The 72,089-nt window shown below is 39.0% G+C and overlaps 1 protein-coding gene across 1 annotated transcript; it reads right to left on the bottom strand.

The window, feature by feature from the left end:
- Positions 1–19,950: 19,950 nt before the first annotated feature.
- Positions 19,951–45,270, bottom strand: LOC107786291 (mitochondrial fission protein ELM1). Its single transcript, XM_016607745.2, has 10 exons — positions 44,743–45,270; positions 41,667–41,896; positions 36,052–36,148; positions 34,546–34,695; positions 34,300–34,426; positions 33,295–33,407; positions 33,143–33,206; positions 32,958–33,051; positions 32,754–32,862; positions 19,951–20,369 (listed from the first exon to the last, which is right to left on the bottom strand). Exons 1-10 carry the CDS (start codon positions 44,932–44,934, stop codon positions 20,268–20,270), a joined length of 1,278 nt encoding a protein of 425 aa, XP_016463231.1. The 5' UTR covers positions 44,935–45,270; the 3' UTR covers positions 19,951–20,267.
- Positions 45,271–72,089: the final 26,819 nt, after the last annotated feature.

The raw sequence follows: 72,089 nt of genomic DNA, 5'->3' as shown, positions 1-72,089 counted from the left end.
TATTGCTGGATTGTTGTTTGATCTTAAAATCTGTCATTGGTTTCTCATTGCTGGTTGTTACTGGTTGCGTGGTGTTGCTGTTGTTATATGCTACTGCATTTCTGCTGATCTTCCCCTTCTTTTACTTCCAATATCAGGTACACAACTGACACGCTGGTTACTGTAAGCTGAAACATGAAGCATGAATATGAAATGAAGAGTTTAAGTTCTGAATTTATCTTAGTTATATTCTGAATTTTAGTTGTATATATACATTATTTAGCTTCCTCTAATTAGAATCATGTAGTTGTTTAATATATATAATGGAACATCTGACCGCAGCTTAGTGGACGAACTGTCTATGTATTGCTAAAAAATAAATAAATGGTGTAGTAGCTCTGTTCAGTTAGTTCGTTATTGTTTGATGATTATCATGTCTCAAAAAGCATGTTAGCTGATTTAGACAATTCTTAAACATTCAACAGTTAGCTCATTAAACGAATAGACCATTTCGGAACTTGTAGGAATATGGTTTAGCTAGATACTATTGATTAATTTCAGCATATAAATGGTTTAGGATTAAAATTAGATTGTCAAGTTTTTTTTTTTTAATTTGACAAACTGCGAGCATGCCTAGTATGATGTAACTAGGTAGTAACATGTGAATGAGATGGCCCAGGTCCATTTTTGTGCCATACATGTTGGGCCTGGGTCCACGTTGGCCAATGGGCTGTCCATATTATGTTTACATTCTGATTTAACAAATTACGTTCGGAACCCGACTATAACAACTCGTAAGCATGTACATAAATTAGGACCTTTTCTCTTTCATTTTTTAAAGACAAATTTAATAATAAAAAAATGTAGGCACTTTTGGATTATCCTTTTAAAATAAATGAGATGAGCCTCGCCCAATAAAACGCACAAATTGCGGGGCCCTCGATAAATGTTTAATTGAATACTTAGACTTCGGGATGGGCCGTTTAGCCAATTTCACGGCCTTCCCCAAAAATAATAAAGCGTTAGACTCTTTAGGCACGATTTTAATAATATTACATCCCTAAACTCGGGTGCGCATTTATGCGACCCAAATCCAAATCTCAACGGAGTCAAAATGTGTCAACAACCACGGGTGCATTGATTGCTACGTGGTTCGAAACGCATTTTCACGACGTTGCAATTCTATTAAAAATAATAATAAAAGCGGTTTAAAGTTGATAAACGCACATAAATTATAATATGTATTAAAATCAGATATTTAGCCATTACAACAGTTTAAGCGACCGTGCTAGAACCACGGGATTCGGGGGTGTCTAACACCTTCCCTCGGGTCAACAAAATTCCTTACTTAGAATTTCTGGTTCGTAGACTTCATTTGGAAAGTCGAAAATTTTACTCGATTCGGGATTCAACCAGTGACTTGGGACACCATAAATCTCCCAAGTGGCGACTTTGAAATAAATAAATCCCGTTTCGATTGTCCTTTAATTGGGAAAAACTCCCTTTCGCGCCCCTTTGCGGGCGGCGCGGGCGAAAAAGGAGGTGTGACAGCTCTGGCGACTGTGCTAGGGAGTTAACCCAGAACCACTGGTTCAGGGTTAGAAATTCGAGCTTAGATAAATTGTTATATTTGGTTTTATCTGATTTTGTTACATGTTTGGGCCCAATATGCTAAATGCTGCTTTTACCGCTTTGATATTATCTGAATTGTATATAAACTGTGCCGAAACCCTTTTCTTCTTACCTCCAGGGATGTGCTTACTGGTTGAGACTCCCTATTCTGTTAGTGTCATACCCTGAAATAAAAGAGGCTCGGAAAGTTTCTAAGCCGGCTGGCCTTTTGGTTCCCGGAAATGAGCTCCTTCCTCAACTCGAGTTGTCCGCTCGGGTACACTGTCTAGAACATATACCCAAGTTGAACCTAGAATAACTTGACTTCATGTCGGATCCCTAATGTTTATTTGCATCATGTTGCATTTGACTTAGGGGACTGAATATCTATTGGGGAGGTAACCCAGAATCTCTGGTTCAGGGTTCAAAAATTCGAGCTTAGAATAATTGTTATTATTTGGCTTCATTTATCATCTGATTTTATTATATGTTTTAGCCTAAATGTGCAAAATGTTACTCTTACCGCTTTGATATTATCTGAACTGTATATAAAAACTGCTACGAAATCCCTCTCTTCTCTCTCTTAAGGAGTGCACACTGGTCGTGACTTCTTTCTGTTAATAATATTATATCCCTAAACTCGAGTGCGCATTTATGCGACCCAAATCCAAATCTCAACGGAGTCAAAATGTGTCAACAACCACGGGTGCATTGATTGCTACGTGGTTCGAAACGCATTTTCACGACGTTGCAATTCTATTAAAAATAATAATAAAAGCGATTTAAAGTTGATAAACGCACATAAATTATAATATGTATTAAAATCATATATTTAGCCATTACAACAGTTTAAGCGACTGTGCTAGAACCACGAGATTCGGGGGTGCCTAACACCTTCCCTCGGGTCAACAGAATTCCTTACTTAGAATTTCTGGTTCGCAGACTTCATTTGGAAAGTCGAATATTTTTCTCGATTCGGGATTCAACCGGTGACTTGGGACACCATAAATCTCTCAAGCGGCGGCTCTGAAATAAATAAATAAATCCCGTTTCGATTGTCCTTTAATTGGAAAAAACTCCCTTTCGCGCCCCTTTGCGGGCGGCGCGGGCGAAAAAGGAGGTGTGACACCAGGAATGGGTAAAAGGGCATCCACCACCATCCTACCCCGCCAACCCTACTTTCGTCCCACTGTTGGCTCAATCCCAGGAACCTCCCACTGTTGATTCATCTCCAGGCTTTCTCATTTACCACCACTACCAAGGCACCACTTCCCAAACACCACAAACTCCACTACCCAAACCAGTTTCATACCCTCATCCACCAGCCACCCCTGTTTTCGTGGCACCCCTACCCGCTACACTCCACCGATCCTCAAGTGAGCCTTTATTCCAGAACCAATATAACCAATACTATCCCCCGAAGCCTACTTTCAAGGCCCCAGAACCTTACTCCTACACTCCCCGTTTCGACATCCCTGTTGAGACTGAGAAACCACCTAAAAATCCAGAACATGAGGAGATGTTCAGGAAGGTTAAAATCCTGGAACTGTCATTCAGAAACATGCAGGTATTGGGAGGCCAGGTGAGCGTGGCCTACAAAGATTTGTGTCTATTTCCCGATGTTCAACTGCTAGTGGGATTCAAGATGCCCAAATTTGATCTATATGACGAGAAAGGAGACCCGGTGGCCCATTTGAGGGGATTCTGCAGTAAAATAAGAGGAGCCGGTGGGAAAGAAGAGTTGTTGATGGCATACTTTAGCCTGAGTCTGAGCGGTGCGACATTGGGGCGGTACACTCATCAGGATCACAGTAGATGGTATACGTGGGATGATTTGGCCCAAGCATTCGCTTGCCATTTCCAATACAACCTTGAGATTGTTCCAGATCGTTTGACTCTGACTAAGATTGAGAAGAAGCCTAGTGAAAGTTGCAGGGAGTACGGTTTTTGTTGGAGAGAACAAGCGGTAAAGGTTGACCTTTCGATGAAAGAGAGTGAAATGGTGGATTATTTTTTGCAGGCCCTAGAGCCCACTTACTACGGCCATCTGGTATCGGCCATAGTCAAGTCCTTCAATGAGGTAGTGAAGATGGGTGGCATGGTGGAAGAAGGGCTTAAATCAAACAAAATCATGAGTTACTCGGCTATTAAGGCAACTACCCAAGCCATCCATAACGGTACTTGGGGAGTAATCGGAAAGAAGAAAAAAGAAGATGTAGCAACAATTGATTCAGGATCATGGTTTGGACCCAGGGGCCCGTCACACCATTATACTCAGCCTCGACCCCACCACCAAACCTACACTCAAATACCGTATAATCTACCCTAGCATTACTTCTCATCACCAGAACCTCATTTTTCCGTCCACCACGCCCAAACATACACTCAACCTCCTGTCCACGCATAATGGCGTACGCCAGCCCCACAAAACACCTACCCAGCTCCACAAAATGCTTACCCACCCCCATAAGCCTACCAAAACCCTGCCGGCCCAGGTTTCCGGCCCAATCAAGCCTTTAAAAATGAGAGGTTGCAGCGGAAGAAAACCTTCACCCCGTTGGGAGAGTCCTATACTAGTTTGTTCCGCAGATTGAGGCAATTAGATATGCTGAGGCTGATTGAGTCGAAATTGCCAAACCCTCCTCCAAAGAATCTTAATTACTTTGTAAGCTGTGAATATTGTTCTGGTACTCCAGGGCATGATACGGAGAAGTGCTGGCACTTAAAAAATGCCATCCAGGAACTCATCAACACAAACCGGATTGAAGTCCAAACTTCATAGGCACCCAACATCAACCAGAACCCGCTGCCAACCTATCAGGAAATGAACATGATTGAGATAGTACATAAGGGAGGGGAGCCCAAGAAGCCTTCACAGACTGTCATGATGATTCGGTCTAGTGAGGTCAAGCCAGTAAAAAACCCACAATTGAAGGATTAGTGAACAAGTTGAGTGGGACAAAAGGTGAACCATCTGCGGTAGTCAAGAAAGGGTCCCCAACTGATGTTGCAGAAAAATAAAAAAAGTCAAAAGTGGTTGTGCCAGGAGTGGCAAGCAGGCCTATCATAATTGTAGAGGGTTCCCGTACGGATCCTGTCATCATCAAGCTTGTAACCCAGCTGTCGATAGTCAACAACAAGGCTATCCTATGGAACTATGAACGGGTGATAGTGACCTACAAGGAAAAGGAAGTGAAAGAAGAAGTCAATGAGGCCCATGGATTAACTCGTTCGGGAAGATGCTTTGCCTCGGAAGAGTTAAGGAAAGCTAAAACATCCAGAGATAACCCAGTTCTAGTAAAGAAAGCAATGACTGAAGAAAAGGCGGAGGAGTTTCTGAGAAAAATGAAGGTACAAGACTATTCCATCGCGGAGCAATTAAGAAAGATGCCTGCTCAGATTTCACTATTGTCATTGTTAATCCACTCAGACGAGCATCGTTGGGCCATGATGAAAATTCTGAACGAGGCTCATGTTCCCGACAATATTTCAGTAAACCATTTGGAAAAGATCGCCAACAAAATATTTGAGGTGAACAGGGTCACCTTCTCTAATGATGAGTTGCCCGTGGAAGGTACTGAACACAATAGAGCTCTCTATCTTACAGTAAAATGTGAAGATTCTGTGGTTACCAGGGTATTGGTTGACAATGGTTCCAGTGCAAACATTTGCTCTCTCTCTACTCTAAACAAGTTGAAGGTGGATGATGAGAGGATTCACAAGAACAGTATCTGTGTTCGGGGATTTGATGGTGGAGGGAAAGATTCAGTTGGTGATATAGTGCTTGAGTTAACAATAGGACCGGTGGAATTCACTATAGAGTTCTAGGTGCTGGACGTAGCCATCTCCTACAATTTGTTGTTAGGCCGACCTTGGATTCATGCCGCCAAAGCAGTCTCGTCTACTCTACACCAGATGGTCAAGTTCGAATGGGATAGATAGGAGATCGTCGTGCATGGCGAGGATAATTTGTGTGCTCACAGTGATGTCGTTGTCCCGTTCATTGAGGTTGAAGATTGCAAAGGACCCTGGGTCTATCAGGTTTTTGAAACAGTGTCGGTCGAGAAAATTCCAGAAGGGAAATGCGTTCCAATTCCAAAGGTAACCGCTGCATCAGTCATGGTGGCCTTCGAAATGCTGAAAAATGGCTTTGTGCCTGGTAAGGGTTTGGGTGCGTCCCTGCAGGGTATCATACAGTCGGTGTCCCTCCCTAAAAACTTGGGTACATTTGGTCTGGGATTCCAACCCACAGACGCAAACGTGAAAAGAGCTAGAAAGTTGAAACAGAGGGCGTGGGCCCTTCCAAAGCCTCTCCCACATCTCTCCAGGTCGTTTGTCAAGCCCGGTGCCAGGAAATCCCCAGTGACAATAGTTCCCAGTTCTGTGGCTGACATCGATGAAGAGTTAATTGAAAGGTTCTAGAGGTTGTTCGATGAGGTGAATATGGTGGAAGTTGTAGAAGGTTCTAGCAAAGCAGATGTACAGTTTGTTGGGCCGAATGCAAAGCTTAACAATTGGAAGGCTACTCCTCTCCCTACCCGGAAGGAGTTTTGGTAGTTTGCTTTGATTTTCTTTCAGTTTATTTGGACTATTCCAGGGTTGTAATTCAGATTCTATGTTTCGTTCATTTGGATGTATAAACCATGTTATCTTTTAATTTCAATGAAATGCAATTTCTTTTCTTTCATCATTCTTAATAGGTTTATTTTTGTTTTTCTTTTCTTCCCTGTACAGTTCTTTTTATGTTGGTTTCAATGACATGATATGCATGAGGAATCTTTGGCCCAGTCTTAAAAGTCAATCTAATTCTAAAATAATAATTCAAAAAATAACGTGTGATGATGAATCAAAATATGATGAGGATGAGGCCTTTGAAGAGATTAGTAAAGAACTAAGTCATTTTGAGGAAAAATCCAAGCCTAACCTGAATGATATAGAAGCAATCAATTTAGGGGACCCAGATAATGTGAGGGAAACTAAGATAAGTGTCCATCTTGAACCGCAAATCAGGGAAGAGATAATTAAAGCATTGTTTGAATACAAAGATATTTTCTCATGGTCATATGACAACATGCCGGGTCTAAGTACTGACTTGGTGGTTCACAAATTGCCCACTAACCCGGCATTTCCTCCCGTCAAGCAGAAGTTGAGAAAGTTCAAAACCGACATGAGTGTGAAGATCAAAGAAGAGGTCACAAAGTAGTTTTATGCAAAGGTCATTCGAGTCACGCAGTATCCCACTTGGTTAGCTAATGTTGTGCCTGTGCCAAAGAAGGATGGCAAGACCAGAGTGTGTGTTGATTACCGTGATCTCAACAAGGCTAGTCCAAAAGACAACTTCCCACTTCCAAATATCCACATTTTGATTGATAATTGTGCCAAGCATGAGATTGGGTCTTTTGTGGATTGCTATGCGAGTTTTCATCAGATCTTAATGGATGAGGAAGATGCGGAAAAGACGGCATTCATCACGCCATGGGGAACATATTGTTACGGGGTCATGCCTTTTGGTTTGAAAAATGTTGGGGCAACTTACATGAGGGCAATGACAACCATATTCCATGACATGATACACAAGGAGATCGAGGTCTACGTGGATGATGTGATCATAAAGTCCAGGAAGCAGTCTGACCACGTCAGAGATTTTAGGAAATTTTTCCAGAGGCTCCGCAGGTACAATCTTAAGCTCAATCCTGCAAAGTGTGCATTTAATGTTCCATCTGGGAAATTGTTAGGATTTATAGTCAGTCGGCGGGGCATTGAATTGGATCTGTCAAAGATCAAGGCTATCTAGGAATTACCGCCGCCAAGGAACAAGACCGAAGTGATGAGTCTGTTAGGGAGGCTAAACTACATCAGCAGGTTTATTGCTCAGCTCACGACAACTTGTGAGCCTATCTTTAGGTTGCTGAAGAAGTATGTTGCGGTCAAGTGGACTGATGAGTGTTAGGAAGCATTCGATAAGATAAAGGGTTACTTGTCAAACCCACTTGTGTTGGTCCCGCCGGAACCCGGAAGACCTTTGATTCTGTATTTGACGGTCTTGGGTAATTCATTTGGTTATGTGTTGGGTCAGCATGACATCACCAGCAGGAAGGAGCAATCCATCTATTATCTCAGCAAGAAGTTCACATCTTATAAGGTTAAGTACACTCACCTTGAAAGGACATGTTGCGCCCTAACTTGGGTAGCACAGAAGTTGAAGCATTATTTGTCATCTTACACTACTTACCTTATCTCTCACTTAGATCCGTTAAAGTATATCTTTCAGAAGCCTATGCCCACAGGGAGACTTGCGAAGTGGCAGATTTTACTCACGGAGTGTGACATTATCTATGTGACTTGGACTGCAATGAAAGCCCAAGCATTGGCTGATCATTTGGCCGAGAACCCGGTTGATGAAGAATATGAATCGTTGAGAACTTATTTTCCCAATGAAGAGGTGATACATATTGACGAGCTAGAGCAGACTGAAAAACCAGGTTGGAAACTTTTCTTTGATGGGGCTGCTAACATGAAAGGAGTCAGAATAGGGGCTGTGCTTATTTCTGAAACAGGGCATCACTACCCTGTTACGGCTCAGCTTTGTTTCTATTGTACCAACAACATGGCTGAGTACGAGGTATGAATTTTGGGTTTGAGGTTAGCTGTAGACATAGGTGTCCAGGAAGTCTTGGTCTTGGGAGACTCGGAACTTCTGGTGCACCAGATTCAAGGAGAATGGGAAACACAGGATCTAAAGCTCATACCGTACCGACAATGTTTACATGATCTTTGTCAACGGTTTCGATCAGTAGAGTTCAAGCATATTCCAAGGATCCATAATGAGGTTGCCGATGCTTTAGCTACCTTGGCATCAATGTTGCACCATCCGAACAAAGCTTATGTTGACCCTCTGTATATTCAAGTTCGCGATCAGCATGCTTACTGTAACATGGTGGAAGAAGAACTTGATGGTGAGCCGTGGTTCCATGACATCAGGGAGTACATCAGAATGAGGGTATATCCGGTGCAAGCCACGGGGATCAAAAGAGAATAATTCGACGGTTGGCAAGTGGATTTTTCTTCAGTGGAGGGATTTTGTACAAAAGAACTCCAGATCTCAAATTCTTAAGATGCATAGATACTAGACAGGTCACGTCGATCATGACCGAAGTACATTCCGGAGTCTGCGGACCGCATATGAGTGGGTATGTTCTTGCAAAGGAAATTCTTCGAGTTGGTTATTATTGGCTCACCATGGAGTGAGATTGTATCAGTTTTATGCGCAAGTGTCATCAATGCCAAGTACATGGAGATTTGATTCATTCTCTGCCATCCGAATTGCACATAATGTCTGCACCATGGCCCTTCATTGCCTGGGGTATGGATGTCATTGGACCAATTGAGCCAGCAGCATCCAATGGGCACAGATTCATTCTGGTAGCCATTGATTATTTCACCAAGTGGGTTGAAGCTAAAACTTTTATGTCTGTGACCAAGAAAGTAGTGGGCGATTTTATTCACTCAAATATCATTTGTCGGTTTGGGATCCCAAAGGTGATCATCACATATAATGGTGCTAATATCAACAGTCATTTGATGAAAGAGGTGTGTCAATAGTTTAAGATTACACATCGTAATTCCACCCCATACCGCCCCAAGGCAAATGGAGCAGTCGAGGCAGCCAATAAGAACATAAAAAAGATACTTCAGAAAATAGTGGAAGGTTCCAGACAATGGCATGAAAAGTTGCCCTTTGTGTTGTTGGGTTATCGCACTACTATTCTCACTTCAGTAGGTGCGACTCCTTATTTGTTGGTATATGGCACAGAAGTAGTGATACCCGCGAAAGTTGAAATTTCATCCCTTCGGATTGTTGCTGAGGCCGAAATTAATGATGATGAATGGGTCAAAACCCGCCTGGAGCAATTGAGTTTGATCGATAAGAAGAGATTGGCAGCGGTGTGTCATGGCCAATTGTATTAAAAGAGAATGGCAAGAGCATACAACAAGAAGGTGCGTCCCCGGAAATTTGAAGTGGGTCAGCAAGTATTAAAACGCATCCTTCCATATCAGGCCGAAGCAAAAGGCAAGTTTGCCCCAAATTAACAGGGTCGTTCATTGTAACAAGAGTGTTGTCCAATGGTGCATTGTATTTAACAGATATAAAAGGCAAATGTGTAGATATGGCTATCAATTCTTATGCAGTCAAAAGATATTATGTATGATTTCTATTATTTAAATTGTGTTTGTTTATACTTGGCATGTTTTGAAGATTGGAATGACGAAGGCATTTTGTTCTGTTATCTAAACACTTTATCCGTTGTTACCCCTTTGAGCCTTATTTATTTATTTCCTTTTATACCCCTCCTTTAGAATCAGTATGCAAAATTCAGAAATGCGAGCGCAAAAGATAAGTAAAGGGAAAGAGAGAAAAAATGAAAAGAAAGAAAAAAGAAAAAGATATAAAAAACAAAAAGAAAAAAAGAAAAATGAGAAAGAAAAAGAAAAGGAAAATCAAAGTAATTTCTTTGACATGAACTACGTTCGACCTGATTCCTTTTAAGAATACGTAGGAAGCCTCACGGTTCGGTCCCATCAAAATAAAATTCAAAAGTCCCCCAGGCAAAGAAACTGGGGCAGAAAGTTGTGGTTGTTGTAAGAAATCTGATTCCAAAAGTTGTAATTTTGAACTCTTTCAAATTGTTTTGAGCCTTTTGATATCCTTTCTTTCTAAACCCTATCCAAAAGCTCACATTACGGTTCAAAGAAAGACCTTCCGATCAGTCTTCAAGAGATGCCAAGTCAAGCAAGTAAAGGTGATTCATATCAGGGGAAACACTCCGCTTTAAGCAAGAAAAATTAAAAATGAGAGAGTCTTATTGGTGAAAACCCTCATGGGCACCGTAAGGCGACGAAAGCTGAGAGAAATCAAAATAAGAGCGTCTTATTGGTGAAAACCTTCACGGGCACTGTAAGACAAAAGTGAGTTGAGAGATGAACAAATGAGAGAGGTTTGTTGGTGAAAACCCTTCAGGGCACTGCAAGCCGAACAAGGTCTGTGACTTGGCAAAAAAAATTGGGTTATGGAGATCCTGGGCACAAAGTATGATAATTGAAAGTTGATTGGTGGAATAGACTGGGCTGATTAATCCGAAACACATGTCATGATCATTGGTACCAGCTGCTCCACTCAGATAAGTTTCTTTTCCTTTTCTCCCTCAAACAGTCATCCAGTTTCGGATTTTCTTCTTTATTCTTAACTCTCAAAGTCATTGCATTTCATTTCTTTTGGTTTTATTTCTCTAAGGCTTTTTCAAATACCATCCTTGTTTAACAAGTAAGAAGGAATTTCAAAGCTTACGACCAACTTCCAAATTTCACAAAGCAAAGAGCGGCTAGAACATGCCAGAGATAGTATGATGTAAAGTGCTACATAAAGCGTCCATAAAAATTCCGTTGGTCGAAGGGTTTATTAATTTCATGGGAGATGCAGAGGTTTAGATAGAAGGGCCAGAAATGTAAAACAACAGTTTGGGTATAAAGCACTCGGTTCATCCAGGGTCCTGCCGTTGAGGATCAGTCAGAAAGTCCAATAATTCTTGGCCAGTTCAAGGCAGCCAGTCAAAGAAAAGCACGATAACAGAGAGGCCACCCTCATCAAGAATGCCACAAACTAACCACCACATTTTAAACTGACAAGAGTTTTCTTTGATTTGAAACAGGGGTAGAAAATTTTGTTTATTTCGGAGAAACCCTCCGTAAGGAAAAACAATCAACAAACAGGTTTGACCATAAATTCTCAGGACCCTCCTGGATAATGGGACCTAGTTTAAAATTCAAAACATTCATGTGTAAGAAGATCTAGCATAAGCTTTACCTTGAGGAAATAGAAGTCGGCTGCGAAGTTTTCATTCTTAGGATAGGATTTAATTTTTAATTTTTAGGACCCTCCCGAATAATGGGATCTAGATTTAAGACCTCCATTAGATAACAGTTTTTAGTGTAAGTTTTGCCGTAGGGAAATATAATTTAGCCTTAAAGCTGTCACTCTTAAGATGAGGTTTGATTTTTAATTTTCAGGACCCTTCTAGATAATGGAATTTAGTTTTAAGACCTTCATAGATAACGAGATTTAGCGAAAGTCATACCTTTAGGGAACATAATTCACCTTTAGAACTGTCATTTAACTAGGAGTTTTCAGGACTCTCCTGGATAATGGGATTTAGCTTTCAAATTCTTAGAGATATTTGGTAACATGATTCAACTAACACTCACAAATGCGCCCAACTATCAAACTGGGGCAGAAAATTTTCTTTGTTTTGTCTATTTGTTAAAATTAGGCACCCACCTGGAGAGCAAGGGAGAACAACACGAGTTTTAAGGATAGAAAGTAGTTCAGGGTCAAGCAATCAGGCACCCATTAGGGAAACAAGGAAAGATAATTCAAAGGAAAAGTAGTTGCAAGAGGAAGCAATTCAAGTGTTGGTAATCAGGAGCCCACCTGAAGAACGAAGGGAAGCAGTTCAAGTGTTGGTAATTGGGAGCCTACCTGGAGAACGAAGGGAAGCAGTTCAAGTGTTGGTAATCAGGAGCCCCCCCTGAAGAACGAAGGGAAGCAAAAATTCAAGTGTTGGTAATCAGGAGCCCGCCTGGAGAACGAAGGGAAGTAGCAGTTCAAGTGTTGGTAATTAGGAGCCCACCTGGAGAACGAAGGGAAGCAATTCAAGTGTTGGTAATCAGGAGCCCACCTGAAGAACGAAGGGAAGCAACAATTCAAGTGTTGGTAATCAGGAGCCCGCCTGGAGAACGAAGGGAAGCAGTTCAAGTGTTGGTAATCAGGAGCCCGCCTGGAGAATAAAGTGAAGCAACAGTTCAGGAGCCCACCTGAAGAACGAAGGTTGGTAATCAGGAGCCCACCTGGAGAAGGAAGGGAAGAAATTCAAGTATTGGTAATCAGGAGCCCACCTGAAGAACGAAGGGAAGCAGCAATTCAAGTGTTGGTAATCAGGAGCCCGCCTGAAGAACGAAGGGAAGCAGCAATTCAAGTGTTGGTAATCAGGAGCCCGCCTAGAGAACGAAGGGAAGCAGCAATTTAAGTGTTGGTAATCAGGAGCCCACCTAGAGAACGAAGGGATGCAGTTCAAGTGTTGGTAATCAGGAGCCCGCCTGAAGAACGAAGGGAAGAAGCAGTTCAAGTGTTGGTAATTAGGAGCCCACCTAGAGAACGAAGAGAAGCAATTCAAGTGTTGGTAATTATGAGTCCACCTGAAGAACGAAGGGAAGCATCAATTCAAGTGTTGGTAATCAGGAGCCCGCCTGGAGAACGAAGGGAAGCAACAATTTAAGTGTTGGTAATCAGGAGCCCACCTAGAGAATGAAAGGGAGCAGTAATTCAAGTGTTGGTAATCAAGAGCCCACCTGAAGAACGAAGGGAAGCAACAATTTAAGTGTTAGTAATCAAGAGCCCACCTGGAGAACAAAGGGAAGCAGTTCAAGTGTTGGTAATAAGGAGCCTACCTGGAAGAACAAAGGGAAAGCATCAATATTCGAAGGAAGACGATTCAAGTTCAGCAATTAGGTGCCCGCCTGAAAAACAAAGAGAAAGCACTTCAGAATACAATTCAAGACAGCAACAAAGGAATCTCACCTGGAGAGTACAAGTCAATAGAGCAACGGAAATTGGAAGATCAAGTTTGAAGAAGTATAGATAGGATTCTTGTAATTCATAGATCATAGTTTAGTCTAGCTTCTTTTATTTTGTCTTAGTGTAATAAGGAGTTCAGCAAGCAGTAGCAGCATCAGCAACAGTGAAATCACAGCTTCCTGGTAGTCCCAGCTACCGAAACTTCCCGAACTATACTGACCTGATTCCTTTATAGCCAAGGATATGCAGGCAACCTCGGAAGCAGCGTGTGGTCAAATATTTCAAAAATGCTTCCCACGGAGTATTCAAACGGGCAAAAATCGCTCGTATCCGCTCACTTTATCTTTGCACAAAAACTTTTCATGTTTCCGAGTAAAGAGGGACAGCTGTGAGCACGTGATTTTTGCCCTATATGAATTACTCCCATAAAATACAAGAAAAATAATTTTCCCATTTTTTTATAATTTTATAGGATTTTGTGGGAATTTGTGCTAATTATTTGCATTTTTTGTGCATGTTTATTTTCATTAAAAATCATGAAAAAAGCCAAAAATACCATGCATTGAATTTAGGTCATTTTTTATATTTTTTTAAGGATAATTAATCAATTATTTGCTTTATTAAAATTGAAAATCAAAAATTGGTTCATTTTTACATTTTTAGCCTTTTTTATTGGTAATTTTTCTTTTAATCTAGGAGTAACTAATTTTTATAAATACTATAGTTAGACAATTAGTTTAATGTTACAATTTAAATTAATTTGGGAACTTAATTTAGGATTTTTAATTAATAAAAAGAAAGGAAACGGAAAAGAAATTGAGGAGGGAAATGAGCCTATTATTAAAAACGAAATTGGGCCAATTTCATTTTTTCTGAAGCCCAAATACCACCATGCCCCACCCCTCTCTTCACTTAAACCCGCCAGCCCAAATCCCATGCCCCAACCCGCCTGGCTGACCTGACCCATTCCCAAATATACACACGCGAATACAGATTCATAGAGCCCTAATCTCCTAAGACTCAGAAATGGCATACTGTTTATCATCCTCTTCACCTTAGATCCGCGTCCAAACTCGCCAAATCTCATGGTGAGTGAATCCAAACTCACAACCACGCATTCCCTCCTTCCCTCCTCTTGCATTTCTAACGGTTTCTGACACCAATGATTCCCTCTCCTCTCACTTGCCCGATTTTGAAATATAGCACGTGATTGGAAGGTTCTAGAGAACGATTCATTGGCTGAGTGTGAGGCGTTGTATTGATTTCACTCAATCCAAGCCCCACATTCATCATAGGTTCATTTTAAAAAAGGGCCGATTCCGATTTTGTAAGGGAGGAATTTTTGGGGTAAAAATTGGAGAGGGAAGGTTTAAGGATTTTCGGGAGCTTCTCATTTTCTACTCTCTAAAAATTTCTTTTAAAAGTTTCTCTTAAAGGTTCAGAGTGATATACATACATATTTTTTATTTCTAAATCTGGCTTTTGAGTCCGAAGAGATAAAAATGAATTGAGGTCATTCGATTGGTGGTGAGATTCAAGTTCGTCGACTTCAATTTTCTACTGTTGTCTTACTGATTTGCTGCTGAACCTCGCTAGGATCTTGGAATCCAAAAGTGTATTTGTTGCTTCTTCTGTAATTATTATAAATGGAACTTGCAATTTCACGTTCGATTTCCTCTCCTATGTGACTCTGTTCTTTAAGTGTTCTTGAGCTATAAGATTCCGTCTAGAATGGTTTGTTTTGTTCTGTGATTGAACTTCATGAAAGAGTTGAGCTTGGGTTTATCATTTAGTCCCGATTCGTCGTCGAAAGCGATTTTTGATGCGTTATTCTTGCTGATGAATCTCTTCTCAATGGTTTGACGCGCTGAGCATATTCAGCCAATAAGAGCTGATTTGAGTGGTCGTCTTCTATTTCCTATATGTTGTGACTATTATTACGGGGTCGAAGTATATTTTGAGTCAAGATTTCATCGCTTTCAAATGAACGATGTGTTCAGTTTCTTTTTTTTTGTGATTTTCAAGCGAGCATGAATCTATGACGCTTATTCTCGTGATGTTTTTTTTTGAACTCTAAATGATTTGTTCTTGTGAAATCTTCCTCGTCTACTAGAAGCTTTAAACTAGAACCACCCTCTTTGCTTGAACAGTTGGTTTTTCAAAGTGTTGTTGGTCAGAATTTTTGGTCATGTTGTTAAGGAATGATCGCTTCATAAGATGAGCTTTTCTTGTGCTTCTTCTGTTGCATATGACATGTTTGATGCTCAAGGTATTTTGTTCGTACCTACTGTTCGGTCTCGACATGTTCGACATGAATCATGAATAGTTTCATTTTTCCCTGATTCCATGACCACTTTCGTATGTTCTGCTGGTTTGAAGTTGCTGAAGTTGTCCTTGATAATATTGGCTCTTTCTTTGTGGCTCACCATGTTTGAGAGGATCAGGAAGTGTTCATGTTTCCAGCATGCCTATTCTGTCAATGGACTTCTTGAACATGATTCAATATGAATCTTTTGTAGTAGCATGATTTTGTTTCTTTCGAAATTAGTTGGTATTTGCTAGTCGAGCTATGTGCCTTATTTTCCTAGCAAGTCCCTGTTGTTTGGCTGATTCCAGGCTTAAAATGTGGTTGTAGGGTAACAATAAGTAATATGATCATCTAATGTTGAAAGAGGATCCCATGTAAGTTTTGATGCATCAGCTAGTTAGTCCTAGGTAGAATTTGAACTTAATAGGTCTAACCAACAAACCGAAAGCTGGTTCGCAAAGGGAATTTACCAAGTTCAGATTGTTTTTCTTCTAAGAAGACAAAAGGGAAGTCTTGTGATTATTCATGAAAGTTCAAGGTTTTAACTATTAGAATATAGTCCATGCTCATATTAACAATGTGTTGTAATTCTGATTTGTTGGTCTAGAATAAAGTTGTTATTTAGTATTTTATTCCTGGTGTCGTGTTCAGATCATACCATATTGGACATTACAGACTTATAGCTAGACTAACGACTATCTGGGCTGATTATACCAACTGATTATGCGAATTACAATTAGTCATTTCTATCATTTTAAGATTTCATGTGACCTCTATGTTCATGGATTGTTCTCATGTCGAAGGAATGTCCGTATATTCTCGAGTCATATCATTTTCCTCCTTCTATTGTGATACTAGAACATGAAGATTTGAACTGATGCTTGTTTCTAAATTGAGTTGTTCCTCTGGTTGGTTTATTGCAATGGTTGATATCCTGTTTCGACTTGCTCGTTTTCATTGACAACCAATTAGATGAAGGCTTGATTGAATAAGTGTGAAGATACCATGTGTGGTAATGGAAAGATATTATTCTGTTATGGTGTTTTGAGATTAGAATGGTGGTAAGTTCGAATTTTTCCATCAGTTTTACATCGTCCAAATGAATATCCATAGTTTGCTTCAGGCACGTAAATTATCACAACTACGGGCACGGTTCCCGTGACGTGGTTATGATACTTAGTTTTTTAAATTAGAAATAAGTAGGAGTATTTTTGGTTTGCCTTAGAAATACAAATTCTTTTCCTAAAATAGATTGAGGTACGCCATACGCAAATAAAATCCATAATGTATGGCCCTCACATAAATACAAAATCAGTATAGAAAATGCCTTGAACTCTCGTAGTTTGCTTTAGGTGCGTTTAATTAAATAATTATCATAGTTATGGGTACGGTTCCCGTGACGTGGTCGTGACACCTAATTTCTAAAAATCTGGGGATACATTTAAGTACCCCGGCCATAATTTAATCTTGTTAATAAAATAAACATGTTGTGGATCGTGAGTAAGATTCTCGTGACATGATTCGCAATGTGTAATCAAATAATAGTTGTATAACAATTGGTTTAATAAAAGCGGTTTAAAAAGGAATAAAATGCACATATGTTTCAAAAATATTTTAAAATCAGATCAAAAAGGCCAATAATAACAGTTGAGCGACCGTGCTAAAACCACAGAATCCGGGAATGCCTAACACCTTCTCCCGGATTAACAGAATTCCTTACCCGGATTTCTGTATTCGTGGACTGTAAAACAGAGTCAATCTTTCCTCGATTCGGGATTTGAACCGGTGACTTGGGACATCATAAATTATCCCAAGTGGCGACTCTGAATTTTAAATAAAATAATCCCGTTTCGATTGTCACTTAAATTGGAAAAAACTCCCTTATACCCTTGCGGGATGGTAAAAAGGAGGTGTGACAACAAGTCGTACTGTGTTGACGTTCCATGATGGACATTTTCTTGTTGGTGATGACTCCCCGATGGACCACCGTGGTCCAACACGCTAGAACTACGCATATTCCAACTAGGAGTGAGGTCATAACTTATAAAATTCATATCCGGACGGTACCTCCTATGAAAAATATGAGTGTTAATACAAATCAAATTCAAACATAAAATAAACATCGCTAAAGCGTAGAAAAATTGAAGTTTATCAGTCGTCTTGTGGATTATATAAAGTCGAAAAATTATTTTGTGGTTGCTCATTCGCCGGTGGTGACAAGTTTAAATCAAGTCAAGCTCTTTCATCAGGAATCTGTCCGGCAAAAACTGCTCCAAAATAACCACCCGATGACTGGGGGTTATCCCTACTATGCACACCCTTATTATTGGGAACGTCTTCAACCTTGACGTACATTTCCAATAATTTTATTACAATAAATTCCCTGTATTCATCCGGAATCCGCAAAAAATCTCTAAGAGTTTCATCATCTTCGATGTTAAACTCAGAATAATAAGCAAACCCCTGCGGAGTCACAGAATACGAAAATCTATCGGTTACTTTAAGGTTCACCGAACGTTTCCTCACTCTCATTTTTTTTACATAACAACGATACCAATTTATCGTACTCCATTGTAAGCGGCAATTTAACATGACACTGTGGAGGTGAACTATACCTCACAGAGTTATTCTCCATTACAACCTCACCCCCTCCCCCCACAATATAATGAAACCCTTATTTTTGACTCTTCAGATATTATAAAAAAAAATGCTCGATAAGAAGAAGAGAAGTAAGAACGGAAGTTTGAAGGAAAGTTTTGAATGGATTTTCATAAAATTCTAACGCCTTTAAATAAGGCAATTCCTAGCTTGGGGTGCAGAATTTTTTTTTATGTAAAACGCAGTACAATACCACATTTTATGTATTTGAATTATTGTTATGTCAGTTATCCGCATAACACTTATTGGTGGGCCCAAAAATTAGTGTAAAACGCAGTATAATACTACGCTTCAGTAAAACGTAGTATTATAATACGTTTTATACTAAAAACAAATTATGTATGTCAGTCCTGCAGAACACTTTATTGGTGGGCCCAAATTGAAGGAAAACGTAGTACTATACTATGTTTTCCTATAAAAAATTTTTTTTTTTAGTAAAACGCAGTATTATACTGCGTTTTAGTTAGAAATGTAATTTTTTTTAACTGTATAAACGTATTTTATGTCCAAAAACCCATTATTTCAGTTTCAGACTCGAATTTTATTCAGCTATTCAAAAAATAAATTGGTATATTCCTATATTTTCTGATTGAGAAGCTTTTATAGTGACACACATGGTACGACTTATTTAAGAGCACAAGTTTCAATATTTTGTAGCCACATAAATATTTAAAATCATAAATTTTAAAAATTATTTTTTAATTAAATTTATTTATTTGCAAAGTTTTAGTAAGAAACAACAAAGAAGTAAACTTTTTTAAGCTCAGTATTTGAGTTTGTGCCTTGGTAAAGAAAAAACTAGTATTATTCATACAAGAGTACTGCGAAAACTAGAAACCCAGTGTTGGATTTCTTTTTCAACCAAAAGCATAAGCAACTGGTAAATTTCGGTTACTGGAGCAAAAAGAATATACAACAAAAACAACAACAACAACAAACCCAATAGTTTCCTTATAAGTGGGATTTGAGAAAAATAAGATGTATGTAATCTTACCCCTACCCCTGGAAGGGGATTGTTTTCAAAAGAACCAGCCCTACCCCTACCCAGTATTTACACCTTATAAATATTAGTTGAGAAAGAACGAGGGAAATTTCAAGGAAATTACTAAGCGTTGCCCCAACAATCCAATGAATACTTCAGAAGCTACATTAAGCCAAGACACTAATGGATTCCATAATGGTTATTTATACTCCCAAAAGTCGTAATCATTTGGACTACTTTATATTTATTTCAAATTATATTACTATCTGTTAATTTGTTCAAATTATTGCTCATAATCTCGTATAGTGATAATTTACCGGTGATTATATATAGATCAAGCAGCAATATAATGCACCAATCATCATCATGTATTTTTCACTTTTCGAGATTCAAACTATATAAACTTTAACCGATATTTTAAAATATATTTTTCATCATATTGACAGGAGAAGCAGCTTATATTATTTTTTTTTTTTTGTATAGGGGTTGCGGAGTGGAGCAGTTAACGAACACAAAGCGTTTGAAGCAGCTTGATTTGCATAACCAACTATAAAATAAAAATAAAAAGCAAAATTCATCTATCCCCAATTGTGCTTAGCAGATGCACTGCGAAAGTGCAAATGTTGCAAGTGGATACACACAGAATGCAACAGTTAAAGAGGCTTGGAACTACATCTGGACTACGGAAGAATTCTATAACTACACACGGGGATAAATACAGAATGGCGTGCGTCGGTGCATGCATGCACACAATATTGTAGAAATTTCCAACAAAGCAGAATAAGATTTGAACTTGTTAAATTTTGATCTTTTATGACTTGAGGAAAGCAAATCGTGAAATAAGACGCTCCTCCAAGCCATCCAATGCTTCTGCTTTACATATAAAGATTGACATTTATTTTGTCAATATGTGCCAAAAACCCTCAATGGGTAAAAGAATACGAGCCTCATTGTTCACCTCTGATTTTATCTGACAATTATTTATTTTTCCTCCTATAAGATTTAAATCAATCATAATACATGACCTCGGAGCTCTGAACACATCATAAATAAAAAAAGAAAAGAAAATCTGTGACAACAACCATATACACCAGGGGATTCTATGCTTTAATCTTCCATCCTCTTTCAGCAAGAGCTTCATTGACACGACTAGCTGCTGTAGCAGTATCATTAAGCGGAGGGTAACTCCAACTTTCTGACATCTGGTTTTTTTGGGAAAGAAAAAGAGAAAAAAGACAGGAAAATGTCAGGGCTTAACGGGAAAATAGAATTGCCAAGTATAGTCGTCCACAGACAAGAAGCTTCCTCTCAACTCCATAATCAACGCATGGGAAGTAAAGCACCTTAGGCATATTTCCGCAAGTAAATAAACTTCTTTATGGGGAAGTAGTAAAGCAGTTTAGGCATATTTCCACAAGCAAATACTCAGAAACAAGCAATTCATGATAATAAATTTCCACAAGCAAATACTCAAATAACAACATACCCAATATAATCCCACATAGTAGGGTTTGGGGAGGGTAGTATATACACAAACCTTACCGCTACCTTGTGGAAATAGAGAAGTTTCCAATAGACCCCCGGTTCAGTAAAACATAAGCACAACAGTAATAAAAAGAAAAACGACCCGAAACAATAGTGAGAAGCCATGAAAAAAAAAGCATTATTAACCACAAGATAGCAAGATAACCGAAATGAAAGAAGAAACAAGTAATAATAGAAACCTAAGACCAATAAAATACGAGAGTACGTACTAATACTACTAGTATGAACAAGGAAATCACTTGTCTACCTAACATTCTATCTTAATCCTTGGCCTTCACACCTTCCAATCAAGGGTCATGTCTTCGGTAAGCTGGAGCATCGCCATGTCTTGTCTAATCACCTCATCTCAAACACTCCTTCAGCCTACCCCTACTTCTCCCTAGGCCCTCCAAAGCCAACATCTCACACCTCCTCATTGGTGCATTTGTGCCTCTCCTCTCATATGTCCGAACCATCTAAATCTTGCTTCCCGCATCTTGTCCTCCACGGGGGCTATGTCCACCTTATCCCGAATAACTTCATTCCTAATTTTATCAATCCTAGTATGCCTGCACATCCATCTTAACATACTCATTTCTGCCACATTCATCTTCTGGACATGTGAACTCTTGATCGGTCTAACCACCGCTCTGTAGAACTTACCTTTAAGTTTTGGTGACATCTTATTACACAAAATACCGGAGCAGGCATCCATTTCATCCACCCCGCGCCAATATGATATGTGACATCCTCGTCAATCTCCCCATCCTCTTGTATAAGTGACCTAAGGTACTTGAAACTTCCTCTCTTAAGGATGACATGTGAATCCAACCTCACATCCCCGTCCGCTTCATGAGTCGTACCACTGAACTTGCACTCCAAGTATTCGGTGTTGGTCTTGCTTAACTTGAAACCTCTGGACTCCAAGGCCTGCCTACAAACCTCTAACCTCGCATTAAAACTGCCTCGTATCTCGTCAATCAGTACAATGTCATCTGCAAATAACATGCACCACGGCACCTTCCCTTGAATGTGGCACATCAGTGCATCCATCACGAAGGCAAATAAAAAAGGGTTGAGGGTTGACCCCTGGTGCAATCCCATCACAATTATAAAGTGGTTTGAGTCCCCTCCCACTGTCCTCACCTGGGTCTTAGCTCCATCATACATATCCTAATCGCCCTAACGTACGCAACACGTACACCCCTATCCTCCAAACATCTCCAAAGAATCTCCCGCGAAACTTTATTGCAAGTCTTTTCTAAGTCGATGAATACCATATATAAGTCCATCTTCCTCTCCCTATACTGCTCCATCAATCTCTTAACAAGGTAAATGGCTTCCGGAGTCGAACGCCCTGGTATAAATTCGAACTGTCTCGGAAATAGACACACTCTTTCTCACCCTCAGCTCCACCACCCTCTCCATGACTTTCATAGTATGGCTTAGCAGCTTGATACCTCGATAGTTAATACAAATTTTGGATATCACCCTTGTTCTTGTACAAAGGGATCATCATACTCCACCTCCACTCCTCGGGCATCTTCTTCATCCTATGACATTAAATAACCCAGTGAGCCACTTCAAGAGCACCCTGCCCGCGCTTTTCCAAAATTCCACCGGAATTTCGTCTGGCCTAGTCGCTCTACCCCTGCTCATGGTACGCATAGCCCTTTCAACCTACTCAACTTTAATACGCCTACAATACCCAAAGTCTCAATGACTCTCGAAGTGTTCCGAATCCCCCAGCACAATATTCTTGTCCCCCTCTTTGTTCAAGAGTCTATGGAAGTAAATTTGCTATTGTTAGTTTGGTAGTTAAATAGTTACATGTAAATAACCCTAATCCTATATGTAGTAGGAGTAGAACATGATAGGACTCATTGTATCATTGTCAACACATCAATAATATAATTTTCCCGTGTCATATTTCTCACATGGTAACAGAGCGGCAGTGAGAAAACATCCGGGAAAGAAAACTCACCCAAAACAGTCGTCGTGCTTCAATTCTGGCGACCTTTTAGGGATGTTTTTCGAAAAAAAACTAATTTCCATCGGTGTTGTGCAAAAACCAACACCACCACAAGGTCCCCCAACCCTCGGCGACCAAACCCCAACAAACAGCAGACAACCTCTCACGCGCCGCCTGGAGAAAAAAAAAATCCGGCGAGATCTGCTCCACGTGCCCTTTCCGGCCATTTTCTGAAATTCCTTCTTCAGAACAGTCGGACCTACTTGTAATTCCGAGCCTACCCGTGCTTCTATTTTTTGATTCCGAGCACTTTGAAAATTCCTGGCAACTATAGTAATTTTCCGACAGCTACAATATATTTTCCGGCAAAGTATCCAGATTTCTTCTGTTATTTGCTGATAATTTTGCTAGCCCTCTCTTTAATCCAACCATATCTCTCAGACTTGATGCTTTTAGCTCCAAAAATAGTGGAGTTGGAAATTCAGTCTTGATGATTACTTCTGAACTCCTACTTGGGAGTTCCAATTATTTATCTTGGGCCTCGTCTGTTGAGTTGTGGTGTAAAGGTCAAGGTGTTCAAGATCACTTAACTAAACATGCTAGTGAGGGAGATGACAAGACCAAAGCACAATGGGAAAAGATCGATGTTCAGTTATGTAGTATCTTGTGGCGATCTATTGCTTTCAAATTGATGCCTTTGTTTTGCCTATTCCAAGCATGTTATTTAATTTGGGAAAAGGCTCGTACTTTATACACTAATGACATATCTCGTTTCTATGATGTGATATCGCAAATGACAAACTTGAAGAAACAGGAATTGGATATGTCTACTTACTTGGGACAAGTACAAGCAGTCATGGAAGAATTTGAGAAGCTGATGCCAGTTTCGGCTAGTATTGAAAAGCAACAAGAGCAATGATAGAAGATGTTTCTAGTTCTTACACTCGCTGGACTTCCTAATGACTTTGATTCAGAACATGACCAGATTTTGGCTAGTTCGACTGTTCTCGATTACTTTGCCTTGCTGCAGCACCAAGTCACTCAGTGATCTCATCACAGACACTTGACTCCTCTGTTCTCGCATCCCGGAAATTGAAAAATCGGGTATCTCAAGCTATGGAGAATAGACGAGAAGGAGGTCGTTTTGGAAGATCTAGACCCAAATATTCTTATTGTCATAAACTTGGACACACTCTTGAAGTGTGTTATTCTTTACATGGTCGACCACCCGAAAATGCTAATGTTGCTCAGACCGAGATCACATGTAACCAGGGATTTTCTTTATCTGAAGGGGAATACAATGAGTTCCTCCAGTACCGAGCAAGTAAGCAAACATCTCCACAAGTAGCCTCCGTTGCTTAGACTGATACTTCTGTTGATGGTAATTCTTTTGCTTGTGTTTCCCAGTCTAGTACTATTGGACAATAGGTCATGGTCTCAGGTGGTTCTGATCATATCTCTGGTAATAAATCATTTTTGTCAAATATTGTGTATTCACATACTCTTCCCACTGTTACTTTAGCCAATGGATTTCAAACTAAAGCAAAAGGAGTTGGACAAGCTAATCCCCTACCCGTTGTCACTCTAGATTCTGTTCTTTATGTCCCTGACTGTCCTTTTAGTCTTAAATCTGTTAGTCGTTTGACTCGTGCCCTCCTTTGTGGTATATAATTTATTGATGATTCTTTTATTATGCAGGACCGCAATACGGGACAAACGATTGACACAGGACTTGAATCAGAAGGCCATTACTTCCTTTAACTCACTCAATCCCTCCAAGGCATGTCTATTTACAGATCCTCCAGACCTAATTCACAGACGTTTAGGACATCCAAGTTTGTCCAAGCTTCAGAAGATAGTGCCTAGTTTATCTACAGTAGATTGTGAGTCGTGTCAGCTCCGAAAACATACCCGAGAGTCATGCAGAGTCTGTTTTCTCTTTAGTTCATTCTGATATATGGGGTCCTAGTAGAGTCAGTTCAACCTTGGGATTTCGTTATTTTGTTAGTTTCATTGATGATTATTCAAGATGTACTTGGCTTTTCTTAATGAAAAATCGCTCTGAGTTGTTTTCTATATTCCAGAATTTTTGTGATGAAATCAAAAATTAATTTGGTATTTCTATTCGCACTTTTCGTAGTGATAATGTTAGAATATTTATCCTCTCAATTTCGGTAGTTTATGACTTCTCAAGTCATCAGACCTCTTGTCCTTATACCCTTCGGCAAAATGGGGTTGTAGAGAAAAAGAATAGGCACCTCATTGAGACTGCTCGCATACTTCTCATTGAATCTCATGTTCTGTTGCGTTTTTGGGGCGATGCAGTTCTCACAGCTTGTTATTTGATTAATCGGATGCCTTCATATCCAATCCAGAATCAAGTTCCGTATTCAATATTGTTTCCCAGTCACCCTTATACTCTCTTTCCCTTCGGGTTTTTGGGAGCACTTTTTCGTTCATAACTTAGCTCCTAGGAAAGATAAGTTAGCTCCTTGTGCTCTCAAGTGTGTCTTCCTTGGTTATTCTCGTGTTCAGAAGGAATATTGTTGTTACTCACCTAATCTTCGTAGGTACCTTATGTCAGCTGACGTCACATTTTTTGAGTCTAAACCTTTCTTTACCTCTTCTGACCACCTTGATATATCTGAGGTCTTACCTATACCGACCTTTGAGAAGTTTACTATAGCTCCTCCTTCACCTTCCGCCACAGAAGTCTTACCCAGTCCAACCGTTGAGGAGTCTAGTGTGGCTCCTCTTAGATCCCCAGCCACAGGAACACCACTCTTGACTTATCATCATCGTCCGCGCCCAGCATCAGACCCAGCTGATTCACGTCCTGCACCTGACCTTGCTCCTACTGCAGACTTGTCTCTTCCTAGTACACCGATTGCACTTTAGAAAGGTATACAGACCACACTTAATCCTAATCCCCATTATGTCGGTTTAAGTTATCATCGCCTGTCATCGCCCCATTATGCTTTTATATCTTCTTTGTCCTCTGTTTCCATCCTTAAGTCTACAGGTGAAGCATTGTCTCATCCAGGATGGCGACATGCTATGATTGACGAGATGTCTGCTTTACATACGAGTGGTACTTGGGAGCTCATTCCTCTTCCTTCAGGTAAATCTATTGTTGGTTGTCGTTGGGTGTATGCAGTCAAGGTTGGTCTGGATGGCAAGGTTGATCGACTTAATGCCCGTCTTGTTGCCAAGGGATATACTCAGATATTTGGGTTCGATTATAGTGATACCTTCTCTCTCGTGGCTAAGATAGCATCAGTCTGCCTTTTTCCATCCATGGTTGTTGTTTGCCATTGGCCTATCAGCTAGAAATTAAGAATGCTTTTCTACACGGTGACCTTGAGGATGGAGTTTATATGGAGCAACCACCTGGGTTTGTTGCTCAGGGGGAGTCTCGTGGCCTTGTATGTCGCTTGCGCCGGTCACTTTATGGCCTAAAGCAATCTCCTCGAGCCTGGTTTGGTAAGTTCAACACAGTTATCCAGGAGTTTGGCATGACTCGTAGTGAAGCCGATCACTCTGTGTTTTATCGGCATTCTGCTTCAAGTCTCTGTATTTATATTGTTATTACTGGCAACGATCATGATGGTATTACTAAATTGAAGCAACATCTCTTTCAATACTTTCAGACTAAGGATCTGGGTAGACTAAAGTATTTTCTAGATATTGAGGTTGCTCAGTCTAGCTCAAGTATTGTGATCTCACAACGAAAGTATGCCTTAGACATTCTTGAGGAGACAAGACAAGAATGACAGGTTGTAGACCAATTGACACTCTGATGGATCCAAATTCTAAACTTCTACCATGACAGGGGGAGCCACTTAGCGATCCTGCAAGATATAGGGGCTAGTTGGTAAATTAAATTATCTCACGGTAACTAGGCCTGGCATTTCCTTTCTTGTGAGCGTTGTAAGTCAATTTATGGATTCTCCCTGTGATAGTCATTGGGATGCAGTTGTTCGCATTCTTCGGTATATAAAATCGGCTCCAGGCAAAGGGTTATTGTTTGAGGATCGAGGCCATGAGCAGATCGTTGGATACTCAGATGCTGATTGGGCAGGATCACCTTTTGATAGACGTTCTACGTCTGGTTATTGTGTTTTAGTAAGAGGCAATTTGGTATCTTGGAAGAGTAAGAAAAAGAATGTAGTTGCTCGATCTAGTGCAGAAGCAGAATATCGAGCAATGGCTATGGCAACATGTGAGCTAATTTGGATAAAACAATTGCTCAAGGAGTTGAAATCTGGTGAAATCAGCCAGATGGAACTTGTATACGATAATCAAACTGCCCTTCATTTTGCATCAAATCCAGTGTTCCATGAGAGGACTAAACACATTGAGATTGATTGTCACTTCGTCAGAGAAAAGATACTCTTAGGAGATATTGCTACAAAATTTGTGAAGCTGAATGATCAGGTTGCTGATATTTTCACCAAGTCCCTCACTAGTCCTCTTATTAGTTATATATGTAACAATCTCGGTACATATGATTTATATGCACCGGCTTGAGCAGGAGTTTTAGTTTGATAGTTAAATAGTTACATGTAAATAACCCTAATCCTATATATAGTAGGAGTAGAACACGTATTATATATATAGGATTCATTGTATCATTGCCAACACATCAATAATATAATTTTCTCGTGTCATATTTCTCACAGTTATCTCCGACGAATATGTGCCCCATCCAACAAAACTTTGTTATCTTCGTCCTTGATGCACTTTACTTGGTCCGGGTCACGAGCCTCCTTCCTCTCACCTTAGCTAACCAGAACAGCTTCTCCCCCCCCCTGCTCCGAAGTTCTTCATACAAACAACGAATGCTGCGGTCTTAGCCATCGTAACCACTTCGCCTCCTTCTTAGCCATCATATACCACTCTTTATTCGTAGCTTCAAATACACCGTTTTCTTGGTTTTCAATTTTCCTTGGACCTCTCCATTCCACCACCGGTCCCTTTTGTGACCACCAGAATAACCTTTCGAAACCCCTGATACCTCTCTACCAGCTGCCCTAATGCAATTCGAGGTCATGTTCCACATACCACTCGCTTCCCCACTACTCCTCCAAGCCTCATAGCCAGCAACTTAACCCCCAACTACTGAGCTTTGTCCTCAGCCAAGGCTCCCCACTTGATCTTAGGTTGACCATACATAGCCCTTTTCCTCCTCTTCTTCGTGATCTCAAGGTCCATGACCAAGAGCCTATGTTGGGTCATGAGGTTCTCAGTCGGGATGATAGGTATTTGGCAGGTCCCTGGATGTGACCTAACCATTCTCGACTAAGAGAAGTCATCAGGGAGCAAATTTTGGAAACTGGAACCTCCTCATTGAACTACAAGGCCCAGCACTCTTTCAGACTACCAACTGATTGCAGCACAACGGACAACAGTATATCTACCAACCATCGTGCAACTTACGAAGAAAGAATGTCTAAACACCCTAAAGTATCCATTATTATTGCATAATAAAACCAGAGGACAGAAAATCCTTTGTCAAATTTAGGAGCCATTATCGGTTGAGGACTGAATAATTCAGCAAGGATGCCAAAAAGTGAAAAACTGAGTCACATCTCATATCTTCCTGCACTAATTTTCATGTCTCGTTTTCAGAGTAAAACTTCCAGGTCTCTGGACATCCCAAAAACAACTCAAGGATTTCCCCTTCTCAACTCTTTGCATTCATGAATAGTAGCAACCTTCTGATAAGAGAAATTAATTTTCACACCAACAACCACCTCCAACCAATATTCCTTTCCTTTTCCCTCACCTGGCCCACACCAGCAATCACCTCACACTCCAAGTTCCCGGGGCCTGTTCATGTTTCTTTTCTTCTTAGCAGCATTTACACATGTTCTCTTTTTCCGACTTAAGCTTTAAATAAACAAAAATAAAAAGACGGTGAAGTTGTTAAGTCACTTTTTATTCATTGAGCCATTTAAAATTAAAAAAGGTACTTAATATGATCTCTTGTCTCACTAAATGATTGCTTTCATCCTAATTATATTTGATGTAGTTTTATATTTTTTTATAGAGTAGTGTTATTCCTGTACAATTCTTAACACTCAACGGTTTTAACTATTGGATCAATTACTTAACGCCGCCCTCTAGTTTAAAAACTGAATATGCCTTCTGATTTGATAAATATCAATGAGCTCCCCACCAGTATAATGTTTCATTAGATTAACCTCCTCCTCCCTACCCCATTATTCCGACTGCTTCCTTACAGTTCTAATATTATAAAACCACAAAGCTCAATAAATAAATAACAAAAAGGAGGGGAAAGTTCCAAGCACCTCCTTCATGCAAACTTCACCCAGCCACTCCCCACCTAGCCCTGTTTCTCCATCCTCATCCCCCCACTCACCCCTAAATCTCTCTCTCTCTTTAATGCCACAAGAGAGAGATCAGATATTTCTTAAACCAAAGAGGATATCTATTGAGTTTTATTATAAAAGAGAGGTCTAAATAATTTCTATGGCTCTATGCTGAATTCTATAGGAGATTAAGGCCTCATTTGTTTGCATTTAATGGAGGTTTCAATCTTAATCACTCAGATCTCAGTTATTAAGTGCGTTTATTTTTTAGATCTGAATCTTAATTATTCAGATCTTAACCATGAAGTCGGTTTGTTTTTTAATTTTACAACCACTTAATAGGTCTGAATAGATCTTAACCATTAAGATATATAACGTAGTCTTAATATCATTAAGATGTTATACATTCAAGAATTTATATAAAAATGATATATATTACTCCTACACTTCCACCACTAATCATCATCACCACTGCTATCGCTTCCCCCACCATTATAGACTACCATCAACCATTACCCACCACCCATTACCACCATCCTCAACCATAACTACCACCAGTGCGAAGCACAAACACCAGTTGTCACTACCACCAACCACCATTACCACAACAATCACCAATCACCACAACCACCACTATAATCACTCATCATTGTTATCAGTCACAACCACCGATAATTATTACTATCATCCACCATTTGCCCATAATCACGACTATCAACCAACACCACCACCAATCACTACCCACTCCACACCCACAATTATCATTGCTAGCTATCATCACCACCAACCACCATATAATTTTAAAAAATATTTTATTAATATAATATTAGATTAATTAGTACTATTTAATTTGAATTTATACTTATTAATTTTAAAATCAAGACAAGTTTTACACAAACAGATGTAGAGAAAACAAACAGTCTTAATTATTTAGTATTCAGATCTTAATATAACATCTTAATATTCAGATGTGTATTCAGATTCAGACATTTTAATCTTAATACGCATATTAATATTCAGATATGTATTCAGAATCAGATGTCTTAATCTTAATAAAAACAAATGGGGCCTAACTCTCCTTGTCCAACCAACCAAGGCCCTGAATTAATTTACTTTCTTTTGTTCACTCAAAATAATTATAATCATGAAGCTGACTTTTTAAATTATTTGTTTAAATGAATGGAAATTTTTTGAAACACATTTATTACCAATTTTATTAGTGCTTATTCATAGTTAACTTTTTTTAAAAGAATGTAAGTAGCTTGTAAATTGAAAAGGAGAATTGCCTAGCACAAGCTCGTGCTAAGTCTCTACAAGTATTAGGAGACCTTCCACACAAAAAAAAAAAGGAAGGAATTATGTAGTGTCAAACCTATGCTTGCCAAACACCAGTTGTCACTACCACCAACCATCATTTTCAACCATCACAACCAACCGTCATTACCACAACAATCACCAATCACCACAACCACCACTATAATCACTCAGATTCAGATGTTTTAATCTTAATACACACATTAATATTCAGATATGTATTCAGATTCAGACATCTTAATCTTAATAAAAACAAATGAGGCCTAACTCTCCTTGTCCAACCAACCAAGGCTTTGAATTAATTTACTGTCTACTGTTCACTCAAAATAATTATAATTATGAAGCTGACTTTTTTAATTATTTGTTTAAATGAATGGAAATTTTTTGAAACACATTTATTACCAATTTTATTAGTGCCTATTCAAAGTTAACTTTTTTTTTAAAAGAATGTAAGTAGCTTGCAAATTGAAAAGGAGAATTGCCAAGCACCAAGCTCGTGCTAAGTCTCTACAAGTGTCAGGAGACCTTGCACACAAAAAAAGGAAAGAATTATGCAGTGTCAAACCTATGCTTGCAGGGAATCAATGAAATCTAACATACTACATGTTCTATTCATAGCTAACTTTTTATTGCTTATACAATGATTAGTTCAGCTGATGCTTAAAAAGATTGCATGTACATCATTTGTTACATTCAACACTTTACATTGGTTACAACAACTACGCTTGAGTTTCAAACAAGTTGGTGTTGGCTATATAAATCTGCACTGGATATGATTCTCCGTTTAAACATTTTACAATGGTACCAATTTAATTTTAGAGCTACTTTGATGTCTACAATATATTAGTACTTCAACTTAATTTCCATTTGCTTTCACAACTTGGTGTTTTTTTCTTTTCAAATAGACAAGTTTTTTTAAAAAACAATTTCTCAGCAATTAAATTGCTTTTATTTACATTATCTAGTCATATATAACAATACCATGCCTAATGATTAACGCTATTTTACTCAATTAGTTATATATCATCAGTGTTTTAAAAGGCGTGGGCGTAAGGCGAGACATTTTACATATGCCTCAGCGAGGCGTAAGCCCCATAGGTATTTAATTTTTAATATTTTATAAAATAATATAATTACAGTAAATATTTATAAACATGTAAAATTGCATAAAAATTGAAGAAAACTATAAATATGTAAAATAAAAAAATTATATATATATATATATATATATATATATTTGCTTCATCCCCACAAAAAACTAGTCTATTATACGCTACTTAAAAGCACAAGTAACTTGAGTTGAAAAGAATAAAATTTTCTACATGGAGGAACAAAAAGGAGGACTAATCTGCAATTTGAACTTTGAACTTGCTGCTATGAAGGAAAATGAAGTTCTCTTTGTATTTGTAAAAAAAAATGAATATTCGTTGCTTTTGGGAGATATTAGCAGACTAGCGGACAAGATTAAAATTCGGAAAGACCATAAATTAGAGCTTCGATCAATAAAAAAGGTCTTGACTTTTAAATTTAATACATTTCAGTTCCTTTTTAAAACTTTTGAGTAATTACAAGCTCACTTTTGAGAATTTGGGTATTATATGAAGGACTTATTCAACAAATTTTATTTTAATTTGAAAAAGTCTATGGGGCTTACGCCTCACTATAAAAACGCGCCTCAAACGCCGGCGAATGCCTGGGCGTACGCCCCGAATTGTTGGGCATACGCCCCGAATTGTTGGGCATACGCCTCTTGAGAATTTCGCCCCACACCATCGCCTCGGGGCATTTTTGATGCGCCTCACCCCGAAAACGCCTTTTACAACAACAACAACAACAGAAACAATAAACCCAATGTAATTCCACATGTGGGGTCTGGGAGGATAGTGTATACGCAAACCTTACTCCTACCTTGAGAAGGTAGAGAGTAGTTGCATCCAGTTATTAATAATTTCACTATTTCGTTTTTTTCCTAATCATTTCATACCAAATTCTAGATGAAGAAAATAAACAAAGAAGACAACTGGGATCCATATAAAGAACAGTTCCAGCATAAGCAATCCAGATGTCTTCCAGTAAAGCTCACTTTCAAAACACACTATTCAGGCGACTTATCATTATTTCTCACTCAAAGAAACAATGTCACGTAAGCACAGAAGAATAAACACACCAATCACGTTCTAAATTAACCACCAACTGGTGAAGCCCAAGTTATCGTACTGACAAGAACAGAAAAGTTTGGACACACAAGCACCTAGAATTGTCTAGGCATGCTTGTTTTGAAGAACAATCTTCCCTTTCTGCATGGCAGAATCTCATCACAGTAATCAACTACTGTGTGTGAGAACCACCAGGTTAGATCATAAAGACATACACACCGAATTTCCAAGCTATAGCTTGCCCAATTTTAGCTGTAAAGAAGGAAAAGAGTAAGGGATTCTTACATCCTCAAGTCCTGTAAATGGCCTAGTCAGTCCCCTCTCTCTGAGTGTCTTGTGGAAATCTGTGAGCTTCCACGTACAGCGTTCAGCTCCAACTACATACACAGGCTTCCTGGGAAATAAAGTATGAATCACAATAAATTTTTAAGGAAAAACATGTACAGAAATACTAGATCATAAACAACTGCTGAGCTGATTCAGGCATACCCAGTACTGCAAGCCTCACTCAACATGCTAACTGAATCTGCTGTGATGACAAAAGCATCCGCCCAAGCCAGATGCCCCATGTGTGGATTTGGCTCTGAAGATATAAGAAAATATGTCCATTAGATTATCCTTCAAATAAACCTATAATTACACAAACTAATCAGAAAAATTCTGTCTTGAATCACCTTCACCATTCCAAATGTATACTTTTGGATCCACACCAAGCTCTTTGACCACGATATAGGAATGCTACAAGAAGTCAACAAGGCTCAGAGCATCAGACGCAGTAAACATGTTGCCACTTGTTATAATTTGAAATACAATCTGTAAAAAGTACCTTCGCTGGTGTCCTTCTGGAGAACGATATTCTTATGGTCCCGCAGCTCGCAAGAACATTGTGAAGGGAGGCTGTTAATTGCTTAACAAGGTCTGACCCATACCTGCAGTATCCTAATAATAATCCAGGAAGGATATAAGTTGTATACACAGGAACGTAGCGGTGAAGGTAGACAAAGAACAAAATAAATCATACTCGACAGTGCTGATGAAATTTCATGAATTCCCATACATGTCTTAGTTTTCCGAGGCATTTAATTACTGAAGGTACAAAAACAAGATTTTTTTGCGGGAGGTCGACGAATAACATGCAACACATGAAATAAAGATGATTAATCTATACAGATATTAGCCAATTGAAAAGGAACGACAATCATTTAGTAAAGATTGGAACATACAATAGCGAACCAAGCAATATGAAACCCAGTTATAGTTATGAAGATAAAGAACAGTCCACTCTAGCAGATGTTGAGCAGCAACAATATAAAAGCACAAAACTTGGTTACAAGTATCCTAAAACTAGGAACCAAGCAATATCCATGCATAAAGATTAAAAGTCCACTCAAGCAGATGTTGAGCAGCAAGAATTAAAAAGCACTAAATCTACATTAGAAAACTTGGATCCTTGACATAGAAGAAGTTTTCTTTTCAATGATCTCATTCAGTTGTTCTTACCCACTCAAGTTAGATGATTGACTCCACTACAGCTAATGCTGTAGCCTAAGATTCATATGGAACTACACACAATAGCAGAGGGACCAGTTTCTACTAAATTCTTTCTACATTACAAATTTCGCGTCCATCAGCATAACCATTAAATACTTCAAAATTCTACATCATACATTCCTATCCACATCTCATGCCATTTTTCATATGCTGTAATACCATATCTCATGTGATCTCAGCCTTGTCTTTTCATACTTTCCCTTCTTTAACACAAAGAAGTTACGAAATTTAATTTTGCAATGGATGGAAATAAGTGATTTGGACTGAAGAAATATCGTACTTGTAGGGCCTCCAATGTTGACCACCAGTAACGGCTTTGGCAAAGGTGCAAACTCTTCATGCCAGGCGATAGCTGCAGCTCTAAGTGCACTAAAATCAACTTGATGTAGAGCTCCTACTGTAAGTACCTTTACAGAAAACACAGGCACAGCCCAGAAATGAACCAGTTTAGATACAACAGCTCTCAACTCAGAAATATACTACATATTGCATGCTAAAACTTTATATAAATGTTGAGGATACCTACAACATGCTTATCAGGTGGTTCATGGGGTGTTATCCACTTGTGCAGAAAACGAGGAACTTGTTCCTTTCCTTGAGGAGTTAAAGGATAATAGTCATGCTTGGGCGTGATTACCAAGTCGAATCTATCCAAACGGGACCTTGGATGCTGAATCTGAAGTTGAAATGCAGCAGAGGCAAATAAATGAGATTTTCTTCTCCAAACCCAAAATTATTCAAGACTTTACAAAAGAATAAATGATTTATTGGCCAAATATGTATTAACAGCTTTCTTTGCAAGCTAAACAGGAAGACAGCAGCTATCATTAGCAGATCCTAAAATTGAGGAATCCTTCATGAGTCAACCAGTACTTTGTTGAAAAGATCTGGACACAAATGCTTCAGAAGTCTCTAGTCAGTGACTTGTGCACATTCAGTAAGAGGAGTTTTAATGGACTTGCAGCCTAATTTCTTCTTCGCCATTTTGGTTCCTCTATAGTCTATAGCTAACATCAACTACGATTATCCTTATCAGGAGTATATCTATCACTCCTAAAGTATCAGTCACTTGAAAAGAAACAAGGCAGCTATACAAATTTACTTAATAAGCCAAAAGGATTTCTCAAAAATTTAGTCTCTAATAGGCAACCAGTAAGAAACTACAGGACTAAACTAACTTATCAAATAAAAAAATAAAAAGAACTCGCAAGACTAAATCGCATATTTCTCATCTGAATATATGCATACTAAAAGAAATGGATGTTGTTATAGAGCATGAAGCATGATCTACTTGTCATCAAATTCTTCACCCCACAACCCCCCGGTAGATGAAAGTTCATAGATAAATAAGTTGTCCAAAAGCAAGAATTAAACAACTTTTAGGGAAGAAGGGTGGCGCGATAGAAACTATTTTTATATTAGACAGCAAAAAGAGGATTTCAGTGGGCACTAAAATCAAACAAGTAAAGAAATAAACAGGCAATTACAAAGAAAGAGATCATGGGTTTCAACTGTGTTAAGAAACATAAATTTGTTTCTTGTAACCTTGTCTTTTAACCATCCAGGGTTACACTGCAGATCTTCAAGATAATTTAGACCTAGTTCGGTAAACCTTTAAGTCATTCATAGTTAGGCTATTAATTAAGATGCTTCAACCAACCCTATTTGAACAAAACTGATATGTCCTTAGTCCCTCTAGATACAAGCAGTTCATAGGATTCCAGCTGTCTGTTGTTAAAACAAATGCCTTCTTCCCAAAAATGCTGGTCACCTCCATAACAGGGACTTAGAATTATTGCAGGTGTGTTACCAAATATCTCTAGTGGTACTAAAAACTCTCCAGTTATTTCATCATTGCCACTGAAATGTCATTTGAGATATTGTCCAGCCACCAATCTCACCACCAAAAAATATATTTTTTTAAAAAAAAATGGGGAAAAGATAAAAATGTGAAGAGGTGAAATGGACTTTCAACTACAACGATCTGCAGAAGAAAAAACATGTTCCACAGCGGGAGCATCAGGTTTCATACCTGGACAACGAAAACATTATCAGATGCCAATCTTTTAATGGAGCTAGTTATTGAGATCGTATCTCTTCCAGATGCAACCACCAGCAATGGACCATCCCTGAAAAGGAGCAATATGTAAGCTCATCATTACTTCACCGAGTAGAAAGGGCACAAAAATTATTTTTCGGGTTACAAAAAGTGAAGGTCATTTTCAAATAAAAAAAAGAGTATCAAAATGACATCATAACCAAAAATAAATTGCTTTAGAGGAAGAAACCCTACTCTAGGTCATCTGCTTATCCTATTGGAAAGCATTCCGAAAGGCTTTGAGCAATTATGACAAAGCTGAAGCAAGCTAATTAAGAATGAAAGTTCTGGTTTGGCAATTTGCCTTCTGACTCAATTCCTACAGTTGTTATTGCCTTCACCTCCTCTTCTCTTCATGAGAGAAAACCACAGGATTAGAAACAGCAATTAATTTGGCAGCTCTTCAACTTTTGATAAGTCTGACATACCTTCAATTAGTTTTAGACTCAACTAAACCTTTTAACTACCAAAATGGTCCCATGTGAGCCCTTTGTTGGAATTCGGCATATCCAACAAAATCTGGAACATCTACAAAGTTTTTAATGTTTTAAGGTCTTATATAAATAGCATAAAATATCACAAGTGTAAAAATAGCGGAAAGAGATAGACAGAAGCTTCCCATTACTGTGAGGATATCCCTTTAATCCTAGTGCACCCTAATTATAGATGAGCTAACCAAATACATGCCATATAAGGTTTCACTGTGCATGCTATTGGTAGATGATATTGTGTTAATTGATCAAACTAGCAAGGGAGATAACCAAAGCTGGAACTATGGAGAAACACTTTTAAAATTAACAGATTTAATATAAGAAGTAAGACAGAGATGGTTACCCGAAATGATTCAACATACCTTGAATTGGACCAGTTAGCGGGTGAAATATTATGGTGATTTTTTTTGATAATGGTAACAAAAATATTACGGTGATTGAAGGTGCTAAAAAGAACAGGGTAGATTTAAACTCACGCGAAGGCTTAATTGTTGTTACACTTACACTAAGTCTGGTAGGTATGAGTGTATTCTTTTAGAACGTCCAATTTGCCCTGAATGACAAATTACTTACCAATGTTGGAATAAAATTAGCCCATCTAGAGCATATAATATATAGAGGATTCATACTGTTGACCCTAACTTGTTTGTGTTTGAGGCATAGTTCATTGACTGATTTAACTAGTGGGTAAACCATAATAAAAGAACTTCAATTATATAGCCATCTCTTTGCGCAGTTCAAAATCAAAAGTATTATCCTTTTTTATAAGACTATCATTTGATGATATTTTAGATGCAATAGCTGATTTGCACAACCTGTAATTAGGCCTGTTGCACTGGCTTAGTGGAAATATTTATAAAATGTATTATTTAACCATAAAAAAAGACTATCATTATCACAAAATTGTCCCGAAATTGCCTTCATATTGCAGTTCAAGAATGGCTGAACTATGAGTACCTTAGTCGTTTTTATTTGGTTATGCCCAAGTTTTTATTTAAACAATAAGTTAAGACTAAAACCTGTTAGGAGTTCTCAACTTTTTCTAACAGCAGTTATTCGCTCCTCAACAATGAAATAATTATATGCGTAAGGTAGTGGCAGGAGATATTTAAAGAAAATGTAGTAAAATGCTTGCAGAAGAATCCTATTACATATATTAACGAATATTAAGGAATAATGTCATAAAGGATATGTATGAATGAGCATGATTACAAGTGTGAGAACAATGGAAGGAAATACAGAGAAGCTTCCCATAACTGTTAATTTACACCAGAGATCTATTTCTAGCCCATATTTGTTAATCCAAGTTATGAATAAGAAGATGATGCTTGTGTTAATTGATGAAACTAGCATGAGAGTTAATAGAAATCAGAGGCAATGGGAAAACACTCCAGAAAAAAAAGGGTTCAAGAATAAGTAGAAATTAGACAAAATACATGCACCGCAACTTTAACCCAGTAAGAAGAATAAAGTAGAAGTGATGTTAGATGGAATCATGGATGCAGACAACTCACATATCTAAGTCTTTTAGGAGAATCACATGATAAATGAACATGTAACACATTAAATGGAAAAGGAAGCTGGTTGAAAATGGAAGACTGCTATGGGACTGCTATGTGATAGTAAGATACAACAACATAATATTCCCGTAGTGCGGGGTCTGGGGAGGGTAATATGTACGCAGACTTTACTTACCCTACCATGTGGAGGTAGAGAGCAGACGTAGAGAGTCTGTTTCCGATAGACTATGTGATAGTAAGATATTTACCCAAAAAGAGGACATGTTCTATAAAATGGTACGAAACCAACAATGTTATATGGGAGTTGTTGAAAGACAAGACATTTTTTTTCTTTTAATAAGGGTGATGTCTGAGCCATCTTGCGCGTATCTCGACTATTCCACCGGATACTTGCAATCTCCCACCATCACATGTATCGGGTAAATTTGCACACCAAGGCTTAGGCAAATAGGAAGAAATTACCTAATGTGTTTATTTTTACTAGGATTGAACCCTAGTCTCCAAGGTTTCCACCCACTTCATTAACGGCAAAGCCACACCTTTGGATGCGTAAGTCAAGAGATTTATGCATTTAGATATTTTCGTTTTTACGTTAATAGTACATAATATTCTCCCTAAATTTGTTATTCGAAAAACTCAATATATAGGTAACTTCTCTGATTTCATGCAGTCTAGATTTACCTTATACATAATACCTTAAACTACTATACAAGGAGTCGTTTTGAATATTCAACATTAAAAAAAATGGAGTCGTCTTGTATATTGTCTACAATCAATTCAACAAAAGCTCTTTTTCCTTTTTTGAAAAACATGGTATCAAAACCTCTAAAATCTTGGTAAAGTAGCTTAGTCTACCCGCATGTGCCAGCGTGCCGCCAGAGTTTTCCTTCTTTTCATAAACTTATAAGTCTTGTTTTATTTTTATTTCTTCAAGAGACTCTTTTTCTCCTTTTTTTTTCTTTATGGTACAGAAGTCGGGTATTGTGTTCCAACTCTGAAAGTAAAGTTTCCGATCACTTTCCTGAAAAGATCGTCTCCTCCTCTTTTTCTTTATAGGATGCGATTTCATGTATTGAGTTCCTCCTTCAATTATTTAATTTCTACCCAATGTTCCCACAAAAGAAAAGGTCTTCTCCTCTTCCTCGTGGATTCACGTCATCCAACAACACATCTTTATGTCGTCAGTAGTATGTCGTTGTCCAAAGACATGTTAATGTCATATTAGCAAGCAGCCACCACATTACCTAGTAAGCGGTCAAATCATTGTTCAATTATCAGTGACATATCATCAAACAGTAGCATTTTCGGATACTTGACTTGGCTTTCCAATTTTTAAGTACAAACTCAAGTCGCGCTTCACCACTTGAGTTTGAGGGGTGTGTTGAAAGACAAGAAAGTTAATGTAGCTATATATTAAACAATTCCAGATTCTTGAAGCACTTGAGAGTTGCTTGTTGGATGGACACGTGAGTGAGCTTGAGTGAAATCTCTAAGGGGTCGTTTGGTAGGGTGCATAAGAATAATGCTGAATAGGGTGTATTAGTAATGCTGGTATTAGTTATGCTTGCATTAGTTATGCTGGTATTAGTTATGCTGACATATTTCTTATCCATTGTTTGGTTTGATGTATTAAAGCATTGTACAATTTCTAAAAGAATTGTTTGTTTACAAAAATGCCCTCAAAACTAGTCCACACTCTAACTTTTTAAAGAAACATATGTTGAGAAATGTTTTATATGAAAAAGTTTTAAAAAAATTATTTTATTTGTCTACCTATATTGTAAAATAAAATTAAATATTTATTTATAAAAAAGGAAATATGCTAAGTATTTATTTATTTACTAGGGAATTTCTCACTATTTGGATTATTTTGAACTTGCATTAATATACTAACTAGCATATTTTAATCAAGCATAAATTTTGAAGGACAATTTTGTCTTTAACTAAGCTAATGCATGCATTAAAACCCATTGCATTGCTAATACCATTGTTTTCTATGCATTAGTTATGCATAGGATAATAACTAATGCATAGGTTCAAAATGTCTACCAAACACTGTATTATTAATACACAAAGTTAATGCATGCATTAGCTTATCTAATGCATCCTACCAAACGACCCCTAATTACTTAAGCAATTTCCTTATTTAATAACTTCTCTTATTTCACATATTCTAAATTTACCTTACATATAGCAGACTAGACTCAAAAAATTGCAGAAATATGACACTTTTATGGGTGGTCTTTAACTTTTGACCCCTGCTTGCCTCATGGGCAGCTTAAAAGTTTTGCCCGTGGGGAAAGTGAGGGGCAACTCTAGTTAAACTTGAAGTTCTGCACATAGTGCAGGCGGGGACAAAAATTCAAGACCATCCACTTTGAGGGCTATTTGTGTACTTCACCCGACTAGACTCCTATATAAGAAAATGTTGGAAAGCTATGTCCCAACATGTCATAAAATTAGTGTCCGAAAATGTGATGTTAAGATGTATGTACAGTAATACAAAATTAGCTAAGCCTAGTACTACTGGCAGGCTGGCAGCGGATGTAAGTAGGACACATAACGAAAGAAAACCGCATTAGATAACTTCCTCATATTCCACATAGACCTTCACATGGCACCAACCAGTAAGTGTGACACTACAATAATTGAAAGTGCCAAAAGGGGACTAGGTATCATCTAGATCACATAGAAGGAAATTGTCCCAACAAGCTAACTCCCAGCATCCGTGTGGACATAACTAACAACAGAATGCAATGGAAATGAAGGATCCATAGAAGACACCAAATAATTGAAACTAAACTTTAGTTGTTGTTATTTACAAGGTCCAATGTTTGCCAAGAGACTTTTTAGTCTGACAAGAAATTGTGTCGTCATAAGAATTAAGTCTGAGATTGACAGAATCTCTAATTTCAGAAAACTTCTAATTCTCTTAACTCTTAAGAGACAGATTATGTTAGAATGAAATGGTCCCGAATAGAACTGAACAAAAATAGAGGATTCATACAGCCATCAGAACGAGCTTAAGCTAGGGAATTAGTTGATCAATTGATTTTTTGGTAAATTCCAACCCCGTGACAGCCCCACGCACCCTCCTCAATTGCCAATAGTATTTTTTCCTCCATTTTTCTCCCTAAGTAACTTAAACTCCAACCTCTTGGTTGAAAGGGGAAAGCTTTATCACTAAACAGCTGAAAAACTTAATTAACTTTTATTGACTAAAACTCAAATAATTCATGAGATTCTTTACTAATAAAGAATCAGCTGCACCTTATGATATTATACATGCTCAAGAACGTGACCAATCAACTGTGCATAACAATTCAATAACTAGAAATTACCTATTTTTGTACAAATGTACTAGCTCCAACAAACAAAACCAATACTACAAGCATGCTTTGTTGTGCATATCTATTATGAGTTCGAACAAAGAAATTTACTACCACAATTAAACAATTATCATAAGATGCAACAGGAACCAAACGAATCACATGAATCATCAAAGACTGATGAAGTCTGGAATTGAATAGGTACTTACTTCTCAAATGTCTCGCGAGCCATTCTAACTATACTCTTCACATCAGCTTCCAAAATAGATGATAAGCCTGCATTGCCACCATTTTCCCAAGGGAAAGGTCCAAGTTTTCTAGCCCTACTTCTCAATAGAAGCCTACATATCTGGCTTATGATGTAATACAACCTTTTGTGAAGAGATACAGGAAGCCAGTGTAGCCACTCATTGACTCCTCCTCTTGGTCTTGTAACCCGCTGCATGTACAGATAGCATCAACAATGATTTCGAGAAACAAGGTTTGATCGATAATTACAATTTCCCCAAATAAATACAGGTCTTTCAAGCTTATCACCCACTCCTTACCTTTTTGTATCACTTTGTAAGTTAATAATTAAAAAAGCTGTTTGAATAAAAAATCATAAGAAATTTCTAATATCAGCCAGTTCACTAGAAACTTCAACAGTTTCATTCACCCTTTTCATGCAAATTTTTTAACCAAGACAGGCCTCTGGTTCAGTAGAAACTTTTACCAATCAATTAAGATCAGGTTGAAAGCAATACACTGAAAAATGGCATTAAAAAGTCCCCCCACCCCACCCCACCCCCACCCCTCATTTGGTGGGCATGTGAACACCAGAGAAAAAAAAAACCGTTACATACAAGCATCCTTCAGAGTAATATAGATTCCAAAACAGCACTAGTCAAATTCCTGACATCATTTGTCAGAGCAACATGAACACCAAAAATCTTTGAGCTTTGATTTGATTTAAAAAAAACACAACATATTTATGCAACTACTAAATGGTTGATAAGGTTCTGTGTGCTTTCTTGTTTTAACATCTTGTGCCTAAGCTTATAGATTGTGCACTGTTTACATGAATTGCATCGAAAGCATTACTTGCCAAAAGCATGGAAACTTCCTTCTTTTTTCTTTATCCTTTTCTTTTTTGGTTAACCATGAAGGATCTTATCTCATCTGAGTTACTATGAAACTCATAAAATACAATATCTAGAACCTCATGGACACATTCTTGTATACGAATTTATTATGGTTATATTTGACAAAGCTATCCGTTCAAAACTAACAGTTAACCACTTAAGTTTTTGGAAGAGAAAGGGGGCCCATAAAGTTAGTTTTCCTGGTATGTTGCTAAATTCGTGTCCTTTGAATTGATTTTTTGACAACAATGTTGTCAAAGGCTCGCTTAAGCCCTGAAGCCACGCACAAAACATGTTGAGAGTTTCGCCTCGCTTAGCGGGCTCTTCAGTGTCGTCATCAAGGCTCTAAGTCAGTGTTATCAAAGGCGAAAAGCGCAAAAAAGCTCTAAGGTCCGTGGGGCTTTAAGCGCAAATAAAGCGTGGGCTTTAATGAAAAAAGACGCAACTGGAAAAAAAGTAAAAATATGTATATGTAGACCAAGACTAATAATTATAAGCATGAATAACAAATATATGGACAAAGAAATTGGAAAAATATACGATAAAGTGAAATATTAATTGTTTAGTGTCGCATTTTCATAATTACAATCATTGGCAAGGAATAGTATGCGTTAGACCTTGATGCGATACTAAAGCACCCACAAAGCGAGGCAAAGCGCCCAACATGTTTTGAACCTCGCTTCAGGGCTTAAGCGCACCTTTGATAACATTGCTCTAAGGCATATTTTTCCTTGCCAATGGAAACACTAAACAATTGCTATTACACTTTATCGTAATTTGATTCTAATAAAAATCCATTTTTTGGTGCAACAAGAGTTTGTAGTCTCACATGATATCAGAGGAATTTGCAGTTATTTTGGAAATTTCATATATTTGTCCATATAGTTGTTATTCATGCTTGTAATTATTAGTCTTGGACTATACATACATATTTGTATTTTTGCTCTATTTGCACCTTTCTTCATAAAGCCCACGCTTTATTTACGCTTTGCGCTTAAAGCCCAACAAATCTTAGAGCTTTTTTGCGCTTTTCGCCTTTAATAACACTGTTTGACAAGAAAATGAGGCAAATACTACAAATCGTTACCTAATGCACGAGCTTCTAGACTTCGTAGAAGGATCAAATATATGGCTAAGTAACCAAGAAGCAAATCATGTAGGGAAAATAAAAACGCATGTTGGGGGAGCTGGTCAATACTTCCGCTTTGTTTTCCTTTTCTTAAAAAAAAGGGTAAGCAAAAAAGGTTACAAGTGAACAGGCCTTTAGTCCTAGTTCTATGTGCTAGGATTGGAAAGAAAATGGTAACTTAAAAACAAAGGCAATAAGATCCTAAGCCCCAAACAAAGTCTATAGGCAAAGCAGTAAAAAGTTATCAACCTTTTTACCAGTTAAGGAAATATTAACCACGGTCAGTACAATCTCACTCTCCGAAGTCTCAAGATGCAATATTTCAATTCCATGCCCGCTATCTTTTCATATTTTGACTTTTACCCTATAAATTCTGAAAGAAACCTTTCAGAATATACCTTTGCCAACCCTAAACTTTAAATTTCCCTAAGACACCTATTTCTATGCACTGGATACCATCCAAACATTTCATAATTTTGTCCATTACCACTTTTAATCCCCTAGTGCTACAACACATCCATGTCTAAAATAATTGCCATCTATCAGCAAGCACATAACATAATAGTCCAGCAACTCTAAATCATTCTCTTTTTAACATCCGAGAAATCCACGAGGCTAGCGGCGCACGGTTCATAACTTAGCAGATAATGAGTCCGCCACTCCACCCTTTTCCACTTAAAGACGAGGCTTTGTCTGCGACAGGGTTCGAAACCGTGACATGCGCCTACCCACACACTACGGACTGCACTCTTAATTCAATTTCATTAGGTCCATGTAAGAGTCAGGAAGACACTCGTTACATCACTCACGCACATTTCCATCTATGACACAAGTATTTTCCTATTTAACACAGTTTGAGTTTCCTGCAATTTTATCGATCCACTATGTAAACAACCACTACTGATCCACAATGACAGCATCTTCACCATCTAGAGTAACCATGAATACTTTCCGCCAACTGAACCCAAATATGACGGCAAAAAAACTTACAAAATTAAAAATTCTATTAGAAAAAGGGGGAAAAGAACTCACATATAAAGTGTGTTTGTCGGAGAGGCCGAGAGCTTGAACCAAGCCAATACTTTGGTTCTCAGAAGCAGGAAAACCAGTGCCGATGATAACAGCTCGTCTAATCACGCCATGTACTCCGCCTTCGAATATATCCGGCACACCGCCCATTCTTCGTGGACTTGCAGGAGGTTCTGGAAGCCGTATTGGCTTCATTTTGTAGCTAACTATAAGCAATCAAACCCTAAAACTCTGTGTATGTGTATACGGCACGTAGGTGTGTAATTATGTGTGAATTGAATGGCGGCTTCAGTGAAAGAGCTGAGGATCGGAAGGGAAATAGGAGTTGTCTATAAACCTGTGATGGATGGCTTTGGACAACCGCAAAGCCAAAGCGGTTGATTTTTTCTCCTTCCTTTCTGTCTTTCTTCTTCTTTCGTCTTTTCTCTTTTTGATGATTGTTTATTTAGGACTGCGTGGGGAGGAAGACAAGGTTTTCCTCTTCTTCTTTTTTTTTTCTTTTTGTGCTCAATTGCGGAATTTCTAACAACATGCTTTTTCTTTTCTTTGGGAAAATATATATTATCAATGACATCAATACCCAAAATGTAATTTGCAATTTCCATTCTTATACATGTTTTTTTTTGTTGTGATTTATACTTTTTTTAAGGGCAAATATTTATCTATACCTATCTATATCTTTATCTATCTGTTTATCTATCTATCTATATTTTATTATTATAAAAGTACGAATAATTTATGCTAAATATTGAACGACTAAATATCCCTAAAATATTGATTGACTTTTATGCCCTTAAATATTTGTATAATTTAAGGATATAATGGTAAATTATCTAATGATGGAATTCTTTTTCGATTAAACTATACATATGCCTGACCTTGCAATATTGATCCTACTTTAATTAGAAAAGTGTGTCTATAATTTTCTTTCAAAGAATTGTTATTCTTAATTGCACTTATTTTATAGGTGAAATGGCTTCCTGACCACTTAAACTTGCATCAGTTTGTAAAGCCGATATATGAACTCTTGGGTTTTCCATTTGAACACCTTTACTTGAAAAAATGACTACTAATAAACACTTGTGATGGTGCATGTTATTCTTCAGTTGTTGCTGACATAGATTTAATTCAATATTTTGTATAGCCATATCATCCATTCATTCACTCTTTTTTTTGACACCTGTATTAATCAATCACCCACAATTATAGCAAAGATGAACATATACAACTACTGACACTTGCATTTTCGGATTAAAAACCATCCTAGCATCCCTTCGTCGGCGACCGGCCAAACGAGCAGCTGCTAATAGGGAAGATGAACACAAACATAACAGCATCGACAAAGCCGGAATACCTAGTTGTAGATCGAAACCCACCTTTTACTAAGACTGTTGCCAATTTCAACAACCTCGATTACCTTCGTCTCACCACCATCTCCGGCATCTCTATCACTGTCGGCTACCTCTCCTGTAAACTCTTTTCTCTGCTTTACTTTTAAACAGTCAAATCTTATTAATCAACTCTTAAATCAACCAAAACCCTAAGAAAAAACCCGTTAACAAATCAACTAACCCAGATCAAATAAATCCCAAGAAACTAAAAAAATAAAAAGAAATAACTCCAGCACTAGACATGCAAATGAGCATAAAAATAGAATCTTGAACTGAATCTTAAACCAAAAAAAAAAAAAAGTGGGACAAAGTAACACTGTGAAAAAAATAACGTCAGTGGTCAGTGGCGGGTTATAGTTCCGATGAAGATAAATAGAATAGAGATTTATAGATACAATTATACAGGTGCAGATTTACATATATATATATATAGAGAGAGAAAGGAAGTATTGTAGAGAACAAGAGAGCAAAAATGGAGGCAACAAAATGCATGGACGATTTTTTTGTGTGGGGAAGACGACAGAAGCTGGGAGGGAGGGGAAAAGAGAAGGGAAAAGGGAAAGGTCTTTTTTTTTCTTTTCTTTTTTGGTCTCATTTATATTTTATTTTGATTCTCATATTTTTTAAAATAAAAATAATACAATTTTCGCGCCTTTGTAGCGTGATTTGCACACAATTTAGCTATGTCAGCTGCACCGCTTCCATGTAGGCATAGTCAACGGTCAAACGTGTTTATTAGTATCTATTGCATCAAGTTGGAGTGTTCAAATGGGAAAAGTGTAAGTTCATGTATCGGCTTTTAAAAGCCCTACAAATTTAAGTGGCCAGGAAGCCATTACGCCTATTTTATAACAAGAAACGTACTAAAAGAAACATTCTAAAAACTTCTATAACATTTTACAAAGTTAAAAATTCTTACTATCCTTCAAAGTCTTAATGTTTATTTAGTTCATATAAAGCTAAAAATAAATTAAGTTAGTATCTTTTACCTAAATATTCGGAGCTACTACATAATTCAAATAAATTGAGTTATTTTTTAAAATATTAAATAATAAGAAATAATTAAACGATAATTTTTAAATTATAAAATCTAATTTTAAGGAATAAAAAAAATAGGGGTAAGTTTATATGAATATTTGTTTACGTGATAACAAAGTGGTTCTAACAATATAGATGAGATTGAGTCTTTAATTTATTTATTCTTACTTTAGTATGATTAATTGATCCATTTATAAATTTTTCAAAGAAAATCGATTGATATTAGATTAGTTTTTTTTAGAACAAGTTTGTCCAAGTCTCCTATGTATCGAAGTTTAACAAAATTTTTCGTTGATTAGTTTTTTTTTCATTAGATGCTCATGTGCCGTGAATTATTTTCAATTCAAGATTTACATCAATTTATACTCAAATAAAAAGCAAAATACTTTATAATAATATTATTTATATATTATGCGTGATGATTGGTTAAAAAAAGTTAGTCATGGACTTTATTTATAAAAACATGTGTAGGATTAATATTTTATTGCTTTGAATATGATAAAGTAGTAATAATTTTCTCGGGTTATCTCCGACATAATTTAAATTCAACATAACTTTATAAAATATGTCAAAGTGCAGTAGTAAAAAGGTAATACTTTTTGGAGGTGATTCAAAGATGAACAACTATATGTTTTACTTTTGAGATAGAGAAGCCAAAGTTATAGAAGGAAACATACACCAAAAACGTCCTTTTATAAAGAAGCATTAGATATGATACTACCACATGAATATTTGTATACTATAAATAAGATATCATTTAACTTAACCAATTGATCATCTTTGTAAGTTAAGACGATATCATTTTGAATTCAAGTATTCTATTAATGTAATAACATTAATTTTTAGCATTTAAATAATTGTTGTATTTTTATCACGTTAGGTACTTTACAATGATCATATCGTCTAGTAAATAAATTGTTACTAAATTTAGTTAGTTATTCTTTCACATAAAAGTTCTGACTAATGATTTACGTGCAACGCACGTACATAGTAACTAGTATTATTATAAAAGCATGAATAAATGTTGGATTACAAAAATAACCTTTTAACATTAAACACAATAACTCACAATAAAAGGATATAATCGGAATTTTAAACATTAACCTTGTAATCCTATTAGGTTTAGGATCTAATACTACACGTTAGGAATACTACACGATTACCTTTAGTAATCCTATTGGTATAATTATTTCGGGCATAAATATATAATACTACATGTTAGCTCTAACACCTTTAGGAATATGTTAGATTTTCTATTAGTAAAATTACTTTCGGGATATGGACATAATTTTAGCCATGTAATCCTATTACTTTGAGGATATACTTCTTAAAAAATTTCTATTACTAATTTAATTTGAAAACGTATTATATTGTCCAAATTTATTTAGAAATAAGAAAACCTATGTTATTATAAAAGCACGACTATAATATTGATAAACCAAAATAGCCCGAAAATATTAAACAGAAGAACTCATAGGAAAATGAAATTGTTGTAATAACTTATTTTTTTGGACTATAATAACTTCTATGTTAATTTTTTTTAATATTTAAGATTTTAAAATTAATACAATCTTGTCTATTGAATTCTTATTAAAAATATGTAGGAAGGTTTAATAAAATCAATTTCAGAAGAATCATCCATACTAGTAATACATTATCACTCTATAATATTCAATACCAACAAAAATAAAAGTAATGTTAAATGGACCCCATAAAGCGTTGAAATCGAGAAAAAAAATTCCACGATAATATATTATTATATTATATTTGAACTGCTTCCTACCCAAATAATATTCTTTTATTTTTAATTTTTTGTGTAATATAGAAAAATATAGCTAATTATTAAAGAACAACTAAGAAATTTTTTAAGAATATAAATGTGTGAGAAAAGATAGAAAATGGTTGGTAAGAGCCAATACCACTAATGATTTTGCAAACACAAATATATAAAAGTGAAATATCAGATCGATCTTTTTACTCTTTCAAAATAAAATTTATGTTGGATAAAATTATAATTACAGTTAGATAGTCAAACATGAGATGAACTAATATTAAGAATCCAAATCAACAGAAAATAAATTATATTTTATGTTAAAACCAAATAATCAAATCTTTCAATTAATTATTTATTAAGAGAATTCAATTACTTTTTTTAAAAAAAAATCACCATATGAGTAAAATTATTTTTCAAGTTTTTTTTTTTTTAAAAAACTTGGAGTGCATAAATTTATTCCATAAAAAGAGTGTTAGAGATTAAAAAATAGATCACAAAGTAAAAAGATTAATATAATATTAAAAAGGTCATACAAGTGTTTGAGGAAGCACAATCAAAACTAAATCTTGGACAAAAATAAGCTTTTAAGACTATATTATAAAATGTCAACTCTGGTATAGCGGGATTATCTTTTATAAATGCCTCCGACGGAATCGAAATAATACTCCTATGTCATGCATTACTTGTAAATGTCATATCAAGAGGCATGATATTGTTAGCAATAAGAACAAGTGGTGTACCAATAACGATTTTATTATGAGGTCGTATAACTCACTTTAGATTTGATATACCTTTTCAAATAATTGAAATAACTATCACAAATATATCAAACCAAAGCAATAATGCTAAATTTATATGGAAAGAAAAAGTGATAATATGGGATGAAACGCTTTTGGCTAAGCGTCAAATAATCGAAACAATCGCCTAGAGTTTAAGAGATATATTGGATATCGATGAACTATTTGAAGGAAAAATAATAGTTTGGGAGATGATTTATGTCAAGTACGATCAATAGTTCCAAAATTGACCAAAGCAGAAACTGTAAAAGCTAGCTTGCCAAAATTATACTTATGATCTCAAATGAAAAATATTCAGATGACAAAGAATATAAAAGTAAGAACAAATCCAACATTCAGTGACTTCTTTCTTCGTGTCGGAAATAAAGAAGAGCATCCAATAAAAGATGATTTGGCTCTTTTAGAACACTTGGTTATCAACCCCAATGATAATAGTAGTGCATTTAATAAGGAATTTTTTTTTATCATTAGACTAAAATGTAATATGTGCAAATTACATGATAGAAATTAAAGAGTTATCTTAGCTAGCATAAATGAATATGTTGATTAACTAAATAAAAGGTTGATTGCTAAGTTTTATGGTAAAATAAAATATTTTTCAGTTTAGACTCAGCAGAAGATGATACCAACAATTACTACCAAGAAGAATACTTAAATACTTTAATACCAAATGTCCTTCTACCGTATATGTTTGTTGTCAAGTTCATTATTTCGTACGTATGTTAATGTCACCATATATAAAATAGATTAAGTTAAATTGATATTCCATTGCATATAGGTTGATGTTGAAGAAAAATATGCCTGTTATGCTACTAAAAACTTAGATCACTGAATAACTTATGTAATAGTATACATATGGTATATAGAAGTTTTGGCAATAACGTCATACATGCAGAACTTATGATACTGGTCAATGTCTTTCTAAGTATGTGTTTATCCCCGAATTCAACTTTTGTCTTCCGAAACTAAAGAATATCCTTTTAAATTTGTGCGAAAATAATTCTCAGTATGTTTATGTTTTGTAGTTATAATAAATAAAGCACAAGGACAAACATCCTAAATATTAGACTATATTTACCATAATGTGTTTTCTTACACGAATAACTATATGTTGCACTTTCAAGAGAGATATCAATATCGACAACAAAAGTTCTGGTTATGAAAGAGTCACCAAATCATTAGAAGGAAATATATACAATAAAACATCGTCTATAAAGAAATATACGGTAAGATACCATCACATTAAATACCTTTAAACTACAACATATAATTATCTACTTAACATGACTAAAATCGATCATTTATGTCTGATGATGCCCTTTCATTTTGAATTCATGTATTATGCTAATGCAACAATATTTTTTGGCTTTTATGAAAGTTGAAAAATAGTTGTATAATGATGAATCTTTGTATGAAATTTGTATTTAAGTTATAAATATGCCAAATAAGTGTACGACCCCTTAAACTTGGCTCCAGTTTTCATTTTGACACTTTAACTTAGACTTATTTATATATTTAACACTGTAACTGCATTTTTTATATACATATTAAACACAACGCATAACCGGCCAAAGGAGTGTTAGTTCCACACATGGTAAGCACATGAGTGTTATTATTTTATTGCTTAGGTGGATATTCCAACTGTAAAAAATAATCCACCTGTTAGACCCACTTTAAAACACCCAATTTGCCCACAATTTCTCTAAAAAAAAACCTAATTCCTCTTTCGTCTTCTTCCCCTTCAAAGTTGTCATTTTCATTCTTCAACTGAAGCTTAGGTGCCCAAGCTTGAATTCTTCCTCATCTTTCTCGTTTTTCAATTTCATGTCGCAAAAATCAACAACTTCTCCCAATGGAATGAATATATGTTACTGTGGGCTTAATGTGCCACTAACTATATCATGGTCACCTACAAATATAGGTCGTTGATTTTATGGGTGTAAATTGGTCAGTTGATCGTATTGCTTTTCTCAGACTTGAATTTCTTAAAATAATATTTTTTATTTTTTTGGCCACATTTCTTTTTCAATTTTGTAGGATTGAGGTGGCTGCAAATACTTCAGATGGAATGATGATGAAATGCTCGACCAAGTTAATTGTGACGATCCGGCCGGTCGTCTTAAGAATTTACGCCCCGATCCCCTATTAACTACTTTTTCCCGTGTTTACTTCTGCTATTTTGATTTGCCGGGATGTTCAATTTTGAGTTTCGGAGAGTTTTGGGACACTTAGTCCCTAGATGAGAGCTTAAGTATTGGAAAATTGACTGTAGTCGAAACAGTGTGAAGACGACCTTGGAATGGAATTCCGATGGTTCCGTTAGCTCCGTTGGGTGATTTCGGGCTTAGGGGCGTAATCGGATTGTATTTTGGAGGTCCGTAGCTAATTTAGGCTTGAAATGCCAAAAAGTCAAATTTTAAAGTTTCCGGTTTGATAGTGAGATTTTGATCCGAGGGTCGGAATGGAATTCCAGAAGTTGGAGTAGCTCCGTAGTGTTGAATGTAACGTGTGCGCAAAATTTTAGGTCATTCGGACGAGGTTTGATAGACTTTTTGATTGAAAGCGTATTTTTAGAGTTTTGGAGTTCTTAGACTTGAATCCGTGATTGATTCGTCGTTTCGATGTTGTTTTAGGTGTTTCAAGAATTGGTATAAGTTTGGACAGTGGTATTAGACTTGTTTGTGCTTTTGGTTGAGGTCCCGGGGGCTTCAGGATGATTTCGGATGGTTGACGGAAGGATTTGGAAGTGGTTTGAAGCAGCTGAAGCTGCTGATATCTGTCATAACTGCACTTGTGATTGGGTCTCGCAGGTGCGGAGCCACAGAAGCGGCATTGCCATCGCATAAGTGAAAATGGAGAGGAACAACAGGAGTCGCAGAAGAGGTAGAATTTCCATAGGATCGGTACCACATCTGCGAATGGGGAGTCGCAGGTGCGGAATCAGGCTGAGTTAGTGATTGTCGCAGATGCGACCATTGGTCCACAAAAGCGGGACCGCAGATGCGGTCCCTGGGCTGCAGAAGCGGATTAACTAGGCAGAAACATATAAATACTTGCATTCACGAAATTTAGCCATTTTCACCTCTTTTCAAACGGGAAGAAGCTTGGGAAGTATTTTTCAAGAGGGATTTTCAGAGGAGTTCATTGGGGTAAGGTCTTTGGTCCCTAAACTCGTTATTGGAATAATTTTTATCAATTTAAGCATGAAAAATTAAGGAAAATCAGTGTTACATTTGGGGTTAGGGCTTGACTAATTAGAGACCTTTGAGTGATGATTTGAGGGACCATTTGAGGTCCGATTTTGGTACTTTTGGTATGACTGAACTCGTGAGAGTGTAAAGATTCTGAAAATGTAAATTTCATCCGATTCCAAGACGTGGTCCCGAGGGACATTTTGGTCATTTTACCTAAATTCATATATTAGCTTAGAATTTATTTGTAGAATCAGTTACTTGAAGTGTTATTTAAATTATGATTGAATTGGATAAATTTGGGTCATTTGGAGTCGAGTACTCGTGGCAAGAGCGTGGTTTCAGATTGATTTGAGCTAGTTTGAGGTAAGTGGCTTGCCTAACCTTGTGTGGGGGACTTTCCCCTTAGGATTTCGTATATTTGGTAATTGAGATGCCTTGTACGTGAGGTGATGAGTGTGTACTTGTGCTAATTGTTGGAAATTCGGTTTTTCATTAAGTAATTACTAGTATGTTTCCTTTCCTATTTTTATTACTTGCATTATTAAGCCTGTTGTTAGTTTAGGAAAGCATGTCTAAGCGATTTAATTGTTGTATTTGCTCAAACTGCCTTACCTGAATTTTATGCAGCATGCTAGGCTAGAATTACTTGTTTGCCTTAATATGAAATTTGACAATTTTGAATATTTTCCTGCTGCTACTGTGTATTTACATTGGGACTACTAATGTGGGAGTCCCGTAGCCCCCCTTGTCTGTTTACATTTGGGACTACGGATGTGGGATTTCGGTAGATCCCCCTGCACAGTTATATGGAACTACGGGAATGTACCCGGTAGATTCCTCCAGTACTGGATATTTACATTTGGGACTACGGAATGGGATTTCGGTAGATCCCCGTGCACTATGAGTTGGACTACGGGATGAGATCCCGGGAGATCCATTGGATATGTATAATTGGGACTACAGGACGGTATCCTAGGAGATCCCCGATTGTTATTTTGGTGCTGATCCTTATTTCTTTCTGTGTTTACCTTGCCTATGTAATAGTTGTTGTTGCCCTTTCATATCTTGTGTTACTTTTACAGTTGTACTTATTTATAATGCTCTGTTCTACACTACCGAACTTTATATTTATTTAACCTCAATAGGGCCCTGACCTTCCTCGTTACTACCCGACCGAGGTTAGGCTTGGCACTTACTGAGTACCGATGTGGTGTACTCATGCCCTTTCTGTGCATGTTTTTCATGTGCAGATCTAGGTACTTTGACTTAGTCCTATCACCCTTGAGGCGAGGCAACTGCTCCAGAGACTTCGAGGTATATCTGCCACATCCACAGATCGAGGAGTCCTTTTCTATTCTATTTTGTAGTGATAGCCCTTCTATTTTCTTCTGTTGATGTAGACATTCCGGAGTTAGAGCATTTTTATTATATTCGTAGCTTGTGATTCATGGGTTTCCGGGTTTTGGGAAAAATGTATTGGTTATAAGAGTTAATATTGTGTATGCCGAGCGGCACTTTTAAACGTTGTTTTATTAATCCATTCCTGTTTTAAATTGTTTTCTTTCGTAAATTTGGTTTATCTTCCGCATTTTAGGCTTACTTAGTCGTAGAGACTAGGTGCCATCACGATGGTTCACGGAGGGCAAACCGGGGTCATGACAAGTTGGTATCAGAGCTCTAGGTTCATAGGAGTCATGAATCACAAGCCGGTTTGTTAGAGTTTCGCTAATCGGTACGAAGACGTTCTATACTTATCTGCGAGAGGCTATGTAACTGTTAGGAAATTCCACTTCATTTGATTTCCTTGTCGTGCGAGATTTTGATATCACAATTCTAAACTTCTGTCTTCTATTCTCTCATAGATGGTGAGGACATGCGCTACCCGAGATGATCGCCTACCCGTGCCCCCTACTATAGCCGTCAGAGGCTGGGGCTGGGGTAGAGGTCGAGGACGTGCACGTGGTGCAGCCAGAGCACCTGCGCAAGCTGCCACCGAGGTACCACCAGCAGTTCCAGCCGGAGTTCAGGCACCTGATACGCCTACTGCTACTATTACTCCAGCACTTTAGGAGACTCTGGCACAGTCCATGAGCATGTACACCACTTTGGCTCAGGCAGGGTTGCTTCCCCTTTCTGCAGCTACGTCTCAGGCCAGGGGAGGAGCACAGACTCACGCCGCCCGCACTCCTGAGTAGCGAGTGCATGTTGAGTAGGTCCTTGAGATTATTCCTGTACAGCCTACAGTCCGACATTAGCCCGAGGATAGGGCAGCGGTTTCCGAGGATGAGCAGCTAAGGCTTGAGAGGTTCAAGAAGTACAAGCCTCCTATATTCAGTGGTCTAGCATCGGATGATGCTCTGGGATTTCTAGACGAGTGTTATCGTATTCTCCGTACCATGGGTATATCAGGATCGAGCGGGGTTTCCTTCACTACTTTCTAGCTTCAAGGATTCGCCTATGAGTGGTGGCGCACCTTTGAGTTAGAAAGTCCGGATGAGGCTGCTTCACTGACATGGACTCAGTTTTCAAATCTATTCCTGAGAGAGTATGTTCCTCAGAGCTTCAGAGACGCATGGCGCGCAGAGTTTGAGCATCTGCGCCAGGGTGTTATGACTGTCTCAGAGTATGTTGTCCATTACACTAGTTTGGCTAGACATGCACCAGCCTTAGTTTCTATTGTTCACGAGAAGGTTTGCCGGTTTATTTAGGGCCTTATTCCCAACATCAAGTCTAGCATGGCTCGTGAGTTGGAGATAGATATTTCTTATTAGCAGGTGGTGAGCATTGCTAGGAGGATTGAGGGTATGCATGCTAGGGAGAGAGAGGAGAGGGAGGCCAAGAGGTCTCGAGAGTCGGGCCATTATTCTGGTGCCCGTGCCCCAGTTGTAGGTCGTCATGGTAGGTGTTATATGAGTCGCCCTATTCATTCAGCTCTTCCAGCAACCAGTGGTATTCCAGCTCCTCCTAGGCCTCAGGAGCCTTATTATGCACCTTTGGTATCTAGCGTGCCTCCTGCGTGGGGTGCTTTCAGAGGTCAGTCCAGCAGACCTGGCCCGAGCCAGTCACAGCCACCACATCCTCCCAAAGCTTGTTTTGAGTGTGGTGACACATGCCATATGGTGAGGGATTGCCCTAGACTTAGGAGGGGTGCACCTCCACAGACTTCTCAGCCACAACAAGCCCCATAGAGTTCTCAAGCTATGATTACAACTCCAGTTGCTACCCCACTTGCTCATCCAGCTAGAGATGGAGGTTGGGGAGGTAGAGGTTGCCCTAGAGGGGGAGGCCAGTCCAGATACTATGTCCTTCCTGCCCATACCAAGGTTGTTTCCTCCGATTTTGTCATCACATGTATTATACTGGTTTGTCACAGAGATGCATTGGTTCTATTCGATCCAGGCTCCACTTACTCTTATGTGTCTTCTTATTTTGCTCCGCATTTGGGTGTACTTCGGGATTCTTTGAGTTCCCCTATTTATGTTTCTACTCCTGTGGGAGATTCTCTTGTTGTGGACCGCATTTATCGGTCGTGTTTGGTTGCTCTTAGTGGTTTTGAGATCATAGCCGATTTATTGTTGCTCAACATGGTAGATTTTGATATTATCTTGGGCATGGATTGGTTGTCGCCCCATTATGCTATTCTTGATTGTCACGCCAAAACCGTGACGTTGGCTATGCCCGGTGAACCGCGTGTTGAGTGGAGAGGTACTTTAGATCACACTCCCAGTAGAATTATTTCTTTTCTTAAAGCTCAGCATATGGTTGAGAAGGGGTGTGACGTGTATTTAGTTTATATGAGAGATGTCAGTATTGATACCCCTTCAGTTGATTCAGTCCCAGTAGTACGGGATTTTTCCGATGTGTTTCCAGCTGATCTTCCGGGCATGCCTCTGGATAGAGATATTGATTTGTTGCCAGGCACTCAGCCTATTTCTATTCCTCCGTATCGTATGGCTCCTCCTAAGTTGAAGGAGTTGAAGGATCAGCTACATGAATTGCTTGATAAGGGTTTTATTCGGCCCAGTATATCACCGTGGGGGTGCTCCTATCTTGTTTGTGAAGAAAAAGGATGGTTCTATGTGTATGTGTATTGATTATCGCCAGTTGAACAAGGTTATAGTGAAGAACCGTTATCCTTTGCTTTGTATTGATGATCTGTTTGGCCAGCTTCAGGGCGCGCGAGTGTTTTCTAAGATTAACTTGCGCTCAAGTTACCATCAATTGAAGATTCGGGAGCCAGATATCCCGAAGACTGCTTTCAGGACTCGGTATGGTCATTACGAGTTCCTTGTTATGTCATTTGGGCTGACCAATGACCCAACAGCTGATGCACAATGTGTTCCGGCCGTATCTTGACTCGTTCGTCATTATATTTATTGATGATATTCTTGTGTATTCCCAGAGTCGGGAAGATCATGAACAACACCTGAGGACTGTGCTTCAGACTCTAAGAGAAAAGAAGTTATATGCAAAGTTCTCAAAATGTGAGTTTTGGTTGGATTCTGTGGCATTCTTAGGCCACGTGGTATCGAGTGAGGGTATTCAGGTGGATCCGAAGAAAGTAGAGGCCGTGCAGAGTTGGCCCAGACCATCCTTAACTACAAAGATCTGTAGTTTTCTCGGCTTGGCGGGTTACTACCGTCGTTTTGTGGAGGGGTTTTCATCGATTGCAGCCCCTATGACCAGACTGACCCAGAAGGGTGCTCCGTTCCAGTTGACGGAAGAGTGTGAGGCGAGCTTTCAGAAGCTCAAGACAGCTTTGACTATAACCCCAGTTTTGATATTGCCTACAAGTTCGGGGTCTTACACTGTCTATTATGATGCCTCGAGGATTGGCCTTGGAGCAGTTTTGATGCAGGACGGTAGGGTGATTTCCTACGCGTCCAGACAGTTGAAGGTGCATGAGAAGAACTACCCTGTCTATGATCTCGAGCTAGCTGCCATTGTTCACGCTATGAAGATCTGGCATCATTATTTGTACGGGGTTCCTTGTGAGATTTATACTGATCATCGGAGCTTGCAGCACCTGTTCAAGCAAAAAGATCTAAATTTGCACCAGAGGAGATGATTAGAGTTGCTGAAGGACTATGATATCACTATTTTGTATCACCCGAGCAAGGCCAATATGGTGGCCGATGCCTTGAGTCGCCGGGTAGAGAATCTGGGGAGTTTGCTTATTTACCAGTATCGGAGAGACCTATGGCGATGGATGTTTAGGCCTTAGCCAGCCAGTTTGTGAGATTGGATCTTTCGGAGCCTAGTCGGGTTCTAGCTTGCGTGGTTTCTCGGTCTTCCTTAATTGACTGTATCAGGGAGAATCAGTATGATAACCCTTATTTGCTTGTCCTCAAGGACAAGGTCCAGCACGGTGATGCCAGAGATGTGACTATTGGTGATGATGGTGTATTGAGGATGCAGGGTCGGATTTGTGTACCCAATGTTGATGGGCTTCGGGAGTTGATTCTGGAGGAGGCCCACAGTTTGCGGTATTCCATTCATCCGGGTACCGCGAAGATGTATCAGTATTTGAGGCAGCACTATGTAGAGGTGGATGAAGAAGGATATAGTTGGATTTGTAGCTCTGTGCCTCAACTGTCAGCAGGTGAAGTATGAGCACTAGAGACCGGGTAGGTTGCTTCAGCAGATAGAGATTTTGGAGTGAAAGTGGGAGCGGATCACCATGGACTTTGTAGTTGGGCTCCCACGGACTTTGAGAAAATTCGATGCTATTTGGGTGATTGTGGATCGGCTAACCAAGTCCGCGCATTTCATTCTTGTGTGTACTACCTATTCTTAGGAGCGCCTAGCAGAGATTTACATTTGGGAGATTGTCCGTCTGCATGGTATTCCAGTGTCCATCATTTCAGATAGAGGTACTCAGTTCACATCGCGGTTCTGGAGGGCCGTTCAGCATGAGTTGGGTACTCGGGTGGCGTTGAGTACAATATTTCACCCTCAGACAGACGGACAGTCCGGGCACACTATTCAGATTCTTGAGGATATGCGTCATGCGTGTGTGATTGAGTTTGGAGGGTCTTGGGATCAATTCTTGCCATTGGCAGAGTTTGCTTACAACAACAACTATCAGTCCAGCATTCAGATGGCACCGTATGAGGCTTTATATGGTAGGCACTGTAGATCCCCGGTGGGTTGGTTTGAGCCGGGTGAGGCTAGATTATTGGGTACAGACTTGGTTTAGGATGCTTTGGAGAAGGTTAAGGTGATCCAGGATAGACTCCGTACAGCCCAATCCAGACAGAAAAGTTACGCGGATCGGAAGGTTTGTGATGTTTCCTGTATGGTTGGAGAGCAGGCTCTACTTCGGGTTTCGCCTATGAAGGGCGTTATGAGATTTGGGAAGAAAGGGAAGTTGAATCCGAGGTTTATTGGCCCTTTTGAGATATTGAGGCGTGTTGGGGAGGTTGCTTATGAGCTTGCCTTAGCTCCCAGCTTGGCAGGAGTTCATTCGGTATTTCATGTTTCGATGCTCCGGAGGTATCACGGTGATCCGTCGCACGTGTTAGATTTCAGTTCAGTCCAGTTGGACAAGGATCTATCTTATGTTGAGGAGCCAGTGGCAATATTGGACAGGCATGTTCGAAAGCTGAGGTCAAAGAACATTGCATCAGTGAAGGTTCAGTGGCGGGGTCAGCCGGTCGAGGAGGTGACCTGGGAGACCGAGCAGGATATGCGCAGCCATTACCCTCATCTTTTCACTACTTCAGGTATGTCTCTATGCTTGTTCGAGGACGAACGAATGTTTAAGTGTAGGAGGATGTGACGACCCGGCCGGTCATCTTAAGAATTTACGCCCCGATCCCCTATTAACTGCTTTCCCCGTGTTTATTTCTGCTATTTTGATTTGCCGGGATGTTCGATTTTGAGTTTCGGAGAGTTTTGGGACACTTAGTCCCTAGATGAGAGCTTAAGTGTTAGAAAATTGACCATAGTCGGAACAACATGAAGATGATCTCGGAATGGAATTCCAATGGTTCCATTAACTCCGTTGGGTGATTTCGGGCTTAGGGGCGTGATCAGATTGTGTTTTGGAGGTCCGTAGCTAATTTAGGCTTGAAATGCCGAAAGGTCGAATTTTGAAGTTTCCGGTTCGATAGTGAAATTTTGATCCGAGGGTCGGAATGGAATTCCGAAAGTTGGAGTAGCTCCGTGGTGTTGAATGTGACGTGTGTGCAAAATTTTAGGTCATTCGGACGAGGTTTGATAGACTTTTTTATTGAAAGCGTATTTTTAGAGTTTTGGAGTTCTTAGGCTTGAATCCATGGTTGATTCGTCGTTTCGATGTTGTTTTAGGTATTTCAAGGATTGGTATAAGTTTGGACAGTGGTATTAGACTTGTTTGTGCTTTTGGTTGATGTTTCGGGGGCCTCAGGATGATTTCGGATGGTTGATGGAAGGATTTGTAAGTGGTTTGAAACAGCTGAAGCTGCTGATATATATCATAACCGCACCTGCGGTTGGGCCCGCAGGTGCGGAACCGCAGAAGCGGCATTGCCATCGCAGAAGCGGAAATGGAGAGGAACAGCAGGAGCCACAGAAGCGGTAGAATTTCCGCAGGAGCGGTACCGCATCTACGAATGGGGAGTCGCAGGTGCAGAATCAGGCTGAGTTAGTGATTGTCGCAGATGCGACCATTGGTCCACAAAAGCGGTACCAAATGCCGCAGAAGCAGATTAACTGGGCAGAAACATATAAAAACTTACCTTCGCGAAATTTAGTCATTTTTCACCTCTTTTCAAATGGGAAGAAGCTTGGGAAGTATTTTTCAAGAGGGATTTTCAAAGGAGTTCATTGGGGTAAGGTCTTTGGTCCCTAAATTCATTATTGGAATGATTTTTTATCAATTTAAGCAAGAAAAATTAAGTAAAATCAGTGGTACATTGGGGGTTAGGGCTTGACTAATTAGAGACCTTTGAGTGATGATTTGAGGGACCATTTGAGGTCCGATTTTGGTAGTTTTGGTATGACTAAACTCGTGAGAGTGTGAGGATTCTAGAAATGTAAATTTCCGATGTGGACCCGAGGGGCATTTTGGTTATTTTACCTAATTTTGCGTATTAGCTTAGAATTTCTTTGTAGAATCAGTTACTTGAAGTGTTATTTACATTATGCAATTGAATTGGATAGATTTGGGCCATTTGGAGTCGAGTACTCATGGCAAAAGTGTGGTTTCAGATTGATTTGGGCTGGTTCGAGGTAAGTGGCTTGCTTAACCTCGTGTGGGGGACTTTCCCCTTAGGATTTGGTATATTTGGTAATTTATATGCCTTGTACGTGAGGTGACGAGTGCGTACTTGTGCAAATTGTTGGAAATCCGATTTTTCATTAAGTAATTACTAGTATGTTTCCTTTCCTATTTTTATTACTTGCATTATTAAGCCTGTTGTTAGTTTAGGAAAGCATGTCTAAGTGATTTAATTGTTGTATTTGCTCAAACTGCCTTACCTGAATTCTGTGCAGCATGCTAGGCTAGACTTACTTGTTTGCCTTAATATGAAATTTGACAATTCTGAATATTTTCGTGTTGCTGCTGTGTATTTACATTGGGACTACTGATGTGGGATTCCGGTAGCCCCCCTGTCTGTTGACATTTGGGACTATGGATGTGGGATTCCGGTAGATCCCCCCTGCACAGTTATATGGAACTATGGGAATGCACCTGATAGATTCCCCCGGTACTGGGTATTTACATTTGGGACTACGGAACGGGATTTTGGTAGATCCATGCACACTATGAGTTGGACTACGAGATGGGATCTCGGGAGATCCATTGGATATGTATAATTGGGACTGCAGGACGGTATCCTAGGAGATCCCCGATTGTTATTTTGGTGCTGATCCTTATTTCTTTCTGTGTTTACCTTGCCTCTGTAATAGTTGTTGTTGCCCTTTCATATCTTGTGTTACTTTTACTGCTGTACTTATTTATACTGATCTGTTCTACACTGCCGAACTTTATATTTATTTAACCTCAGTAGGGCCCTCACCTTCCTCGTCACTACCCGGCCGAGATTAGGCTTGACACTTACTGAGTACCATTGTGGTGTATTCATGCCCTTTCTGCGCATTTTTTTCATGTGCAAATCCAGGTACTTTGACTCAGTCCTATCACCCTTAAGGCGAGGCGACTGCTCCAAAGACTTCAAGGTATATCTGTCGCGTCCGCAGACCGAGGAGTCCCTTTCCATTCTATCTTGTAGTGATAGCCTTTCTATTTTCTTCTATTGATGTAGACATTCTGGAGTTAGAGCATTTTTATTGTATTCGTAGCTTGTGATTCATGGGTTTCCAGGTTTTGGGAAAAATGTGTTGGTTTTAAGAGTTAATATTATGTATGCCGAGCGACACTTTTAAACACTGTTTTATTACTCCATTCCTATTTTAAATTGTTTTCTTCCGCAAATTTGGTTTATCTTCCGCATTTTAGGCTTACCTAGTCATAGAGACTAGGTGCCGTCACGATGGTTCACAGAGGGCGAACCAGGGTCGTGACATTAAGAGGGTTATACGAGGTGTGTTGAAGAGGATCGAAAGACTAAGAAAATAGTTGCATTTTCCATATTATGTTATGAATGAAATACAAATTCATAGTTATGATCTGAAAACATAACTGCCCAAACATATTCATGAACTTAAAACATATTTGCCCAAATATTATATTGCATAATGTGATCAACTAGCATTACATCGAAGTTCTAAAACATAGCATTATTTTGGTCTGCAAAATACATAAACTGAAAACAGAGACTTAGTTCGCAACCTGCAATCAACTAAGCTCAAACAGAGCAAAATATTGTCACGACCCAAACCGATGAGCCGCAACGAGCACCCGGTACCTTACTTAACCGAGTACCAACATAACATATCATTTTTATTGTACTTTCATTGGCAAATGGGCCAAACAGGCCATCATGGGCTAACCAGAATAAAAAAAAGGGGAATACTGTATATAGGACGACCCAACCTGATATAAAAACTTATGTGATATACGAGCCTATAAGGCCAACATGACCATTTGTAAATTCATAATATAGGTCGGCAAGGCCATACAAGCATTCGTATACATGACATCTATCTACAAACCTCTAAGAGTACACACTTAACATAAAGGTCGGGACAGGGCCCCGCCATACCAAACAATATGCGTCTAAATCATACTGACCAAACAAGCAACTCCGGAGCAAATGAAGCACACCAATATATTCCGCTGAGCTGATAGCCTACTCAGAGGACTCTCGACCTGTCTATCGGGACCTGCGGGCATGAAACACAACGTCCCCAGGCAAAAAGGACATTAGTACGAATAATATACCGAGTATGTAAGGCATATAAATGTAATGACCCAGCTGATTGTTTCATGAGTTACCGCTCCATTTCCTTTATTTCTACTTCTTATTATCTTGTTCAGTTGTATTATGTGTTATCGGGTTGGTTGGTTTGGGTTCGGAGAGGTTTTGGAAAGGAATGAGATTCTTTGTCTCTTTTGAGTAAGCTTAGGTTGGAAAAGTCAATCAAATGTTGACTTATGTGAAAAAAAGTTCGGATGTGAATTACGATGGTTCGGATAGCTTCGTGAGGTGATTTGGAACTTAGGAGCATGATCGGAATGAGTTTTGGAGGTCCGAAGTAGATTTAGGCTTGAATTGGCAAAATTGGAATTTTGATGTTTTCCGGTTAATAGCGGAGATTTTGATATAGGGGTCGGAATGGAATTCCGGGAATTGTAGCAGGTTCGTTGTGTCATTTGAGATGTGTGTGCAAAATTGTAGTTCATTCAGACGAAGTTTGATAGACTTTTTGATCAAAAAAGGATTTCGGTAGTTTTTGGAATCCTTAGGCTTGGATCCGAGGGTATTTTGATGATTTGATGTTGTTTTGGATGTTTCAAAGATTGGTATAGGTTTGAATAGTAGTATGTGACTTGCTAGTACCTTTGGTTGAGGTCCCGAGGGCCTCGGGGTGATTTCGGATGGTTGTCGGGATGTTGAGAGTTTTAATTGTGCAGTTGAAGCTGTTGATTTTGTTGTTATAACCGCACCTCCGGATTGAGGACCGCAGGTGCGGGGCCGTAGAAGCGGAAGAGTAGGCGCAGATGTAGAAGTGGGCAAGAGGAGCTGAAGGCACAGGTGCGGAAGGTTGATCGCACCTGCGAGACCGCAGGTGCGAAAGTGTGTGCGCAGGTGCGGCTCCAGGGGTTTAAGTGAAAATCATAGAAGCGATTGGTTTGGCCGCAGAAGCAGCACCGCCGGTGCGTTAAAAGGACTGCAGGTGCGAAAACACCAGGTCAAAAAGTATATAAGTCCTCCTTCGCAAATTTTTGGTTATTCCACCATTTTCACATACGGGGTTGAGCTTGGGAGAGCAAATTGAAGAGGGAATTTAAGAGGGTTTCGTGGAGTTAAGGTTTTTGAACCCTAAACTTGTTTCCATGATGGTTTTTAACTATTTAAGATTGAAATTTGTTGTACTTAGTGGTTAAAATTGGGGGTTTATGACTTGGAAATTTGGAGACCTAATTTTAGGGGTTTGAGAGGCCATTTGAGGTCCGATTTCGATGCTTTTGGTATGAATAAACTCGTGGGAGGATAAGGATTCTATTGATGTGACTTTTATCGAATTCCCAGACGTGGGACCGGGGGTTAGGTTTGGCCAATTTCGAGATTTGTGTTGTAAATTGATCATTTTCGCACGGGCTTCGTTCCCTTGGCATATATTGATGTTGTAATTCTGATTTTGGATAGATTCGATGCGAGTTAAGTCAAGCCGAGAGGCAAGAGCGTCGTAGATTAGTATTTAATTCGGTTTGAGGTAAGTAACCATCGTAAATCTAGACCTAAGGGTATGAAACCCCGGTATTTCATATTGTTTTGATAAATGAGGTGACACACATGCTAGGTGACAAGTGTGTGGGTGTGCACCGGTAGGGACTGTGACTTGGTCCGTCCTGTAGCGACTATTAAGCTGCGTGTTTTGATTTAAAATCTTATGATATTCCGTGTTTTAGAGATTGATACTATATGTTGGGTTGTACGCCGTGTTTGGGACCTTGTGCCGACCTGTTTAGACCCTTAGGGGTATTTTTACTACTTTCCTCACTCTGTTTGATTTGAAAGCATATCCTCAGTCATGTTTTACCTGTTATTTGTTTAAAACCGGTTTCATCACTCTATTTCTTAATATATGAAAACTATTTGGGATGAGTTCCCTGATATTTTTACTGATATGCCCGAGTGGCCGTGAGGTTAATGATTGAGAGAGGTTTAGGACCTAATGGTGAGGATTATATATCTATTATGGATCGGGCTGCACGCTGCAGCAATATTATATATATGGATCGGGCTGCACGCCGCAGCGATATATATTAGATCGGGTTGCACGCCGCAGCGATATATATTGGATCGGGTTGTGCGCTGCAGCGATATGACGCTTGGGCTGTAGGAGCCATTCCGGAGTCTGCACATCCCTAGTGAGCGTAGTCGACTATAAACTATGGATCGGGCTGTACGCCGCAACAATTATTATTATTGTTATGAGATATTATTGAGCTGGAGTGTTGAATGTGAGTACTGGTTGATGAGAGCTGAGTCACGAATGACTGAGAGGCTTGCCCGAGAGGCTATATTTACGAGTGATACCTTGCCCGAGGGGCTTGTTTATGATTTTTGTTGCTTTCACTCTTCTTTTATACTAAGCCTCTATTGATAAATGTTGGATAAATGTTTTCAAAGGATTCTTATCGAAACTGAAGTTTTGTACGAGATGACTGGCTATTAAATTTGCAGAATTTGACTTGATATTTCTGTTGAAACTTATTATATGATTTTTAACTGCTCGTCACTGCACTAAGACCTTATTTATTTTAGTTACTTACTTAGTTGGCGTAATCACGTTACTCCTTGTATCTTGTGGGCAGATCCAGGTGCCCGAGCATCAGAGTGAGAGCTTCCAGCACTTTCAAAGCTTTACCGGAGACTATAAGATAGCTACATGGCGTTCGTAGCCCTGCTTTCCTCCTTCCTATCTTAGCATTATGCTATTTCAGACTTATGATGTATTATTCATCCAGTTTGAGTTGTATTTAGAGGCTCTTGACTAGTGACACCGGATTTGTTTGGGCTGTGTTGGTATTTTGTACTGGTTTTCCGCATATTCTGTTTTATTCATCTATTTCATATGACGAATTTGAGACTTATTCGATACTAGAAAATGATTTTTATAAAAGATTTCATTGTGGTAAATATTTGATTGGCTTGCCTAGTACTGTGATAGGCGCCATCATGACCGGGGTATTTGGGGTCGTGAAAATAAATAAGTACATAAAAGACATGGAAGACATATAGAGTAAATGACTCAATCTGTAAGTCTCACAACTCTGTAAATCATGAAATACTTATAGTGTCATGCATATGCATCTGAATGTCATGTCGTGCATAAGTACATGTGTTTATAATATCATCAAGCCTTTGAGGGCATCCTATCATATCATCTCAGCTATTGTGGGCAAAATCATCAACGTATACCAGCTGATCAGGTGGTGGTGCGTATATAACGTCGTAACCTTTTCCCGTATCCCATATACATATATATATACATATATACACGTATATAACGCCATCTGGTCATGGGTTAATGTACATGTATAAATGAATGCAATGCATGAGAAGTACGTCAATAAAATCTTTCGGAATGTCATAAGACCATTATGCCTTTGATTAATATCATAAAGTAAACTTTATCAACTTACGTATTTTTTGAGACCCATGAATAGATGATAGAATAATAGAACACATGGGGAATCAAGAGCATAAACATCTCTAGCATTTCTATGAATAGATTCATTTATGGAAGTTGTGCATTTGCTCGTTTCGTTTGTATCGTGTGGATTATGCCAAAATGAAAGAAGGGATAGCCTTAAGACTAACATATTTGATGATGATTTATGTTAATTTCTCTTGAGTTTGGTTCTTGAGATCTTGGACCATTTCTTGGAGAGCTTAAGAGAGTTTTGGTGTAAGAAATTTCTGTATATTGACAAAATGTAATGGGTAAATACAACCTATAAGCCCACCGCCTCAATTCTCCAAGCAGGTGGGTAAGCTTCCTGCTTGGCAGCTTGAGCAATGCCACTTCGGACACTTGTATATCTCTACTCCGATATAGTATTGACAAATGGTTTACAAATTTGGAAACTAGACACATAGGGCTTTAATTCTACATAAAGATCTCCATGTAACTCTTAATATATTGGGAGAAAATTGTGTCGCAACTTAGACTAGAAACCTGCCAGCAGCATTAGTCCAGGCACTGACCGCGCCTATTGTGATTCCAGGCCTTCAGGAGGCTATAGCTCAGATTTTATCAGTGTGCACTAGTTTGGCTCAGGCAGTCTCAGTTACTACGGCCGCAACTACTTCTCAGTCTGGGGGAGGCACTCAGACTCCCGTTGCTCGCACACCTGAGCAGGTTGTGCAGGGACTTCAGACACCGGGGGCACCTCCAGCCCAACCGATTGCACCAGCCCAAGATTATGTGGTACCAGTTATGCCTGATGACGAGCATCGTCGATTGGAGAGGTTTGGTAGACTTCAGGCTCCGACTTTTAGTGGTACAGAGGGCGAGGATGCCCAGGGTTTCTTGGACAAGTGTTAGAAGATTCTTCACACAGCGGGTATTCTGGAGACCAGTGGGGTCGCATTTACTACTTTTCAGTTTTCTGGAGCTACCTTTACTTGGTGGGAGGCTTATGAGAGGCGCAGGCCTGTTGATGCAGCGCCCCTTACCTGGCAGCAATTCTCCGTTCTCTTTTTGGAGAAGTATGTGCCACAATCTCGCAGAGAGGAGTTGCACAGGCATTTCGAGTTGTTGCATCAAGGAGATATGACTGTGATGCAGTACGAGATGAGGTTCTCAAAGTTAGCTTGTCATGTTGTTTGGTTGGTTCCTACGGATAGAGAGAGGATTCAGAGGTTCGTTGATGGCCTCACATATCAGCTTCAGATTCTCATGACTAGGGAGAGGGTGTCAGGTTCTACTTTTGAGGAGGTTGTGGATATCGGTTGTGAGATTGTCTCAGTTCATCGCCAGGAGCGAGATGAGAGAGAGTCCAAGAGGCCTGGGGGATTTGGTAGTTTTGGCGGTGCTCCTTCGAGAGGTCAGTTTCAGCAAGGCACATGCCGTCCATTCAAAAACAGTCAGTCAGCTCGCCCAGTTCATCGTGGGGCATCATCGGGCGATAGTTCTCACAACTCACATCAAGGCCACTTATCACTTAGTGCCCTACCAGCCCAGAGTTTGTCCCGTGCTCTATCAGTTCAGGGTTCTTTCATGCTAGGTCCTTCTATTGGTCATTCCGGTGCCAGGGGTTCTCTTCAGTCCCCGTTCCCCATGCCAGGGAGTTGTTACGAGTGTGGAGAGTTTGGGCATATGAGGAGGCAGTGTCCTCGTCTTCTTGAGGGTCCATCTCATCAGAGGGGCCAGTCCTCGACTTCAGCTCCAGTTACTTCGCCACCCGCTCAAGCAGCTAGGGGTGGGGGTTAGTCGACTAGGGGTCGCCCTAGAGGGGAAGGTCGATCAGGGGGCGGTCAGGCCCATTTCTATGCACTCCTAGCCAGACCAGATGCTGTGATTACAGGTATTGTCTTAGTCTGCCACAAAGATGCCTCTGTGTTATTTGATCCTGGTTCCATTTTTTCATATATGTCCTCATACTTTGCTTGTTATTTGGATGTGACATGTGAGTCTCTTGTTTCATCTGTTCGTATATCTACTCTGGTGTGTGATACTATAGTTGTAGATCGTATATATCGGTCGTGTGTGGTGACTATTGAGGGTCTGGAGACCCGAGTGTATCTATTGTTGCTTTGTATGATGAACTTTAATGTGAGATTGGGCATGGATTGGTTATCTCCGTGTCGTGCTATATTGGTCTGTCATGCTAAGACAATAATGTTGGCTATGCCTGGTGTGCCACGGATTGAGTGGCTAGGTTTGACTGACTTTGTCCCTAGTAGGGTGATTTCATTTTTGAAGGCCCAACGGATGGTTGGGAAGGGTTGTATTTCATACTTAGCCTTTGTGAGGGATGTCAGTACAGAGGCTCCTAGTATTGATTCTATTCCTATTGTGAGGGATTTTCCTGATGTGTTTCCTGTAGACCTGCCAGGCATGCCACCGGATAGGGATATTGATTTTAGTATTGATTTGGTGTCGGGCACTCAGCCCATTTTTACGTCATTTTGTATGCAACCGACAGAGTTGAAAGAGTTAAAGGAGCAGCTTTAGGAACTCCTTGATAAGGGGTTTGTTCGGCCTAGTGTGTCGTCGTAGGGTGTGCCTGTTCTATTTTTAAAGAAAAAGGATGGCATAATGAGGATGCACATTGATTATAGGTAGTTGAACAAGGTTACAATCAAGAACAAGTATATGTTGCCTCACATTGATGCTTTATTCGACCAACTTCAGGGAGCGAGAGTGTTCTCCAAAATTGATCTTCGTTCAGGGTATCACCAGTTGAAGATCAGGGACTCGAATATTCTTAAGATAGCTTTTAGGACCCGTGATGGTCATTATGAGTTCCTTGTGATGTCTTTTAGTCTGACCAATGCCTCAGCAGCGTTCATGCATTTGATGAACAACGTGTTCCAGTTGTATCTTGACTTGTTTGTCATAGTTTTCATTGATGATATTCTGGTGTATTCACGTAGTCAGGAGGAGCACACAGAGCATTTGAGAGTTGTGTTGCAGAGATTGAGGGAGGAAAAGCTTTATGCAAAGTTCTCCAAGTGTAAGTTTTGGCTCAGTTCAGTGGCTTTCTTGGGACACGTGGTGTCTAGTGAGGGTATTCAAGTTGATCCGAAGAATATAGAGGTGGTTCAGACTTGGCCCAAGCCGTCCTCAGCCACAGAGATTCGCAGCTTTCTTGGTTTGGCGGGTTATTACCGTCGGTTCATTAAGGGATTTTCATCTATTGCATCACCCTTGACCAAATTGACTCAGAAGAATGCTTTATTCAGGTGGTCGGATGAGTATGAGGTGAGCTTTCAGAAGCTCAAGACTGCCTTGACCACAACTCCAGTATTTGTTTTGCTATCAGCTTCAGATTCATATACAATGTATTATGATGCTTCGAGAGTGGGCATTAGGTGTGTGTTGATGTAGGTGGGTAGAGTTATTGCTTTTGCTTCTCGTTAGTTGAAGCCCCATGAGAAGAACTACCCCGTTCATGATCTAAAGTTGGCTGCCATTGTTCACGCGTTAAAGATTTGGAGGCATTATTTGTATGGTGTGTCTTGTGAAGTGTTTACTGATCATCGTAGCCTCCAGCACTTATTCAAATAGAAGGATCTCAATTTGAGGCAGCGAAGATGGTTGGAGTTGCTAAAGGATTATGATATCACTATCTTGTACTATTCAGGAAAGGCCAATATGGTGGCCGATGCCTTGAGTAGCAAGGTGGTAAGTATTGGGAGTTTGGCATATATTCCTGTTGGGGAGAGACCTCTTGCAGTTGATATCCAGGCCTTGGCCAATCGGTTCGTGAGGTTAGGTATTTCGGAGCCCAGCCGTGTATTGTCTTGCGTGATTTCTCAGTCTTCTTTTTCGATCGCATCAGAGAGTGCTAGTATGATGACCCTCATTTGCTTGTCCTTAAGGACACAGTTCAGCACGATGATGCCAGAGATGTGACTATTGATGATGATGGAGTGTTGAGGATGCATGGCCAAATATGCATGCCCAATGTAGACGAACTTTGGGAGTTGATCTTAGAGGAAGCCCATATCTCGCGGTATTCCATTCATCCGGGTGCCGCGAAGATGTATCAGGATCTGAGATAGCATTATTGGTGGAGGATGATGAAGAAGGATATTGTAGGATTTGTAGCTCGGTGTCTCAATTGTCAGCAGGTGAAATATGAGCATTAGAGATCGGGTGGCTTGCTTCAGCAGATGGTTATTCCAGAGTGGAAGTGGGAGCGGATCACCATGGACTTTGTAGTTGGGCTCCCACAGAATTTGAAGAAGTTAGATGCTATTTGCGTGATTGTGGATCGGCTGACCAAGTTCGCGCACTTCATTCCTATTTGTACTACCTATTCCTTAGAGCGGTTAGCAGAGATTTATATCCGAGAGGTTGTTCACCTGCATGGGGTTCCAGTTTCCATTATTTCAGATAGAGGTACTTAGTTTACTTCACAGTTTTGGAGGGCCGTGCAGCGAGAGTTGGGTACTCAGGTTGAGTTGAGCATAACATTTCACCCTTAGACGGATGGGAAGTCCGAGCGCACTATTCAGATATTGGAGGACATGTGCACGCTTGTGTGATTGGCTTCGGTGGTTCACGGGATCAGTTTCTACTACTTGTGGAGTTTTCATATAACAACAATTATCAGTCGAGTATTCAGATGGCTCCATACTAGGCTTTATATGGGAGGCAGTATAGATCTCTAGTTGATTGGTTTGAGCCCGACGAGGCTAGACTTTTGGGTACAGACTTGGTGTAGGATGCTTTGGACAAGGTGAAGGTGATTTAGGAGAGGCTTCGTACAGTGCAGTCGAGACAAAAGAGTTATACTGACAGGAAGGTTCGTGATGTATCTTATATGGTTGGGGAGAAGGTGCTACTGAAGGTTTCGCCCATGAAGGATGTTATGAGATTTGGAAAGAAGGGGAAGTTGAGTCCTCGGTTCATTGGGCTTTTTGAGGTGTTTCGGAGGATTGGGGGGTGCTTTGCCACCCAGCTTATCGAGTGTGCATCCGGTATTTCATGTTTCTATGCTCTAGAAGTATATTGGCGATTCATCTCATGTTTTGGATTTCAGCACGGTTCAGTTAGATGGAGACTTGACTTATGACGTGGAGCCAATGGATATTTTTGAGTGCTAGGTTCGAAAGTTGAGATCAAAGGATATAGCTTCAGTGAAAGTGCAGTGGAGAGGTCAGCCCGTGGAGGAGGCTACCTGGGAGACTGAGCGGGAGATGCGGAGAAGATATCCCCACTATTCGAGGTTTCAGGTATGTTTCTTGACTCGTTCGAGGACGAACATTTGTTTAAGAGGGGAGGATGTAACGACCCGGCTGGTCGTTTCATGAGTTACCACTCCGTTTCCTCTATTTCTGCTTCTTATTATCTTGTTCAGCTG

Source organism: Nicotiana tabacum, chromosome 18 (genome assembly GCF_000715075.1).
Source record: "Nicotiana tabacum cultivar K326 chromosome 18, ASM71507v2, whole genome shotgun sequence".
In the NCBI taxonomy this organism is placed as follows: Eukaryota; Viridiplantae; Streptophyta; class Magnoliopsida; order Solanales; family Solanaceae; genus Nicotiana; species Nicotiana tabacum.
The sequence above is the reverse complement of the archived record's forward strand: the minus strand, read 5'-3'. Positions and strand labels throughout refer to the sequence as shown.

Bases quoted from the DNA above. Each gene is read 5' to 3' on its own strand.
- LOC107786291 (XM_016607745.2), bottom strand. From the start codon at position 44,934: ATGAAGCCAATACGGCTTCCAGAACCTCCTGCAAGTCCACGAAGAATG. The intron at 36,149-41,666 runs GTAAGTACCTAT...GCTCCTTTTCAG, and splicing joins GCTCGCGAGACATTTGAGAA to GGATGGTCCATTGCTGGTGG. The intron at 34,696-36,051 runs GTATGAAACCTG...TTTCAACTTCAG, and splicing joins ATAATGTTTTCGTTGTCCAG to ATTCAGCATCCAAGGTCCCG.